This window comes from Macaca mulatta, chromosome 16 (genome assembly GCF_049350105.2).
Source record: "Macaca mulatta isolate MMU2019108-1 chromosome 16, T2T-MMU8v2.0, whole genome shotgun sequence".
Classification (NCBI taxonomy): Eukaryota; Metazoa; Chordata; class Mammalia; order Primates; family Cercopithecidae; genus Macaca; species Macaca mulatta.
Genome location: NC_133421.1, coordinates 69759958 through 69828811, shown reverse-complemented (window position 1 = coordinate 69828811; position 68854 = coordinate 69759958). Strand labels below are relative to the sequence as shown.

At 54.5% G+C, this 68854-nt stretch overlaps 2 protein-coding genes and 1 long non-coding RNA gene across 53 annotated transcripts in view; all 3 read left to right on the top strand.

Moving 5' to 3' along the window:
- Positions 1–18801, top strand: part of PLEKHM1 (pleckstrin homology and RUN domain containing M1) — a 56978-nt gene extending 38177 nt beyond the window's left edge. For 3 of the 4 annotated variants that reach the window (XM_077972120.1, XM_015119915.3, XM_077972118.1), the window contains 6 exons: positions 1560–2477; positions 5056–5201; positions 9516–9709; positions 14791–14854; positions 15376–15533; positions 16727–18801. In XM_077972120.1, coding sequence (XP_077828246.1) covers positions 1560–2477; positions 5056–5201; positions 9516–9709; positions 14791–14854; positions 15376–15533; positions 16727–16838 — 1592 coding nt within the window. In that variant the 3' untranslated portion in view covers positions 16839–18801. Of the gene's footprint in view, positions 1–1559; positions 2478–5055; positions 5202–9515; positions 9710–11083; positions 11272–14790; positions 14855–15375; positions 15534–16726 lie in introns of all 4 variants that reach the window. The other variant, XR_013406967.1, reaches the window with a different exon arrangement.
- A 2663-nt stretch (positions 18802–21464) lies between these two features.
- Positions 21465–60868, top strand: ARHGAP27 (Rho GTPase activating protein 27). 48 transcript variants are annotated; one of them, XR_013406968.1, is made up of 21 exons: positions 21497–21790; positions 22167–22300; positions 22754–22885; positions 24225–24899; positions 48342–48740; positions 49248–49430; positions 49672–49752; positions 49825–49908; positions 50018–50083; positions 50255–50322; positions 50642–50732; positions 51559–51663; positions 56721–56819; positions 57744–57855; positions 57985–58107; positions 58191–58289; positions 58492–58569; positions 58659–58793; positions 58928–59033; positions 59143–59435; positions 59746–60868. XR_013406968.1 is itself a non-coding variant. In XM_077972121.1 (20 exons), exons 4-20 carry the CDS (start codon positions 24243–24245, stop codon positions 59318–59320), a joined length of 2664 nt encoding a protein of 887 aa, XP_077828247.1. In that variant the 5' UTR covers positions 21497–21773; positions 22167–22300; positions 22754–22885; positions 24225–24242; the 3' UTR covers positions 59321–60868. The 48 variants fall into 48 exon arrangements, 40 of the variants coding, with proteins under 40 accessions (XP_077828251.1, XP_077828258.1, XP_077828247.1 ...); XR_013406971.1 differs by having other exon boundaries at positions 58659–58810; XR_013406969.1 differs by having other exon boundaries at positions 21594–21797.
- LOC144335798 (uncharacterized) lies at positions 37651–41220 on the top strand. The gene is made up of 3 exons (XR_013406978.1): positions 37651–37706; positions 38201–39761; positions 40617–41220. It is a non-coding gene; the product is annotated as an uncharacterized LOC144335798 (long non-coding RNA).
- Positions 60869–68854: the final 7986 nt, after the last annotated feature.

Here is a 68854-nt window from a genome sequence, read left to right as displayed (position 1 = left end):
TGTGTTCCCACAAGTACTATAAAACCTCATTCCAGAATGCCATCATAATCGTGCTCATTCAGGGAAGCATTTCAGGAAAAGTACTATATTGTCTCAAAACTGCCTACAGAGGACAAAAATACTGTTTCACCAGTCAAATAGGAAAATATTTTCCCTGAAAACTATGCAATTTATGATTATAGAAAACTCTTGATTCCACCTATAGCTCAGAGCACATCTGGCTCCATGAAGCCCCAGGTGTTTTAACTGGTCCTTCCAAAGCTGTTTACCCTCAGTAGTTGGTTTATGTAACAGCTCTGGGGGAGCTTAATCAAATCTGCTATTTGTTTTGTTTGTTTATTTGTTTTGAGATGGAGTCTCCCTTTGTCACCCAGGCTGGAGTGCAGTGGCGTGATCTCTGCTCACTGCAACCTCAGCCTCCTGGCTTCAAGCAATTCTCCTGTCTCAGCCTCCCAAGTAGCTGGGATTACAGGCACCTGCCACCATGCCCGGCTAATTTTTGCATTTTTGTTTTTTTTTTTTTTTGAGGCAGAGTTTCGCTCGTTACCCAGGCTGGAGTGCAATGATACGATCTCAGCTCACCACAACCTCCACTTCCCAGGTTCAAGCAATTCTTCTGCCTCAGCCACCCGAGTAGCTGAGATTACAGGCATGAGCCACCACGCCTGGCTCATTTTGTATTTTTAGTAGAGATGGGGTTTCTCCATGTTGGTCCGGCTGGTCTCGAACTCCTGACCTCTGGTGATCTGCCCGCCTCGGCCTCCTAAAATGCTGGGATTACAGGCGTTGAGTCCCTGCGCCCGGCCAATTTTTGCAATTTTAATAGAGATGGTGTTTCACTATGTTGGCCAGGCTGGAGGATCTGCTATTTGTTTCAGGTCCTCCAGTGCTTCCTTTTTTTTTTTTTTTTTCTTTGAGACGGAGTCTCACCCTGTCGACCAGGCTGGAGTGCGGTGGCACGATCTCGGCTCACTGCAACCTCCGCCTCCTGGGTTCAAGCTATTCTCCTGCCTCAGCCTCCCAAGTAGCTGGGACTACAGGCACCCACCACCACACCTGGCTAATTTTTGTGGAGACGAGAGGTTTCTAAAGATGGGAGAAATGACAGCGTGCATGTGTGCCAATGGGAGTCACCCAATAGAGAAGCAAGGAAACAGCAACAGAGGAGAGAGGGACTGCTCCTTGTCCTTGAGTAGGTTGCGGAAGGAGAGACCTCCTGCACAAATGGAGGGTTTGGCCTCACACGGAAAGAAGCACACTTGGTTCATCCCTGGCAACAGAAGGGAGGGCGTGGGTGTAGGGAACAGGGCATGTGGAGGTGATCTTTTGGGTGCTTTTATTTTCTCAGTGAAATACAGGACGCAAGAGCAGCAGTGGAGGTGCAAATGGAGATGTTCCTATCCAGCTTTCAGGGTCCCATGTGATAGGGCCCGTGGCTGGCCTGTGTTCTGGGGACAGTCACTGTCCACACGCACTGCAGGGCATCAGGCAGCAGATGCTGCCTTGGGCAGGACAGAGACAGGCCCGCCAACTAATGTGCTTTTTGCCTCTGCCTCCAGGACTGTCCAACCCGTTCCGGGGTCTCATGAAGCTAGGTACCGTGGAGCGGCGGGGGGCAATGGGCATCTGGAAGGAGCTCTTCTGTGAGCTCTCCCCGCTGGAGTTCCGCCTCTACCTGAGCAACGAGGAGCGCACCTGTGTGGAGAACTGCTCCCTGCTGCGCTGTGAGTCTGTGGGGCCGGCCCACAGTGACGGGCGCTTCGAGCTGGTCTTCTCTGGCAAGAAGCTGGCCCTGCGCGCCTCCTCCCAGGATGAAGCCGAGGACTGGCTGGACCGGGTGCGGGAGGCCCTGCAGAAGGTCCGGCCTCAGCAGGAGGATGAGTGGGTGAACGTGCAGTACCCAGACCAGCCTGAGGACCCCCCCGAGGCGCCCCAGGGCTGCCCCTCTCCCTCAGACCTGCTGTCGGAGCCCACGGCCCTCCAGGGCACGCAGTTTGACTGGTCGTCCGCCCAGGTTCCAGAGCCAGATGCCATCAAGGAGTCCCTGCTGTACTTGTACATGGACAGGACCTGGATGCCCTATATCTTTTCCCTGTCCTTGGAGGCTCTGAAATGTTTCCGCATCAGGAACAATGAGAAGATGCTGAGTGACAGCCATGGCGTGGAGACCATCCGGGACATCCTGCCAGACACGAGCCTTGGGGGCCCGTCCTTCTTCAAAATCATCACGGCCAAGGCCGTCCTGAAGCTGCAGGCCGGGAACGCGGAGGAGGCCGCCCTGTGGAGGGACCTGGTCCGCAAAGTCCTGGCATCCTACTTGGAGACGGCCGAGGAGGCGGTGACCCTGGGCGGGAGCCTGGATGAAAACTGTCAGGAGGTTCTGAAATTTGCCACCCGGGAAAACGGCTTCCTGCTGCAGTACCTGGTGGCCATCCCCATGGAGAAAGGCCTTGACTCCCAAGGCTGCTTCTGCGCAGGTGCCAACTTGCTCTGCTGCCACCCCCAGCCTGCCAGCCTCACTCCGCCTCCTGCGGATTCCTGATTTAGGCTCCCCACCCTTCTGCCTCCCTGCAAATGCCCCCATCCTTCCCCTAGGGATGAGGCCACAGATCAGGCTTGCCCTGCAGCTTCTGCTCCTCCCCAGCCCCCGCTGGGGCCAGTGCTCCGCTCATAGGCGGTTGGCCCTGCTCACCCATCCCTCTCCTGCCACCTCCCACTGATGGGCAGCAGGCTGGCTGCTCACGGCGCTGCTCAGGGAGTCCCAGCCCACTTCATTTTCTTCTTGCTCTACTATCCTGTTCTTTCAGAGCAGGGGCATGGTATGCTTCCACATATTTCTGCTGCTTTTATAAGTGTACACCCTTTTTTTTAAATTACAAAAATGGGCTGGTGCTATTCAGTGCTGTCCAATAGAACTCTCTGTGGTGATAAAAATTTCCTAGATCTGTGTGTCCAGTGCCATAGCTGTGAGACACATGGTGCTACCAGGTGCTTAAAGTGTGGCTAGTGTGGTTAAGCAATTGAATTTTCCATTTAAATTCATTTACATTTAAAGGGGGCACACGGGGCTCTTGGCTGCTGTGATGAACGCTGGATATATTGTTCTGCAACTTGGTTTTTTCCTACACTGTGGATGTTATTCCAAGTCAGTACATCTGCTATGTCTTCCTCATCATCCAGTCTAATACTTCTGTGCTGGGTACTGGGCCAGCTGCTTTATTTGGATTATCTCATTTAAGTCTCATAACAACCCTGTAGAGATAGGTGCTACTATTATCATCTCTTTTGATAGGGGAGGACACTGAAGCACAGAGCTGGTAAGTACCTGGTTGGTGTCTGCCACTAAGTTCAGACAGCTAGTAAGTGGCAGAGGCAGAATTTTCCTTTTTTATTTGTTTGTTCGTTTTAGTAGAGATGGGGTCTCCCCATGTTGCTCAAGCTGATCTTGAACTCCTAGGCTCAAGTGATCCTCCTGCTTCAGCCTCCCACAGTGCTGGGATTACAGGTGTCAGCAACCATGCCTGGCCAGAGGCAGAATTGGGACCTTGACGGTCAGGCCCCAGAGCCTGTGCTCATAGGCAGGACCCTAGAGGGCATCCCTCTAGGGTATTATTCAGGGGTGCGTGACATCCCCCTGCCCACATTCCATTGTTAGCTCCTCCCACTCCCCCCACCATCCGGGGCAGATGGTGTCCTATCACCATGGGACCCTCAGGTGACCTGTGAGGGGGTTGCCCTGCTGCAGAAGGCCAGAGCAAGAAGCTGAGCCTTGGTTTGGGAGCTGTTCTGTTGGTGCGGACTGGAGGGAAGCCTGCTTCAAGCTTCTGAAAGGAAGTGGTCTGCGGTTGGCCCCGGGAGGATGGGAGAAGCTAGGCAGAACAGAGCTTCCTGCAGAGAACACCTGCAAGCCTCACTTGGCCTCTCCCCCTCCTGCCCCAGCACTCACACTTTGCTCTTCAGCCTGTGGGGCCAGGCTCTGAGGGGGCCGGGACTCCAGGGCTTGCGAGAAAGGCTTTCTCGCCTGTGGGTGTGAATGCTGCGGGGGTAACTCTCACCATGGCTGCCACCCACCAGCAGGTGGGACTGTGCCACCAGGGAGTTTGGGTTTCCTTTCTACCCAGCAGGCATGGTTCAGTGGCAGACACCAACCACTGGCATCTGGGTTGTATTTCATAATTTGCAGGGTACTTGCAGAACCTTGTCTCATTTAAGCTTTGTAATAACCCCACAAAATAGCTGGTAGTAACTGAATTTTACAGTCACTCAAATGGAACTTTGAGAAATTAGATGAAGGTCAGGGTGAGGCAGCTGGTGAGCAGCACAGCCCGCCCTATGGTCTCAAGGCCCTGGGGACCCTTCTGCCTGCCCCTGGAGGAGTCGACACATGTTCAGAATTTGAGTCAGGGCCTCTGCTTTTTGCCCAGGGCACACCCCACTCCCATTCCCACTGGCCCCAGCTGTGGAGACGCCTCCAACAAGGGGGCCGAAGCCAGTCCTGCCCCACAGTCCCGAGGCATCCAACACTGTGCGGACTCCCCTGCCCCCTGCTGGCTGCCCATCCACTCCCTGTTGCCATCCCCAACCCCAGTCCCTGCCCCCCAGCTACTTCGCTGCTCGTCACAGCCCTTACTCTGCTGCTTCCATTCTGGGGCCCGAGTGGAGGGGTGGACCTAGAGGAGGCTGGCATTGCCAAGCCAGCAGTGGGGACACTGGACACAGGCAGCAAGGAGTAATGGAGCAGAACGCAGGCTCTGGAACCAGCCAAACCCAGATCTGAATGCCAGCCATGCCACTTCATCACTATGTGACCAGACAGATTTCCTAACCTCTCTGAGCATCCATTTCTTCAGCTGTAAAATAATGATAGTTCTTATAGTGTGTTGTTGTAAAGATTAATTAGTAGGGGAGTTCTGAGTGGTGGAAATACGAGTGGTTATTCTTGTGTTTGTACCTACCTTTAAAAACAAAATTAGCAGATCCTTTCCACCACAGCAGCTCCCAAGTTACTAGGAGCTGACTCTGGCCACACCACTCACTCTCTACCCATCTCCCCAGGCTGCTCCCGGCAGATCGGCTTCTCCTTTGTACGACCCAAGCTCTGTGCCTTCTCTGGCCTCTATTACTGTGACATCTGCCACCAAGACGATGCCTCAGTGATTCCGGCCAGGATCATCCACAACTGGGACCTCACCAAGCGCCCGGTAAGTCTGGAGCCCAGCCTGTCACAGCCACTCAGGGCTGCTGAGCGACAGAGGGGTGTTCACTCCTCTTTGCTGCTGCTGTTCGTCTGTTTAGAGGAGTTTGGCTCCTTTAAACAAGGGAGGCCGGGGTCACTGGTTCAGGCACTGATGTGGGGGAGCTAACCAAGAGAAAAGCTTGGTGCCTGTCCACAGCCCTGGGCAGAGCTCCGTCGGTGGCTGTCTTGGTCCCCAGGAGGGAGTCTGAGGATGGTTTCCTGCAGCTACAAACATAACTGCTTAAGGTACCAGCAGATAAATGTTAGATAAACAGATAGATAGATAGATAGATAGATAGATAGATAGATAGATAGATAGATAGATAGATAGGTAGATAGATAGATAGATAGATAGATAGATAGATAGATAGATAGATAGAAAGAATAGATAGAATAGATTAGATAGGTAGATGGATGCATGGCTAGGTGGGTGGGCAGGTAGGTAGGTGGATGAGCAGGTGGCTACATGGATGGGTAGGTGAATGGTGGATGGGTTGATGGGTAGGTAGTTGGGTAGATTGGTGAATGGGTGGATAGGTAGGTGGATGGGTGCCTCGGTAGGCAGATGGGTAAATGGTTAGGTGGATGAGTGGATGGGTTGGTGGGTAGGTGGATGGGTAGGTAGATGGGTAGATGGGTAGGTGAATGGGTAGATGGGTAGACGGTGGGTATATGGCTGGGTGGATGGGTGAATACATAGGTGGATAGGTAGATGGGCTGGCCAGCGAGCTGGCTATACCTTGGAGCAGTCATCCTTGCCTTTGCCAACCCTATGAGGCCCAGATGACTGCACCCCCCCTGCAGGCCCTGCATGGGCATATTTATTTCATGTTTTGAAAAGCACTTTTTCTGTGGCTCCCCCCATTATTAAGATAATACATGGTTATTGTTTAACATTTTAAAATTACAGAAAAGCCCAAAGACCAATCAAAATTCTGTGCCGTAACCCAGAGGTCACCATTATTAACATTTTGGGGTATACCCTTTTCTGTGCATTTATTGACATACGCATCTATTTTTTATAAAGTTGGGATCAGACAGGACTCATACTGCTTTATAAGAAGCTTGGTTCACTTAATATTATACCTTGGGTATAATACTAATTTTTTATGTTCACCAAATGCTTTTGAATAAGATATACCCTAAAGTCTTTCAGAATTTTCCTTTTCTCCAGCTGAACTTAGCCACTTTCCTAGCTATGTTACCATGAGCAAATTAGCTTCAGTTTCCTCATCTGTAAAAGGAGGATTAACAACAGTGTCTGTGGCGGGGCTGTTGGGAGGGCAGGTGTGGCAGTATGTGCCTGTCAGTTAGAACAGTGTCCTTTCTCTCCCTGGGGCCTATCACACCTCCTGCCTATTCACCCACCCATCTACCTAATTCACTTGGTCAGTGTCTGCCTCAAGGGGTGCAAATTTGGTTTTCTTCCAAAGGCACAGATTTCTACTAAGACAGACACAAACACAAGGAAGAAGCTGTTTGCTTCTCTGGAGAGTCAGGGCCTGCCAGCTATGTAGTCCTGATGTGTGGCTGTGTCTTCATCACAGTGCAGGGAAGGTGACTCTTTCAGTCAGTTCTACCTCAGCCTCCACCTCCCTGGGATGGGGAAACCCCGCAGAATTTGGCTTCATTTTGATTTTTTTGTTGTTTGCCTTGTCCCCACCTCTGCTCTCAGTGTTAAATATCTAACCATATAGAGGAAATTAAACCTCAAAATCACCAAAAAATGCAAAGAGCCCTTTGATCATAAAACACGTTCACTATTTACAGGACCCTGATACTTCCATTGAGCCATCTCCTTATTCACTGCCCTCATCCTTGTGCCACTTCCTTCTCTAACTAGAAAAGTACAGTCCTTCTCTAGGCGTATCTGAGAGCAGGAAATCCTCAGCTTGCTCTCCCTCTCAAAAATTGCTGGCCTAGGAAAGACAGGGAAATTCAAGATAGAAAGTGGCTGTCCCATGGGTTTGGGGCCTTATTGTTCACCGTTGCTGTTCTGGCTGACCCATTTGTGCTGAGGCCTGGCTGGCACTGACAGGATGTCAGCCCAGGGGTGAGGCTTCTCTCTGTCTGTCTCCTCCATTCCCACAGGATAGGAACAGTCGCTGGGGAGCACAAAGCCCCTGCCCATCTGCAGTGCTTGGCAGTGTTCCGCACACATTCCTGTGTGTTATTTCATCAGAGCCTCACCCAAGGCCTGGGGCCAAGTAATGGGAAGAACTGAGTTAGGGTTAGAGAAAAGCAGCTTGACCCAAGTCACCAGGAGTTTGCCATTGGGCTCTCCCTAGGTTGGGGGGCTGGTACCTCAGGGCCCCAGGCTACGGGAAAATAAGAGGTTGTCCATTGCTGGGGGAGGTGAGAGATGCTGGTGGAGCTGGGAGACAAGACGTCAGAGGTCCCCTCAGCCCCCAGATACAGGGGCAGGTCTCCTGAGGGCCAGTTTCGTCCCCCAGCCCTCAAGGGGACAACAGGGCCACACCAGGCACTCACACAGCAACTGATAGCAGCTCACATTTACTGGGGATGTGCCACCTGCCAGGCCCTGTGCCAGGAGCTCTCCTGGAATACCTCTTAATCTGAATTCAAAATAATCCCATGAGAGGCCGGGCGCGGTGGCTCACGCCTGTAATCCCAGCACTTTGGGAGGCCGAGACGGCTGGATCACAAGGTCAGGAGATCGAGACCATCCTGACTAACACGGTGAAACGCTGTCTCTACTAAAAATACAAAAATTAGCCGGGCGTAGTGGCGAGCGCCTGTAGTCCCAGCTACACGGGAGGCTGAGGCAGGAGAATGGCTTGAACCCGGGAGGCGGAGCTTGCAGTGAGTGGAGATCGCGCCACTGCACTCCAGCCTGGGCGACAGAGCAAGACTCCGTCGCAAAAAAAAAAAAAAGAAAAAAAAAAGAATCCCATGAGAAAGAAGCCTCAGTCCTGGGCTGACATCCTGCCGAGTGCCGGGCCTCAGCACTAAAGCAGCGGCAGCGAACGAAAAGGCCCCAAACCAGTGAGCCTTAGTTGCTCTCATTTTCCCCATTTTACAGAAGAGGAAACTGAGTCACAGAGCGGGATAAGTTTCACCAGGTCATATAGGTATAAAGTGGTGGAGGCAGGATTCAATTCTGTTCTGACTCCGAAGCCAGACTTTTTTTTTTGCCTACACAATTTATTAGAATTTGAAAACGTTGCTGGATATGACAAATAAATCAATTTCATTTCTATATATCAGCAAACAAATTACTATTTTAAAAGATAATCATTTATAATAGTATCAAAAACAAAGCCACCAGAAATAAAATATGTAATGAAAGGACTAGTTAAGAGGTTAAAGATCTGAGCCAGGCCAAAGCCAGACTTCTAACCACTATGCACGTGTCGGCTGTGGAGAACAGCTCCTCCGTCCTTACAAGGCAGCGAGGCCACTGCAGGGGAGGGGGCTTCTGGTTAGTGCAGCAGCCTGGTGTTCAGAGATGACACCTCAGCTCAGACCTGACAGGTTCTGCGGGCAGGTTGTATAAGCCACGTTAGCTCCTCTAAGCCTCCGTTTCCTCATCTAGAAAACGGGGACAGGGACACCCTCCCTAACGGGTTGTTCTGAGGATGAAGGGAGAATGTGGTCAAGTTGTTTTGACCACATTTTTGCAGTGTTTTGCAAATAGTAGGCGCTTGATTACTGGCGTTGGTATTAGGATCAGGGCCAAGGGTAGAACCTTCAGCACCCTGTCAGCCGGGAGAGACTGAGACGGATCACTCAGCTGCACACGGAGCCCCGGTGCTGCTGCTGGTGTGAGCCGAGGGAGCTCAGGGAAGCCTGTTGGTGAGCTGTGTCTGATCTGTAGCTTCCTGTGGCTGGAGCCTGACTCAGCCCGTCACCTGGTTCCTGAGTCAGGGCACAGAGGGGAGTGCCTGTTTCCTTTAGTGGGGGGAAATAGGGGCCGGGAGGACAGGAAAGAGTGGGAAGGATCTGTGAGGCCCAGAGGGAGGGGGCGTTACCAGAGCAGTCCCTCCCTCATCTCAGCATGGTTGGGGAGGGGCAGCGACCCTTGCCATTAAAGGGAGAGCGGGTTTGGGAGTCAGATAAACTGGGTTCAGAGCTTGACTGTACCATTTACAAGCTGGGTGACCCTAGCCAAATCTCCTGATCTCCTTGAGCCTCCATTTCCCATCTGTAAAATGAAGATAGCCTCTCAGGTAAGTGAGCAGGTCATGTGGCACCTGGCCGGGCAGTGCTCACTGAACAGCCATTCCTTCCCATCCCCAATGCCTGGTGGCACCCCCAGATCTGCAGGCAGGCCCTGAAGTTTCTGACACAGATCCGGGTCCAGCCCCTCATCAACCTGCAGATGGTGAACGCGTCTCTGTATGAGCATGTGGAGCGGATGCACCTCATTGGGAGGAGCCGGGAGCAGCTAAAGCTCCTGGGGGATTACCTGGGCCTGTGCCGGAGCGGCGCCCTGAAGGAGCTCAGCAAGAGGTGAGCAACCTCTACGTGCATGTGTGTGTGTGCACATAAACACACATACATATATGTACATGTACACACAGATACACGTGCACACACACACATAAATGTACACACAAATGCATAGACATGCACACACATGCACATGTGCACAAATGTACACACATGCAGGCACTCGTGCACACGGACACACACACGGGCACAGCCCAGGGCAAGGCGTCCACCTGGAGGAAACCTGGGCAGAGATCTTCCCACTGGGCCTGGGAAATAATCACATCTTTTGGGGGTGACTTTGGGGTTTTGTTCATGTAACCATTTGTTTACTCAAAAACATGGACTGAGAACATGCTAAGCACTGTACACCTGGCAAGGCATGTGGGCTCCAACACTGAGCAGGGCAGAGCCAGGGCCGACCCACAGGAAGCCTCCGGCTTGACAGGGAAGACTGGTGGGAAAGTCAGCAACTCCATCCGGGGGTGAGGGTGAGAGGCAGGATGTCCTGGAACCACAGAGGCTTGACATCCAGCCCAGATGAGAGGAGGACGAAGCAGAAAAGACTTCCTGGAGGAAGTGACTTCTAAGGTGAGACCTGAAAAATTAGGAAGAATTAGAAAGGAGAAGCAAAGGGGGAAAGAGCGTTCCAGACAGAAGGAATAGCACGCACAGGCCATGAACAAAGGCACCGTTGGTGGAAAGCCCAGGGAGAACTTTGGCTATGGTGAGGAGGGAAGTGGGGAGTGTGGCGAGAGGCAGGCGAGGGCCAGATGTTCCCACCTCTTCCCCATCCCAGCCAGTCATCTGGCCCATGCCAGCTTCCCTCCTGAAATTCTCCAAAGAAGACGTGATCGGGCAGGGCCCTCAGGATGCCCTTCAGGAAGCTTCTCTCACCAAGGGCCTGGGGCCTTTGGTGCTCAGGAATGGGATGTGATGCTGGGCTTCAACAGGGACTCAGGTCTCTCCATTCCTGTCATAAATGCTTCCTAGTCCTCAGGTCACAGCCCAGGCCACAGTCTTCCCAGGGCTGTGCTCTCCCGGCACCCTCAGGAAGGCAGACCTCATGTGGAGCAGGCTGCCGGTGCCTACTGCCCAGCATGGGCTTCGAGTCCACCTCTTCTGGGTTTCTGGGGGCAGGGACCAGCTCACAAGCCCCTCCAGGTTCCTCCGTCTGGCCTTCCCTCGCCACAGGGCCGGCCTAGAGAGCGCCTGTCTGAAGACTGCCTCTTCCATCCTGGCTGCAGTGCTCCCAGCGCCGGGCCTCCTCAGGACCAGGGTGTGCCCCAAGCAGGTCCCCAGGGGCTCTCAAGGGGTGCTGCAGGGGGCTCTCCCCTAGGCAAAAAGGAGAATCTGGCCCCACAGCTGCCAGCTGAGCCTTGGTCTCCTCTGCAGGGCCTGAAAGAACAGAAAGCCCTCCGCGGACCACCATGTGGGACCCTAGACCCTAGAAGGCTTCATCCCTGGAGGCTCTGCCCATCCCAAGCATCCGCGGGTGACTGGGTCTCCACCTCTTGGCAAGCGCTGACTCATTCCCCACCTCTGAGAGTCCAGAGAGACTGTCCTCCTGCCCACCTAACCAGGTGGTGAAATCTCTGGGGTCGGGTGGGGCCTCATCACCCTCCTTGGTCAAGGAGCCAGGTACCTGCACAGGCCTGCAGACCTGTGTAGACCAGGTGCCTGTGGGGTGGGTTGTGGGCCCCAGCCCCATTCACCCGTCCCCACCCTGCTGAGACAGTTTTTTCATTGGCTTTACTGACCTGTCTCTGCGAGCACCAGGGGCAGCCCTGTCTCTCTCCCTAGCCCTCCTGCTCCGTCCCTGGGCAGCAGCGCTGTACTCCTGCTATGTGTCCAGCCTGCTTCCCGTGCCTGTGAAGTCCCATGGAAACAGCGTGGGGCAGGGGAAACAGTATAGGAGCCCCTCAGCCACTGTGCATCAGGAAAGTTGCTTCACTTCTCTGGGTCCAGCTTTCCCATTTATAAAATGGGCCAGTGATTCCTCCATTCCTGTGGCCTCCTGAACAGTGGTGAGGGCTTCGTGAAGGACCTAGAGTCTGGGCCACAGATGGCCCTGGGTTAGCATCATGTGTGCCCTGAGGGCACCTGATCCAGCCTTGGCAGGGGCCAAAGGAGCTTCCAGAGGAGATGGCATCTGAGCTGAGGGCACGCAGAGTTCTTTTCCTTTTTTCTTCTAAAATGTTTTTCTTCTTTACAAAGGTCAGTGTTGCAAGCGAGGGGCATTTATGAAAGGGAATAAAGCAGACCGTTCAGTCAGCCCTTCTCAGAGCCCACCACCACCTGCTTCTGCACCTCACTCCATCCACACACACGTGTTGCCACAACACCAGTGGCATTGTGTGTCTGTTAAACTGGGGTTTAGAAAAATGAGGAAAGAGTAAAAAGGGCAGTGGAGAACCTGGCTTTCCTGGCTAAGGGACCGGTAGCAAGAGGCTGGCCGGAGCACAGCTCACTGACGCCCTTGAGGGGCTCTGGGCAGCTGGGCTTCGGGTACAGGGGCCAGAACTCAAAGGGCCCTCGAGGCCTTCGGATTTGATCTGCTACTTGTGGGGAACCACTGAAGGGTTTTGAGCACGGGGCTGTCACTTCTGATCAACGGCTTAGAAAAGACCACTCTGAAAAGACCAGGTGTGGTGGCTCACGCCTGTAATCCCAGCACTTTGGGAGGCCAAGGCGGGTGGATCACCTGAGGTCAGGAGTTTGAGACCAGCCTGGCCAACATAGCGAAACCTCGTCTCTACTAAAAATACAAAATTAGCCGGGCGTGGTGGCAGGTGCCTGTAATCCCAGCTACTAGGGAGGGTGAGGCAGGAGAATCACTTGAACCCAGGAGGCAGAGGTTGCAGTGAGCCAAGATCATGCCACTGCACTCCAGGCTGGGAGACAGAGTGAGACTCCGTCTCAAAAACAAACACACAAAAAGACCATTCTGGCCCCAGCAGAGTGCAGTTGGTGAAGGGGACAGCCCTGGGTGGCAGCTGGTGTTAGTAATTAACTCCAGGGAGCTGGGCCTGGACCAAGTCAGCCAGAGGGAAGGTTGAGAGGAGGAGAGGGCTGAGGCATGGGCAGGTCTTGGATGTCAGGGAGTCAGGGAGGAGCTGTCCTGCACTAATGGCAGCTGCCTGGCTGGATTCTCTCCAGCAGACCTAGGACCTGACTCCAAGAGCCAGAGAAGCCCCTGAGAGTGTCCTCTCCAGCCTTGGGAGGAAGCCATCTCAGAAATGCCCCACACCCTGTCCACCCACCAGACCTCGGTGTCCTTCCCAACGGCCAGGGAGCGGTGGGCCGAGGAGGAGTCGGGGCTCAGGAGACAGGTGGCACCCAGGCCCCCATCCATGTCCCCCCAATCTTCCAGCCCTTGCCTGGCCTTCTCCTTCCCCATCACTTCATCGGTTCCAGGAGCTAAGATTTGACCTCTCCCCTCATTTTCCTGTCTCCTAGAGAGCCCTCCAGATTCCTGTGGTCTGTTTCCCAGCCTCACACCAGAGGACAAAGAGGGTTCTCCTCATTGTGTGGGTGAAGAAACTGAGGCCCCAAGTAGGCCTGGCTGTGCCCCAGTGCACGAGAATTTCTTTCCTGGAGGCCAGGAGGGGAAGTGGCCTCTCACCCCTGGGCCAGCACCCTCTCCCCTCTGGCCTTGACTGAGCACTGCGGAGAAGCCAGTTGCAAGTCCTTGCTGAGAGGGTGACGGGCCCAGGGCACAGGGGCTCCTAGAGCTTCCACGACTGTGGTCAGAGGACGGATGGCAAAGCTAATTCTCCATCCAGATCAGCCCACACTCCTGCTAGCTCAGGGCCAACCTGTGTCCCCCCAGCCTGCTGTGTCCCATGTTTTCTTGGTGACAAATGGCAGCTTCCCTTCCTAGAGTGCAGGAAGTTTACTGGGGATACCAGCTTGGTAAACTGAGGGGCCAGTTGGCATCTTGGCCTATATGGCTGCTTGGTGGGACTTACTGTCTCCACCCCGGTTTGGGCTCCCCTGGACCACAGCTGAGGCCACCAGCTGGGACAAGGCCAAGCCCCCATTCCAGATGCTCCACAGCTTGCACCCGGGAGGCCCAGACCCAGGGCTGGCACCACCCTGTCCCCAGATGTCTGGGGCATCCTGGGGCAGGTTCCCAAGCATCCTCTGACTTGGAGTAACCTCCCACCGCCAGTACCCACCCAAACACACACAGCCAGGCCAGGCAGGTTTTGTACCAGGGAACTTTCTGCAGGTGTTTCCTCTCCATCTCTCAGGATGGGGCCCCCTGGATCCCTCCCGTTGGTGTAGTGGAAACTAGAGCTGCATTGGCGGCTGAGCCTTTGTTCTCTGCTGCCCCGGCCACCTCTGAAATGGGATCTGCTGTACTTAGGACACGTCTCAGTTGCTCTCGTGTAGCACGGAAACCAGACACTTTAATGTCTGTCCCTCAGCCAAACCAGGGGCCAAACAGGAGGGCAGAGGCCATATCCTGTGCATTACTGTCCCCAGCACTGTCCCTGGTATGTAATGGTGGCAATAAGGACAACAACCTTCATCTCTAGGCATTTGCCAGGTAGACAGGGGTGCAGGCTCTGGAGCCAGGCCCCTATGTTCAAACTCCAGCTCTCCCGCCTACTAGCTGTGTGACCTCAGGCAAGTGATTTAACCTATTTCCTCTTCTCAGTTGGGATTGTGATAGTACCAGCCTCACAGGATTATTGTGAGAATCAAATGAATGAATGCGTATGAAGCTCTTAGCCCAGTTCCGGGTCCCAGGTGTCAGCACCCATCCTCCTCCTTATGATTAATTACGTGTTTACTGTGAGCTCGGCACCAAGTCAAATGCTTTAAATAAGTTACTTAATCCAGACAACTCCATTTCCCAGAGAGGGAAACCCAAGGTTCAGAGAGGTTGAGTAACTTGCCCAAGGTCCCACCAGCTAGTTACCTTGAAGACCAGGCCCCAAGCCCAGGCAGGCCGAATTACGCTCCTAGCCCCTGCCCCGCCCAGGCGGCAGGTGTCTGCCTGGTGAGCAGTGCCAGGGGAATGAAAACAAACAACACAGGTTGGCCCGGGTCTTGGAAACCTCTCTAAAGAATCGCTTGTGTTTTGTTTGAAGGCTCAACCACAGGGATTATCTCCTGGAGTCTCCGCATAGGTTCAGTGTTGCTGACCTCCAGCAGGTGAGTGTCATGCTTCCCCCGCCCAGACCTCCAGAGAGGCCTCTTTCCCGGAGAAGTCAGCAGGGAAGATGGGAGGGGGGGTGTCTGTAGTTTACTGAAGACAGCAGTCTGCAGCTTTTCTGCAGCTCAGGGTGGGTTGCCCTGCTGCCCTGGCTTCCTGGGCGGGGACGGATACCCACAGCACCCTGGAATAAGCAAGCACTCCAGCAACCCCAGGATCACAGGAAGAGAGTTTGGAATACTCCTTTCTCCAGGGGGCGGGTACAGTGGAGTCGGGTCTCATTTGTGAGTCCCATTAGCCCTGAGTGACCTCAGTGCCCACGGGCTGGACGCTGGCACTGCTCAGCCTGACTCAGCGAGGTTTTCTTTTCTTGCCCACGTGGAAACTGGGGGTAGAAGTTCTCCAGGCAGGGTGCCATGGCGCCTCAGTGCAGGTGCTTGAAAAGCCTGGGGCCTCAGTTTACCAGCCCCCCACAGATCGCAGACAGGGTGTATGAAGGATTCCTACTTGCCCTCCGCAGATTGCAGACGGGGTGTATGAAGGATTCCTCAAGGCCCTGATCGAATTCGCCTCCCAGCACGTCTACCACTGCGACCTGTGCACCCAGCGCGGCTTCATCTGCCAGATCTGCCGGCACCACGACATCATCTTCCCCTTTGAGTTTGACACCACAGTCAGGTATGTGGGACACCCAGCCAGCTGTCTCCCAGCCCCACCCTTCCCCACACCCACAGCCTGGCCCAAGCACTCAGGGCAGCAGGCCTCGTTCTATGGGCAGGAGCGTATTGAACATCGGCTTTGTGCCGTGCCAAGGGATGGTGCAGTTGTTTGGGACGGCCCATGCTCTGGGCAGTCATGGCCAGCTCCGGTCCAGCTCAGGAGACAAGACAAGCTTTCCCAGGACTCCTCTGCCTCTACAGAACCATCTGTCTTCCTAGAGGTGGCTGCCGGCTCTCTGAGTGGAGCCTGCTGGAGCCACAGTGTATGCATGGGTTGAGGAGGATTGTATGAGTTACTGCCCTGTACTGTTGGCATGAGACCAGGCACAAAGTGGGCACCTGGTGGGTGGTACCTGCCACTGCCACTGCCTCTGTTGCTGAAATGATCACTCTTGTTCCAGTTATTGCTCATTATCAGCAACCTCTCAATGGAAAAATTTGTCCAGACTTCCTGCAACCCATGTGGGAGTGGAAAACTGAACTGGGAACATTAGTTCTTTTTCTGTCGGTGTCCACTGGCCGGGATTCAGCCCTGAATGGGCCTGGGGCTGAGTTTTTTAAATTATACCATCTTGGCCGGGCGTGGTGGCTCACGCCTGTAATCCGAGCACTTTGGGAGGCTGAGGCAGGTGAATCCCTTGAGGTCAGGAGTTCGAGACCAGCCTGGCCAACATGATGAAACCTCGTCTCCACTAAAAACACAAAAATAAGCCAGGTGTGGTGGTGGGCACCTGTAATCCCAGCTACTTGGGAGGCTGAGGCAGGGGAATCACTTGAATCTGGGGGGCAGAGGTTGCAGTGAGCCAATTTCATGCCACTACACTCCAGCCTGGGCAACAGAGCAAGACTCTGAAAAATAAATAAAATAAGTAAATGTTTTTTAAATACAGGCAAGAAATCTTTAATGACTCTCAAGCAGCATTTATAAAAAAATGTAGTAGGACAGACAATATCAGTGTGCATTGTGTGACATATGGGTAAGCACTGTTTTGAGAATCTCCTGTTCCAGAATGGAGAGGTACAGTGTGCGTGCATGGGTTACACAGTACGTCACAGCCGTATCATGGGTTCTGGTCAAAAGCGCTGGCCAGCGTGGCCACAGGGCAACCTCCAGCCCAGCCAGCACCAGCAGGTGTGCTGCTCTCTCCCCAGGTGTGCCGAGTGCAAGACCGTCTTCCACCAGAGCTGCCAGGCTGTGGTGAAGAAGGGCTGCCCCCGCTGTGCCCGCCGGCGCAAATACCAGGAACAGAATGTTTTCGCCTGATGCCCATCTGCTGACCCCGCTCTGAAGGCCGGGGGTGAGTGTGGCTCAGCCATCCCAGCTGGGTTTGCCATCAGCCCAGGATACTCACCGTGTCACAGCTGTGTCCCCTTGTCAGGAAGACCCTCAGATGTGACCAGAGCACCGGCCTTCCAGAGAAAGCCCAGGAAGCCCCTGTGATGTCCCCTGGCCCCCTCACCACCCCTCTGCTGCAGGAGGCGTGGCCACCACCAGATGCTCCCTGTCTCCGGGCAGACAGGGCCTTTCACTCACCAGGCCCTGGCTCACCAGCGTCCCGGCACCCCTCTTAGGGCTGCCCAAACACTGTGGAAAGGAGGCTTGGGGAGCATTTTCAATTCCACATTCCTGATTAAAAGGTCTAGTTTTTTAAGGTGGGTTTTTCCCATTCATATTTCAACAGAAAGTATTTTTTTATTCTTGATCCTACGCGAGTCACCCAAGAAATCAAGACATTCTCACCCCCAGTGGGTGCACAGGAGCCACTCAGGCCTGGCCTAGAGGCAGCGGGTGGCTGGCGGGCAGGCCACTGCTGGGACAGGGCCTGTGGGCCCACCCAGTGCCTTTCCTTGGCCCTCACTGCCAGTGCCAAACCGCCCCTCAGCAGGGCAGGGCCAGTCCTGGTGACCCCGCTTCCTCTCCGTCTCTTTACTCCTCACCCCAGTGCGTCTCGCCTGCTGAGCACACCGCTTGTGCGTCAGAGCCCCTAGCTCTTCTCTAGCCGGGGGCCTTGGCCCCATTAGGAGAAGGAGAAATGACTGGAAACCAGCACTGTCAGCACTTTGAGCCCTCCTCGGTTTAGGGAGGGTCACCGTCTTGCCCACCCCCTATCCCCGTGCCCTCCTCACCCCTCTACAGATAGGGGCGCTGCTGCAGATGCTCCAGGCCCACCTTGGTGGGTGCCTGGGGTCACACTCTGCCTGACTAACCCCTGCCAGGGCACAGATAGGCAGGACCCCAGAGAGGGCAGGCAGCCATGCCCTGCACTGTGGAGAAGTGACCTGGTCCTTTGCCCTAAGCTGTGCGGGGCGTGCCGGGGAGCTGCCCTGTGGATGCAGCTGCCGCCTCACAAAGCCATGAATTCCCACAGCATCGCTGAACTTGCCCAGCCAGGACACTGGAGACTGAAGAACTTCCCTGGAGCAGGACTGCCTTTGAAGGGGCCTTGAGGCTGGGGTGGGAGCCTGGAATTGTTTTCAAAGCGATGTTCAGACCCTCCAGGCTTTGGGGAAATGTGGGTTTGCTGGTCTCTCTGTCGCCATCCTCCACCTCTCCTGGACCCAGCAGGCCCTCAGTCCTAGCTGTCTTACCTGCGCTCAGCTTGGAGTCTGAGGCCTCAGGTGGAGATCCGCATGTCACTGTCAGAGATGAGCCCACCTCCACCCTTCCCTGGGGGCGATCAGCTGCTGAGTCACCCACCCAGCCTTGGAGCTGGATCCCTGTGCATCAGAACAGAGGCGGTGGTGGCAGGCAGGTGGAGGCTGCGCACAGCTTCTCCCGGTCATGGCGCACACCTGTGCCCGGACGCCAACGCCTCCTAAGCCAGGAGCTGGGTTTACGCACCGCCATGGCCCACATTAACGCTCCACCACAAGCCCGGCCTAGTCAGAACCCTCATTGCCCCATCCCTGAGTGGGCAGGAGCCTGGCCTGAGGAGGGCTTGGGCCTGTGAGGATTCTCTCTGAAGGTGCCCTTGGAGGCAGCAGGGTTGAGGCCCTGAGGGGCCCATTCCCCAGAAGCTGCCAGTGCTTTCTGATGCGTTGACTCTTCCTGCCTCCCCTCCCGCAGAAAGGTAGTGCCCACACTATTTTTTAAATGTTATTTTATGCAATACACTGTTCCTAGTGAGCAGGGCTCTGGCCCTGAGGAGTCTTTGCAATGTATTGAAGGAATTGCTGCCGTGTGAGTTTTGAATGATTTTGCAGTAAAGACCTGATCTTTCTCATCACTGGTCTGGCTTCTGAATTCTAACACTGCCACTGCCGGGGAGGAGACCACCAGCCATCGTTACCATCTGTCAGGGCCCCCACCCTCCTGTTAGTCCCTGGCACAGGGGAAGGCTTGGGAGGTCCGTGACAAACACTTGTAGGCAGAGGGCTTGCATGCCAGGAGTGGGCAGGGAGAAGAGAGGAAGAAAGCCCCCTTGCCAAGCCCAGGGTCTCTGGGGAGGGGTACTCACACTTGTATAACAACTCCAGCTGATCCCATGCCGGTGGCTTCTTTTCCTGTGACTTAAATGTCAAAGCACAGACCCTTGACACTGGGTCATGTGAAACCTCAGGATACAGGGGACATTTCTCAGAGGAGAAATAAAGGAGAGCTGGGGCTCAGGAAAGATGGGTTATTTAAGCAGAGTCCCCGATTCAGGGCTCATGGTTTTAGGGCTCAAAATGACTTTTACTTGGCTGCTGACCTTCCTCAGAAGTTCCAGGAGAAGCCCAGGGGATCCCTCCAAGGGGAGACCCACACTGCTGTCCATTTTAAGAACAGGAGCAGGAAACAGACTAATTCTCAGGGAAATCAGGTTGCAGTAAAATGGGATGGAAACAGACAACATTCAGGTCTGTGATTTCCTGTCCTTGAAGGTCCTTTTCAGATTACAAGGTGGCACCCTCTGCCCATCTAGGTGCCCTACCTTCCCCCAAGGGCCTCACCTCCCTCCAGGACAGTAGATGGTAGGCCCAGAGAAGAGAAACTGGGGGAGGGAGGCCCAGTGGAGGGCCATGGCATGTGACCTGGTGCTGCCCTGCCAGTGGGCTCAGGCCCTCTCCAGCCTCAGCAAAGCGCCTCTGAGGGTACCTGTATCCCTTTCTCCCCTTTTTTTTTTTTTTTTTTTTTTTTGATACAGAGTCTCACTCTGATGCCCAGGCTGGAGTGCAGTGGCGTGATCTTGGCTCACTGCAACCTCCACTTCCCGGGTTCAAGCGATGCTCCTGCCTCAGCCTCCCGAGTAGCTGGGACTTCCCCTTCTCCTCTTCTGCCTGAAGGAGGATGGGCGGTTTGGAGATTCCAATCCAACCCCCAAGAGTTTATCACATAATATAAGTAGTCATAATAGCTGATATAGCCAGGCATGGTGGCTCACACCTGTAATCCCAGCATTTTGGGAGGCTGAGGAGGTTGGATCATCCAAGGTCAGGAGTTCAAGACCAGCCTGGCCAACATGGTGAAACCCCGTCTCTACAAAAATACAAAAATTAGCTGGGCATGATGGTGCATGCCTGTAATCTCAGCTACTGAGGAAGCTGAGGCAGGAGAACCACTTGAACCCGGAGGCGGAGGTTGCAGTGAGCGGAGATCGCGCTGCTGCACTCCAGCCTGGACGACAGTGAGACTCCGTCTTAAAAAAAAAAATAGCTGGCCGGGCGCGGTGGCTCACGCCTGTAATCCCAGCACTTTGAGAGGCCGAGGCGGGCGGATCACAAGGTCAGGAGATCGAGACCACGGTGAAACCCTGTCTCTACTAAAAATACAAAAAATTAGCCGGGCGCGGTGGCGGGCGCCTGTAGTCCCAGCTACTCGGGAGGCTGAGGCAGGAGAATGGCGGGAACCCAGGAGGCGGAGCTTGCAGTGAGCTGAGATCGCGCCACTGCACTCCAGCCTGGGCGACAGAGCGAGACTCCGTCTCAAAAAACAAAAACAAAAACAAACAAACAAAAATAGCTGATATATTGTGTGCGCTGGGCATGTGGTAAGCACTGCTTAGTGGACCTCATTTAATCCTCGCAATAATCCAGCGAAGTGGGTGTTACTATCCCGTTGATAGGAAAGAAAACTGAGCTACCGAGATAAGGCAGAGCTCCCAAGGCCTACCAGCCGCCAAGCAGCAGAGTGGGGCATCATACCAGCCTGACCCCACCAAAGACCATCGCCAGTGCCAGCGCTGCCTGGCTGTGCTGCAGGTGGGGAGGCACCTAAAAGGTAGGGAGGGAGAGAAGATATTTTCTAAGCATGTCAGGCACCAAAGACCAATGCCAAGTTCTGCTGTGTGCCTACCCTGGAGGGTCCCAAGGTGCCACCAAGCCTCAGACACACTGAGATTCTCAGAGGAAGTGGGGACTCACGGGTGGACAATGCCTAGCAGGGGCAAAGATACAGAGGTAAGGGAGTTCCAGAATGAGCCTGGCCAGATTCAGCTTCCCACCCAACCCTGGACCCCCAGGAGGTGGTGTCAAGAGGGGCCATGGCCTGGGGTGCGGGCCCCTCTTCCTCCCAGAACACTGGCCTGAATCAGCCAGCTCCTGGCACACACAGCCAGGTCCACAGGCACAACTGTTCCTTGGGGCCCCTGAGGGTGGGGGATCTGCTGGGGCTGTGGCTTGTAACGTCTGGAGTAAGTGCAGGCTCAGATCAGGGCGAGGCTGCTTGTCCAGAGAGGCAGAAAATTCCCAAACAGAAAACCCCCAAGGCGAGGACCCTGGGGCTGGACTCCTGGAGGTGGTTCTGAGCTTACCCTGTGGACGGATTGGAGGGTGGCCCCCCTAACCCACAAGGATCAAGAGGGGGTGGGGGATGGTGGGAGGGCAATCTGGCCAGGAGAAGCTACGGGGGAGGCTCCCGCCCTCCCCAGTCCCACCGTCTCAGCCCCGCGGCCTCTTCCTCCCTGGAGACAGCCAGGTGTGGCCCAGGATCCCGGGAAGTGCAGGGGAGGGGATGGCGTCTTTGCTCGTCAGGCGCTGGCCCGGCCCAGAGGGGACAGGAAGCCAGGACACCGGGGATTGTCTCTCGCAACCACAGCCCAGCCCCAGTCCGGGAGGAAGTTCTGCCGGGCGCTCTCCGCCGGTGCCTCCCTGGTTATATTGTTGAACAGGAAACCCGGCAGCGCGGGAGTCGCACGGTCGAGGAGGGAGCGCGGGACGCCGAGCCCACGCGCGCCTGCCGGGGCAAGTGGAGGCGAGGCCGGCGAGCGGACGCCCCGAGGTGCCCGGGCAAGCAGGGTCAGGAGTGGGGCGCCGAGCGGGATTTGGGGTGGGAGGTGGGGTGGGGGTAGGGAAAGGGGCAGGGTGGGGGAGGGAAGGGTGCGGCAGGTGGCGGGTCCGCACCCGGTAGCTCCGCGCGCCTGCTCCCCTTGTCTCCGTGCTGGGGCGGGAGCTGCGCGGGCCGCATCCCACGGGGAGGAGAAGGTAGGCGAAGGGCTGCCCTCCATCTGGGGGCGGGAGGAGAGCAGGCCCAGGCTCCCAGCGCCGACCCAGGCGTTGACGCCGCTGTAGCTTGGGCAGTGGATGCAGGGGACCTCCTGGCTCCTGGTGCGCTCTCGCGCTCCAGGGATCCTCCCTGCTCCCCCAATCCCTCCCCTTCTCTGTGTTTCCCCAGGGTCGGGGAAGGAACCGAGGCCGGGTCCCCTTCTTATCCAGCCCGAGACACGGAGCTCCAGTGGGCGTCCCTGTGCTGGGAATCCCGCTCGGAGTTTTTCCAGGCCTGGCCGGGATGCCTCGGGAAAGGCCCTGGTGAGGGAGGAGGTGGGCCCGGAGCGGGCGGGTCTGCAATCCTGTTGGAAGGGCTCGCAGTGGGTGATTCAGGGTGCAAATGACCTCCCCGGGAACGGGAACGCCCGCACGAGACAACCAGCCCCAGCCCGGCATTCCCAGAGCCGCGCACGGGAGGGACGCAGGGACTCCGAGACAGCAATCGGGGGGGGGGGGGTGGAGGGGGGCAGGGGGAGGGCGGAGCAGGGGCGGTCCCACTCTCCTTGGGCTCCACTCACGACCCGCCAGTGCCCCTTCAGACGCAGCCGTCGCGGCTCCGGGTCCCGGCCTTCTGCTCTGGGCCTCGTCCCAATGCCCCCCGAGGTCCCCAGCAGAGGCATTCAGGCTCCTCCTCGCCCCGCCCAGACACGGCTGCTTTGGGTATCGGTGACAGCACTCCTTAGCGTCCCTGTCCCTCTTTGCTCCATTTGCCAGCTCCGGTTCCGCGCAGCCTCTCCGGCCTCGCCCCTGGAAACCCCGCCCAGGGCGATGGTAGGGGCCTAACCTGCTGCCACCGCCGGCTCCGCCCACCCAGCCCATGGGCTCCCTGAGGCCCGCCCAGCCGACGTGAGTGCGCTGCGGGGTCCAGGGGGAAGGGGCGCTGGGGGAGTGTCCTCCTTGGGGTTTGTTGGCTCAGCTCTGGGCAGCTCGATGACCCCGCCTCCAGGGCCCAATTAGCTTAGTGACTCAGTTTACTCCCTTTCCTCGTCGAGGAACGCTTGACAAAGTGTCGAAGGAGCCCTGCAGAGGCCCCGGTTGGACCCTGCTCCTTCGGCCCCTCTGCCTCGGCAAGCGGCGGTCTCCTGGCCCCGGGTCCTGGCCAGCTTAGGGGGCAGGAGGAAGTGTGGTCAGTGTGGGAGTTTGGAGGGGCCATGCACTTCCGGAGAAGACCACCGACTCATGGCTTTGCTGGAGGGGCGCAGGCAGATTTAGTTAGGCTCTCCCCCATCCCTGACACCCGGGAGCCGGGGCGGGAGCGGGGCATGTGCCCACCACTCCAGAGAGCTTTGGGGGGCCCCGCTCTGGGACTCCGCACTGATAGTCACTGTCGCAGAGTGCATTCTCCAGGAGCCACTCTCGTGGGGACACTGTAGAGGTCACAGGGCAGGTGGGCAGGCCGCAGGGGCAGGGCCTTTCTCAGGAGGCGGCGTGAGAGCCAGAGAGCAGGGGGCGGCGCGGGCCGGGCTGGGCGGGCCGGGCTCGGGCTCACGTCTGCGGTGATGCAGCTGGGGAAGGAAAGAGAAACCGAGAGAACCGGTTCCCCCGCATTGGCAGCAGAGGCCTCTACATCAAGGCCCTTGGACTAAGCGGGGCAGGGACAGCCCCCAGGTAGAGCTGTTCGCTGGGCCCCCTGCAGAGCCCGCATCCCAACTCTGACCAGGGGGTCGGGGCGCAAGCTCCTGGAGGGAGGCAGTGCTACCAGACCCTCTGTGGATTCTCTGAGGGCGAGAGGCGTCCAGGTGGGACAGGGCCGGGTAGCGGCAGGAAATGGGGTGTTCTTCCTACTTAACTGACGGGAAAAATAAGGCTCAGTCAACTATTAAGCAAGCGTGGTGTCAACCTTAGAGCAGGCAATCACCCCTTGTTTTAAAGCCAAGGCTTCCCTCGTAGTCGATTTGGACCAAGACTACTCACAATCTCCCCACCGCAGGACTGAAGCAAGGGCCAAATCTTATAATCAACCCCACGGAACGAAGGGGTTGTCCTAATTCCAGCACTGAGTGTAAGAATGGAAGCCTTAGATGTGATTTTATGCAAGTTGCCATTTTAGAGATGGGAAAACTGAGGCCCGAAGGCGAACGGCGAGTGCAGGATCGGGACTCGAACCTAAGTCTGTCCCCGAGTGCGGGGCTATCCCGGGCTAGGTGGTCTTGACCTCCGCGGCCCTCCTTCTTGTTGCCTGCAGGAAAACGCCGCGGCCGCGATGGCGGCGGACGTGGAGGGGGACGTGTACGTGCTGGTGGAGCACCCCTTCGAGTACACCGGCAAGGACGGGCGCCGCGTGGCCATCCGGCCCAATGAGCGCTACCGGCTGCTGCGGCGCAGCACCGAGCACTGGTGGCACGTGCGGCGTGAGCCTGGTGGCCGCCCCTTCTACCTGCCCGCGCAGTACGTGCGCGAGCTGCCCGCGCTGGGCAACCCTGCCGCCGCCCCGCCGCCAGGTCCCCACCCAGGCCCCGCGGCCCCGGAGCCGCTGGCCTATGACTACCGGTTTGTGAGCGCAGCAGCGGCCGCGGGCCCCGACGGCGCCCCCGCGGAGCCCCGAGGCGGAGCCAGCTCCTTGTGCGGCCCTGCGCAACGCGGCGCCGCGACCCAGCGCAGCAGCCTGGCGCCCGGCCTGCCCGCCTGCCTGTACCTGCGGCCCGCGGCGCCTGTGCGGCCAGCGCAGTCCCTGGACGACCTGGCGCGCGCCGCCGTCTCGCCTCCCTGCGGCCTCCTAGGAAGCAGCGGCAGCTTCAAGGCCTGCAGCGTGGCGGGCTCCTGGGTATGCCCGCGGCCCCTGGCGCGCAGCGACTCAGAGAACGTCTACGAGGTCATCCAGGACGTGCACGGCCCGCCGCGGGAGGAGAGCGCGGAGCAGGTACCACCCCGGGAGCGGGGACGGGGGGACTCGGAGGCAGGGAGGCGCGCTGGCGACCGCGTCCGCACGGAGCCGGGGCGCGAGGAGACCCGCTCCGCTCAGCGTCGGGCACGACGCCCACCTCTGTCTGAAGACTGCGGATGAGCGCCCTCTCCCCAACCGCGAAACGAGCGGTGCAGGCCCCCAGTCCCTCATCAGCAATTCCCAAAGTTCCCTGAAAGTCCAGAGGTTTTTCGTAATCCGATTGGTGGCAAAATTGCGCTTGAACTGATGTGAGGCTGCTGATGGTCTTTATTTATCGCACTTGTGTAAATATTCATGTTTCGCTGCAGAAAAGGAAATGAGCTCGATGGTCTGCTGCTGCCCCAAGCCCTGCTGGGAGGTTATATAACCTATAGCAGGTGTGTGCCCCATATTATCTTTCCAAGTCCCAGCTGTTGCGTATTCCGAAGCGCATCTGGGCACAGAACGGGGGGTTGCTGGCCTGCCCCTGCTCAACCGCCTTGCCAGTCTCCCAGGATCCTGGGGTCAGATGAGAGGGTGGATGTGAAAGTCAGGCGTCTGCTTCCCTTTCAGGGTGCTTCCAGCATTTCAGTTCCTTTTTTAAAAGAACTCTTGATGCGTTTGTTTCAGAAAGACGTCCGGTTAAGTGAGGTTGTTTTTCCCCCCTCTTCAGAGTCCAGTTGTGTTAATCCGGGAAATCGAAAATAGAGCACTTCTTACATCCTCAGAACACTCTGGGCGACCCTGACATTTTGAACTTTAGGAACTTTTCAGGGAGGGGCAGCTCGAGGGGAAAAAAGGATGCTCAGAACCGTTCTGCCATCTGCCATCGGCCGTGTGATGATCTAGAGGCAGTTCCCTTCCTCTCTCAGGGTCTCGGTTTGTTCTTCAGCCCAAAGGGAGGGGGTGGACAGATGACCTCTGAACCTTGGGAGCCCCTGATTTCTTTCACTGTACCTGATGTCATTACCATGAACATTGATGCCCACCGTGTGCCAGGACTGAGTCTGGGATGCCCAGACGAAGGAGACACCCCTCCGTAGGCCCGCTGCTGGGTCTTCCCTCTGCCCCTCTGGTTACAATGCAGAGCTCAGGTTTTGAGACTAGGGAAAGGGGAACTGGACTCTGCTGGGTCACCTGCCAGCTGCTGACAGCCACTTACACGCGAGGACGCTCCCCCAGGCTCAGCGTCCTCTGGTGTAAGCACAATACTTAAGGATTAGGGTTGTGAGCCTTAAACGAGGTAAGGCTTCGAAGCGCTTGGCAGCAGCAGGCAGTCCACCCAGACTGGGTCGTCCTCGTTTGGCTTCCCTGGGTCTCCGCCGCCTTCCCTCGGGCTTCTGCAGCGGCAGCCCGCCGCCTTGTGGCCAGAGTGGAGAACGGCATCCGGCGGGCGGGGCTGGGCACCGCGGCGGGTTCCTGTCTCGCGCCCCTGCCAGCCGGCCAGGCAGCTTCTCTGGGATGGGTGGTTGGATCCCAGCGCTCTTCCCTCGCAGCACCCCTCCGTTTCCTGCGCAGGCTCCCGGTGGCGCACTTCCGGGCCTCTCCACATTCTCTGTCCTGGTGACGGTGGGAGGGTGCCTGCCCATCTGAACGGAGTCCCTGGAGGTGGGGGAATGGCCTTGCTCTTTGAACCTCGCATCTGGCCCAGGGTCTGGCTCAGACAGAGTGCACAGAGAGTGTGTGTTGAGGAGGTCAGAGGTGTGGCAGCCCTTTACCTATGAGCCAGGGCTCTATAGGTCCGCCCAAGGGCCAACACCCAAGGCCCCAGGACAAAAGAGGAAGGAGACTGCCCAGGTCCTGACATCTCCTGAGAAGACGGATCACCCCGGCTGCCAGAGCGCCTGCCTGGTGGCCCCTCTGCCCATCCTTCCTCCAGCTCCCAGCAGGTTCCCAGTTGCAGTGGCATCTGGGGGGAGGGGCACCGGTGATGGGGGTAGGGGACTTACCCAGGGGGGAGCTAGGACATTGGCCAGAGACAGGCAGCTCCCTGGCCCCGCTTGTGGCCCTAATTCACTGTGTGACCTCCACAAGTCACCTTGCATCTCTGGTCCTGTTTCCTTCCCTGTGCGATGGGTGCAATAAAACCACATTCCCTGCACGGAGCTTTATTCAAGAGGCAGCTGTGGGTCTCCCTGGTGCTCCACCCCCATCAAAGTCCAGGGTAGGGAGTTGCTCCTGCCCTGCAAGGGAACCCCACCCCTGCTCTTAGTTGTCCCAGGTGGCATTTACTCACCATGACCCTCCAGGCCCATTCACTTGTTCATTAGGCATGAACTAGCTAAATACCTGCCAAGCCCTGGTAAGCCTTTGGATCTAGAGAGGACTGAGGCACAGCCACGGTCCTAGGGGACTCACCCACTTGGATAGGAGGCCAGCAAGAGAAGACATGGGGCCGGGGCTCAGAGTGGAGCATGGGGTTGGGAGTGGGTACCCACCCCGGCAGGGCCTCATGGGCGCTTGCCAAGAATGTGCACATTATCCTGCAGCCGCTGTGAGGCTTTTAGCAGAGACAGGAGTGGGACTGAGAAAAAAATCCCTGTGGCCAGGGCTTCAAGCACGGCCGACGCTCTTGGTGGTCTCGTGGGCATGTGGTGGTAACAGAGGTTTGGGAGGTGGATGGGCAGGGCCTGGGGGCCGAGGGAGGTGGGAGGGAAATCGGGTTGAGTTTTAGATTCCCGGCTGGCACTCGTGGGCAGACAGTGGTGCTGCTTACTGAGGGGGGGATGACTTGGGGAGGAGCAGGGTGGAGAAAAGATGGGGCCGCCTGGATTTAGGTGCCAGACAAAGGGAAGAGAAGCGTGAGAGTGCTGGCTCAGAGGCCAAGAAGTGTCCAGAAGAAGGACGCACAGGAAGGTCACGTGAGAGAAAGGCCATATGACACTTATCCGAAGTGGCCACTAGAAGCTCAGCTGGTCGGGGGGTGCTGAAGGCAGAGAGCAGTGGTCAAGAGAGAAGTGAGTGTGCAATTTGAGCGTGTGGACAACGGGCAGGAGGAGAGACACAGTGTGGCCAGAGGGGGTGTAGGTCATGGATGGAAACGTGGTCCCCACGTTCAGGTGGGTGGGCAGGAGATGGGGAGCCTGAAGATGGGGAGGAGGTCGTTGCTGAGAAGGGATCTCAGAAGAAAGTGGGTGCAGAACAGAGGGGGCAGGATGTGGGGATGGCATGCCATGGGGGCACTGGGGAGTGTATGGGGACACCCGTCTGTCAGGCAGCAGCTCAGGGCTTAGGGCAGGCTACCGGGCAGGGCCAGAGACCCCCAGAACAGAGGAGTTCCTGCCGTGGATGGTGTTTTACAGCCTTGCCACTCCCCATGCACTCTAGTCGCACATATTGAGCACTTGGGGTGGGCTGGTCACTATTCTGGACACTGGGGACAAAGTGTGGCAAGACGCAGTCCCAAAGGGGCTAAGAATCCTGTGGGCTCTTGCTCAAAGGCTTATACCCAGTGTTAAGCTCCCAGCAGCTTGGAAGGCAGGCACGGACACCTCCATTTGCCCTGAGTACAGAGGTTCAGGGAGGTTTAGTGACAGGATGAAGCTCACACAGCCAGGAAGTGGCTGTGTCCACAGGACAGTTCCAGGCCCCCTGACCCAAAGCCCCACCCTGGCCACCAGGTTCAGTTTCAGCCTGGTGGCCTTTAGGATTGGCCACCATGTTCCCCTCGGCAAGAACAGTACAAGCCGAAGGCAGGCATGTGCTCCTTCTTCTGAGCATCCTGTGTGCCCAGCCCTGCTGTGGAAGAGTTGATGTCCCAGGAGAGGGGCATCTCCTGTTCTCTTGCTGCCCAGGAGAGGGCAGAAGCAAACCCTTCTGAGAGGGGAGAGAGAGAGACAGGGGAGGTAAGCAGGGATGACTCCTCCCCTCCCCCAAAGAGGCCACTCAGGGAGCCCTGGGAAGCCAGGCCAAAGCCAGTGCAATAAAGGGGACTCTGAAACTCTTCCCATGGCTGTGATCCTGACTCTGGGACTCTTCCCGTGGTTGTGGTCCTGACTCTGGGATTTCAGGGTGTGGTCACCATCCCCGCCCAGGGTGGGAAGGCCCAGGCAGGTGGAGCTGGCCTGGAGCCCGCCCCTGTTGCTGGAGCATTGGCCGCTGGGAGGGAAGTTCCAGCCAGGCCGCTGCACCTTCTTATACAAGCAGCCCTGGAGGCGCCGCACCTGAGCTGGCAGCCGGGACTGGAAGGAGCCTGGGGCCTTCATTCCTCCTCCTCTGCTGGGAACTGTGAGTGAGCCCTCGCCCCTGGGGGACTAGAGGGTGGCCACAGCAGTTTCCCCACTCTCCCCTCCCTTTCCCGAATCCTAAAACCCACCTGCGGGCCCCTCCTGTCTGGATCCAGGCCCTGCACCCACTTCCTAGGACAAACTCCGAGGGCAGCCAGAGCCACTGTGATTGAGAGAAAGGAACTGGCCTTGGGACAGACCCACCTGTCCCCCTTCAGGGCCAGCTAGGTGGCCTTTGGCAAGGGGGGTGGGTAACAGCAGGAGGCTGAGGCCAAGTTGAGGGGACTCCAGCTAGCCCCTTGATCGCACTCCCTCCTCCAGCAACCCCCACCCCCACCCCCCAGCTGGGGCAGCCGCCCTGGGGTGGCTCTGCCGGTTTCCTTACACCTGACCCAGTTCCCTCCCAGCGGCTCACCTGCAGCCCTGGGCTGTCCCAGGGGCCCTCTGCCTAGGACCTGACGTAGGAGACAGCAGCTTCTTGGGTTCCCCTCCCACCCTCACCCCACATTGCTGTCCCCCCAGAGATCTCCCTGCCCACCACCCTCACCCCCCGGCTCCCCTGCAGGCCCCCTAATTTCTTGGGGTCTCACTGGAGCCTGTGCCTGGTTCTTGCCTCTTAGTCCCTGGCTCTCTTCAGCCCCCAGGGGCCTGAGATGGGCCCCAGGACAAGCCCACCTGCCCCTCACTTCCTTCCCAAGACTCAGCAGTTGGCCTCACTCTAGACCTATCTTTTGTAATGTTTATTTCAATGGTTTTGGGGAGCAGGTGGTGTTTGGTTACATGGATAAGTTCTTTAGTGGCGATTTCTGAGATTTTGGTGCACCCATCACCCGAGTGATGTGCACTGTACCCAATGTGTAGTCTTTTATCCCTCACACCCCTCCCACCCTTTCCCTCACTCCCAAGTCCCCAAAGTCCATTATATCGTTCTTAGGCCTTTGCGTCCTCACAGCTTAGCTCCATAGACCTATTTTCTCTGCCCCTCTTAGAGCTGACTGTGTCCAGTACAGGGAGGGGTGGGCATCGTACTGAATGCCAGCCTGGATGGGTGGTCAGTGCCAGGCCCTGGGGAATGGGAAGGTCCATGATCATGACCAGGGGGCAGCTGCTAACCAGGAATGTGGCCAGGGCTCCATGCCTGAATGATGGGGAGATTCGGAGCTGGATCTTTGCCGGGGAGTGAGAGGTCAGTGGCTGTTGGCTCATATTGAAGGGGAAACAGGGCTGCCAGGACTAGGGCTCTGGGGCACAGGGGCACAGGTGCTCTTGCTAAAATTTGGGAAGCTGTGTTTCCAGATTGCAGAAGGATTCTGGTGTTGAGGGAACTTCCAGAGCTGTTGCCTGGGCCTGCAGGATCTTTCTGTCTAGCCCAGGCTCCTGCGGGTGCCCACCCTGCCTCCTCGCCTTCTCCTGGCTGGGGGTCCCCTGTGAGGCATGAAGGGAGGGGGGCAGGGGCCCCTGTCCAGGCCTCCATGTCTGTCCAGGGACTGAGCCAGAGAGAGGAAGCAGAGGTAGCAGAAGAGCCTGCCTGCAGAATCCTCCCAGCCTCCCGCTTCCTTTCTCCTCTTTGGCCCAGTTAAATGTGTAAATTACTATTCCCTCCCTATAAAAATCGCTTAACTCCATTACAAATATTTGAATAATAGGAGGAAATCTCAATCGAATGACTGTTAGCATGTTGGTTTCTTCCCATTTATTCTGCCTTCTTATGAGTATGTCAGGCAGCTCCTGTAGAGACATCAGAGTAATGACGATTGTGCCTTCTGCTTTTTCATTTACCGTATTCACCTAGTCAGTGAATGTCAGCTGCTATACTGGTGACTAGGGAGCAATGAAAAATAAAGGATGGTTCCTGCCCTCAGGTAGCTTACTGTCCAGGAGAAATTGAATAGCAGATCCAGTTATGATATGGTATGGCATGGCAGTTATGGTATGGCAGATATGATATGATATGACTTGTCTGCAAAGAGTTGTTAGGGGCATGTTGGAGGAGCCGCCTTCCCAGAATCTTGTTGGCAAGAGAGAAATCCAGGAGTGCTTCCTGGAGGAGGAAGGTGTTGGCAGAGATGAATTCAAAAGGTTTCTACAGTTCCCTCTCATGAAACCCTCTGGACCTGGTGCCTTTTTCAGTGGCAGATTTTTTTTCTCATCAGTGGTAATTAGTTTATTTAAGTTTCTACTCACCTTCTGGTTAATTTTGGCCATTTTATATTTTACTAGGAAAGCATTCATTTTCTCCAGATGTGTAAACTCTCCACTTTTAAACTTTATTATGAATTTCTTTGTGACCAAGTAAATGATTTTTCTAAGTTTTTCATAGACATGTAAGAAAAATGCATATTTTCTTTTTTGATTTTAATTTTAATTTATTTTTTTGAGATGTAGTCTTACTCTGCCGCCCAGGCTGGAGTGCAGTGGCGTGGTCTCAGCTCACCGTAACCTCCACCTCCTGGGTTCAAACGATTCTCTTGCCTCAGCCTATGAGTGGCTGGGATTATCGGTATGTGCCACCATGCCTGGCTAATTTTTGTATTTTTAGTAGAGAGGGGATTTTGCCATGTTGGCCAGGTTGGTCTGGAACTCCTGACCTCAAGTGATCCACCCGCCTCAGCCTCCCAAAGTGCTGGGATTACAGGTGTGCACCACCACACCTGGCCGGAAGAATGCATATTTTCTATTTAAGGGATATAAGGTACTATCTGCATTAAATCAAGTTTATTGATTATATTATTCAAACTTTCATTTCCTTCGTATCCTTTGCTTGGGGGCAGGGGTCTTTTACTCTAATTCTGATAGATATGTGTTTTGTTAAACCTTCCTCTCAAATTTTCTCTATAAAGCTCTTCTGGTGCTTTTCCTAGTTTTTGCTTTTTATATTTAACTACAGTGCTGTCGGGAGCATGCAGATTTAAAGTGTTCTGTCGGTACAAATTGTGCTTTTCTATCATTACGCAGTGTCCCTCTTTATCCTATTATAGTGCTTAGCCTTAAATTTCGCCCTTCTATTGTTAATATGACCACTTCTTATTTTACTTTATCCTTTTTTTGCACTTGCTTAGCATTATTTTATTTTCTACCATTATCATTTTTTGAAACTACTAATTCCTTGCATATGTCACATCACTGTTTTGTTTTGTTTGAGACAGGGTCTGCCTCTGTTGCCCAGGCTGGAGTGCAGTGGTGTGATCATGGCTCCCTGCAGCGTCAACCTCCCTAGCTGAAGCAATTCTCCCGCCTCAGCACCCTGAGAACCTGGGACCACAGGCCGGCATGCCACCATGCCCAGCTAATTTTTTTTGTTTGTTTGGTATTTTTTGTAGAGATGGAGTTTCTTCATATTGCCCATCACCACTGTATTTTTGTTATTTTCATGGTTTTTTTGTTTGTATGTTTTTTGAGATGGAGTCTTCCTCTGTCACTCAGCCTGGCGTGCAGTGGTACGATCTCAGCTCACTGCAGCCTCCACCTCCTAGGTTCAAGTGATTCTCCTGCCTCCACCTCCTGATTAACTGGGATTACAGGCACACGCCACCACATCCAACTAATTTTTGTATTTTTAGTAGAGACAGGGTTTCACCACATTGGTCAGGCTGGTCTCAAACTCCTGACGTCAGGTGATCCACCTGCCTCACCCTCCCAAAGTACTGGGATTACAGGTGTGAGCCACTGCGCCCAGCCTATCGCTGCATTTTTAAACCCAAGCTGACTCTTTGTCTTTTAGTGGGAGAATTCAATCTGTTCACATTTCGTTTAACAATTGATCTACTGTACTTGATTTGATTACCTTTGGCTTGTTTTACATTTATTGGTTTACCTTGCCGTTTTTTCCCTCTGATCTGGTTATCCATTTCCTTTTTCTTCCTGTTACACTTTGCATTTCATTACTGGCAGCTGTCTCTTCTCTGGGGTTCCTAATCAAACACATATTCTTTAGCACATGCCTCAATAGGGATTCTTTTCTCAGCACCCTCATCTGGAAGTTACAGAACCTGTCACTCTGTAGACTCCGGTCTTTTTTCAGCTTAGGAACATCTATTTGTTGCTTGATTTGATTCTTGTTTCTTTATTTTTTATTTTTTTGAGACAGGGTCTTACTCTGCCGCTCAGGCTGGAGTGCTGTGGCACCATCACGGCTCACTGCAGCCTCGACCTCCTGGGTTCAAGTGATCCTTCCACCTCAGCCTTCTGAGAAGCTGGGAATACAGGCGCCCGCCACCACGCCCAGCTAATTTTGTTTGTAGTTTTTGGAGAGACAAGGTTTCGCCACGTTGCCCGGGCTGGTCTTAAATTTCTGGACTCAAGCAGTCTGCCTGCCTCCGCCTCCCAAAGTTCTGGGATTACAGGCGTGAGCCACCGTGCCCATCCTGTTGCTTGATTATTGTTTCTTTCACCACCTTTTCTTTCCTTTGCATATGAGCACTCCTGACTGGGTTCCCCCGTTTATCTTTGGCCTCTTTATTTCATTCTTGGTGTACTTTTTGCTTTGAGGTTTGATATTTCTTCTTGACCTTCCAGGCTGCAAATTTGAATCTCAAGAGTGAATTTCTTCTCCTTCAACTAGTACAATGACATATTTTAAATTCTAAAAATCAGTCTTTTTTTTTTTTTTTTTTAGACGGAGTCTTGCTTTGTGGCCCAAGCTGAGCTGCAGTGGTGTGATCTCTGCTCACTGCAAGCTCTGCCTCCGGGGTTCATGCCATTCTCCTGCCTCAGCCTCCGGAGTAGCTGGGACTACAGGCGCCTGCCACCTCACCCGGCTAGTTTTTTGTATTTTTAGTAGAGATGGGGTTTCACCGTGTTAGCCAGGGTGGTCTCGATCTCCTGACCTCGTGATCCGCCCGCCTCAGCTTCCCAAAGTGCTGGGATTACAGGTGTGAGCCACCGCGCCCAGCCAAAATCAGTCCTTTTTTTTTTTTTTTTTTTTTGAGACTGAGTCTGGCTCTGTCGCCCAGGCTGGAGTGCAGTGGCCGGATCTCAGCTCACTGCAAGCTCCGCCTCCCGGGTTTACGCCATTCTCCTGCCTCAGCCTCCCGAGTAGCTGGGACTACAGGCGCCCGCCACCTCGCCCGGCTAGTTTTTTGTATTTTTTAGTAGAGACGGGGTTTCACCGTGTTAGCCAGGATGGTCTCGATCTCCTGACCTTGTGATCCGCCCGTCTCGGCCTCCCAAAGTGCTGGGATTACAGGCTTGAGCCACCGCGCCCGGCCAAAATCAGTCCTTTTTAAAAACTCTGCTTGATTCGAGTCTCCTTAAGAGTTTGCATTCAAGTTGTAATTGCGTTCTCCAGCCCCTCTATTTTGCCGATAGCCTTGAATTTGTTTTACTAGGTAGTATATTTACAGGTATTTTTTAAGTCAAAACAATATTTTAAAGTCTATAGTAAAAATCTCACGTGTACCCTGTTTCCCTGCTCTGTTCTCCCTCAACTCAAAAGTCACCCCTTTCATTCATTGTTTCTTAATTCTTCCAAACTTTCTGAGTACAAACGAGTATAACTGTGACTCTGATTACTTAATTTTCTCTCTCTTAAGCAACACTGTCCTGTGTGTAAAACAAGGTAAAACACACACACACACACACACACAACAAAACAAAACAAAAAAACAACCTTGTTTACTTTTTGTTTTATTTATTTCTTTGACAATGTATCTTGGAGATTGTACCTAGAGAGGTTGTGTCTCCTTCCCTACAACTACAAATAATCCATTTTACCAGTCTCCTGTTTACAGGCACGTGGAATGTTTCCTATATTTTGCTGTTACAGCAATGCCATAATGAATACCCTTTTACATATGTACAGGTAGAAGTAGGGAAAAGTTCCAGAAGTGGGATTTTGGGGTCAAAAGGTAAATAATAGATATTTGATGGGTATGTCCCATGAGGCGTATACCAATTTGCCCTCACCAACACAAATTAGAGTGTCTAGTCCCCAAAGCCTTGCCAACTGACTGTTGTCAAACTTTTATTTTCTGCCAACCTGACCATAAAATGTATTATCTTAAGGTACTTTAAATTTGCATTTCTCTTTCCAGTAAGATTATCTTTTCATATATTTAAGGGCTCTTTGTTCCCCGCCCCCCCCCCTTTTTTTTTTCTGTGAATGGTCTATTTATATCCTTTGCCTGTTTCTGTATTGGGTTGCTGGTTTTTTTCTTATTGAGTTATGGTACCTTTTTCTATACTAGGGAAAATAGCCCTTTGTCTGTTATTACCAGTCATAATTCCCTCCCCCACCCTGATTGTCTTTTGACTCTGTTAATAGCATTATTTTGCCATGCAAGTTTTCTTAAAGTATACTTACATAGTCTGATGTATCACTCGTTTATTTTATGGCTTTTATATTTTGAGTCTTTGTTACAAAGTCTTTTTCATATATATACATACAGCATATTTAAGTCTTTTATATATATACACACAGAGCATAGTTTATATTATATATATTTATATATACATACAGCATATTGAAGTCTTTTATATATAGACATAAAATATATAGGCTTATATATATGTATATACATACAGCATATTAGATTTTGTTTTCTTCTTTGATTATATTTATGGCTTCATTTTTAAAAATTTAAATCTTTAATCCTTTGAGGGTTATTGTGGATGGACAGAGTGAGATGTGGACCCTCCCTTATTTATATACGTGTTTATTTATTTGTTTATCTCTGGATGGGCAGTCAGTTGTCCTGTGGCCTTTCACTGACAAGTTTGTCAGTGAAACTTGACTGTGATCCCCATGACCTGTGATGGCATCTTTAGTGCGTCCTGGGTCCCGGTTGTGCTGGGGTCTGGTGGCAGCGGCCGGTTTAGTGCGCCCTGGGTCCCGCTTGTGCTGGGGTCTGGTGGCGGCAGCTGGTTTAGTGGTTCTGTCTGTTCCCCCTGCTGAGCTGTCACAGAGTGAGTTTATATGTCTTTGCTCCCCAGAGCTGGGGTCGAGCTGCAGGAGTACCCCACTTGGTTGGGGGGGGCCCTAGAGTGGAGAAGGGATGGTGGTCTCTGCCAGTGGGCCTTGGGCATGGGACATCTGTGATGTCAAAACACCAGCAGGAATTCTCCCTATCTCCTTGGTGCCCTGGCCTTACGGGTAGAGACTACCTGACCCACCTGTTTGGACCCCTGAGCTCCTGGGCACAAGGATACAAGAACCACCCTGCCTTCTGCCCGCGGTCCCATGAGGGGCCAGCCTGCCCCAGCGTTCCCCTGGGAGCCTCCACCTCAGACACAGCCTTTCACCTGTGCCAGCCAGGTCCCACCCACCCACTGCCCCAGCCTCTGCTTGACTTAGACAGTAGCAGGTCGCAGTTGGGAGCAGAGGGGAACAGGGCATGTTGAAGTGGTGTTATTCCCAGAATGCCTGCTCCAGAGCTGTGTCTAAAAGTGAGAGGAACTACTTTGTAACACATCGGGAGCAGGGGAAGCTGAAGGGCCAGTCTGTTTCCAGGTGAGAAATAATGAACCATTTTTTTTCTTTTCTTTTTTGAGACAGGGTCTCGCTCTGTCACCCAGGCTGGAGTGCAGTGGTGCGATCACGGCTCCCTGCAGCCTCAACCTCCTGGGCTCAAGCGGTCCTCCCACTTCGTCCTCCCAAATAGCCGAGACCACACGCTTATATGGTAGCGACAGTAAGGATGGAGAATAGTAAAAAAGTTTGAGGGAATTTTTTTTTTTTACTTTTTATTATGAAAATGTCCAAATAGGCTGGGCCTGGTGGCTCATGCCTATAATCCTAGCACTTTGGGAGGCTGAAGCAGGAGGATTGCTTGAACTCAGCAGTTCAAGACCAGCCTGAAAAACACAGTGAGACCTTGCCTCGATATTAAAAATAAGTAAATACATTTTAAATTTAAAACTAAATAAAAGAAAATGTCCAACATGAAGAAAAGTAAAAATAATTTTTTTTTTTTTTTTGAGACAGAATCTTGCTCTGTCACTCAGGCTAGAGGACTGTGGCACAATCTCAGCTCACTGCAATCTCTACCTTCCAGGTTCAAGCGATTCTCATGTCTCAGCCTCCCGAGTAGCTGGAATTACAGGCACGTGCCACCACGCCTGGCTAATTTTTGTATTTTTAGTAGAGACGGGGTTTCAGCATGTTGGCCAGGCTGGTCTCGAACTCCTGATCTCAAGTAATCCACCTACCTCTGCCTCCCAAGGTGCTGGGATTACAGGTGTGAGCCACCATGCCTGGACAAAAAGAATTTTTGTTGTTGTTTTTGTTTGTTTGTTTTTTGAGACCAAGTCTTGCTCTGTTGCCCAGCCTGGAGTGCAATGGCACAATCTCGTCTTATTGCAACCTCTGCCTCCCAGGTTCAAGTGATACTTCTGCCTCAGCCTCCCAAGTAGCTGGGATTACATGCATATGCCACCATGCCCCACTAATTTTTCTATTTTTAGTAGAGGAGGGGTTTTGCCATGTTGGCCAGGCTGGTCTCGAATGTCTGATATCAGGTGATCCGTCTGCCTCAGCCTCCCAAAGTGCTGGGATTATAGGCAGAAGACACCACGCCCAGCCAAAAATATTTTTTTTTTTTTTTTTTTGAGACAGAGTTTTACTTTTGTTGCCCAGGCTACAGTGCAATGGCTTGATCTCGGCTCACTGCAACCTCTACCTCCTGGGTTCAAGCGATTCCCCAGTCTCCTGAGTAGCTGGGATTACAAGTGTGGGCCACCATGCCCGGCTAATTTTTTTGTATTTTTAGTAGAGACGAGGTTTATCTGTGTTGGTCAGGCTAGTCTCAAACTCCCGACCTCAGGTGATCCACCCACCTCGGCCTCCCAGAGTGCTGGGATTACAGGCGTGAGCCACCTCACCCGGCCAATAATATTTTTAAAAAATGAATACGGGCTGGGCTCAGTGGCTCACGCCTGTAATCCCAGCACTTTGGGAGGCCAAGGCAGGCGGATCACAAGGTCGGGAGTTTGAGACCAGCCTGGCCAAGATTGTGAAACCCTGTCTCTACTAAAAATACAAAAAATTAGCTGGGCATGGTGGTGGGTGCCTGTAGTCCCGGCTACTCAGGAGGCAGAGGCAGAGAATTGCTTGAACCTGGGAGGCAGAGGTTGCAGTGAGCCGAGATTGCGCCACTGCACTCTAGCCTGGGCGACAAAGCTAGACTCTGTCTCAAAAAATAAAAAATAAAAAAAAGAACACAGTTACCTATTGCCTAGATTTAACAATAGCAAGGAGCCAGCATCTTGCTGGCTGCTGTACTAGAAGAAAAAAAAAAGAGAGAAAAGAGAAAAAACAATATTTGCCATGTTTATTTTTATTTATTTATTGCTGATGAATTATAAATTCTAGATATATTTCACCCTTGAAAACTTCAGCATGCATCTCTGAAAAGTGATGTCTTTCTCCATAAACACCCTATCATTAATATATCTGACAAAATTAACAATAATTCCTTAGTGCCATCTATGACCTAAGCCATCATCAGATTTCTGCCTTATCCTAAAACATTTCTCTCACAGCTGGTTGGTTTGGTTCAGGATCCTGTCCAAGGCCATGCCTTGCATCTGGCTGTCTCTTCAATCTCCCTTGAAGAGCCCCGCCCTTTCCTTCTGCCTGGACACTGACTCATTGCCCTGCCTGCAAGGTGTCTGCTTCCTTGCAGCAGTGTTTCCATCTTCCTCTAACCCTGGTGTTACCTGAGAACTGGTAGGCAGGTCTGCAAGGCTTAGGCTGGTCGGATCAATGGGGCTCAGCGTCAGATGAGGCAAAGCCAGCAGGAGGCAAGGATGATTCTACCTTGAGTGACAGAGGTAGATGTCACTCAGATGCTGAGATGGGGGAAGGAGGAGGGAGAGGACAAATTTGATTTGGGGCACACAGCTTTTGACATGTACAAAGGACATCCAGATGGCAGTGGGATATGTGAGCCTGGAGACTTTGCTGCAAGTTGTTCCTCTACAGCCGGTGGGGCTGGGCTCTCCCAAGGCAGTGGAGTGAGAAGCCAGGTGAGACACCAAGCATGAGGCCATGGCAGAGGAGGTGGAGCTTGGGGCCCAATTGCTGAGCAGTAGCAGAGAAAAAGAAGGAAAACCAGGAGGCCTGGCCTGAGGAAGCCCAAGAAGGAGAGGATTTTAAAGAGCAAACACTGGAGAGAAGTCAGGCCAGAGAAGGACCAGGTCTGTCATCAAGGAAGTGGTGGAAGGCCAGCAGTGGGCTGGCTGGCTTAGTGAGGGGACAGAGAAGTTGGCTCAAAAAGGAGGAAGGAAAAAGGAATTAGTTGTTAAAAGGGGATGCAGAGCTGGGTCCAGGGAACAAACTTTTTTTTTTTTTTTTTTGAGATGAACTCTCTCTCTGTCACCCAGGCTGGAGAGCAATGGTGTGATCTCTACTCACTGCAACCTCTGGGGTTCAAGTGGTTTTCCTGCTTCAGCCTCCGAAGCAGCTGGGACTACAGGCGCCCGCCACCACACCTGGCTATTTTGTGTGTGTGAGTGTGTGTGTATTTTTAGTAGAGATGGGGTTTCACCACGTTGGCCAGGCTGGTCTTGAACTCCTGACCTCAAGCGATCCACCTGCCTCAGCCTCCCAAAGTGCTGGGATTACAGGAGTGAGCCGCTGTGCCCAGCCAACATTTTCTTTTTAAGATGGAGAGACCAACTGGATGCAGTGGCTCATGCCTGTAATCCCAGTACTTTGGGAGGCTGAGGTGGGAGGATTTCTTGAGCCCAAGGATCTCAAGGATTTCTTGAGATCAAGACCAGCCTAGGCAACATAGTGAGACCGTCTCTAAAAAAAAAAGCTGGGCATGGTGGTGTGGGCCGGTACTGCCAGCTACTTGGGAGGCTGAAGCAGAAGGATTGCTTGAGTCCAAGAAGTCAAAGCTGCAGTGAACCGTGATCGTACCACTGCCCTCCAGCCTGGGCGACAGAGGAAGACGCTGTCTTAAAAAAAAAAAAAAAAAGAGTGAGGCCTTGAGTTTGTTGAAATGAGAAAGAGACAAAGGTAGTCAGAAGGGAAGGGTTGGAGATTTGAGGTGAGGCCACTTCCGAGCAAGTGGGAGGCTATGGAGTCCTTCAGGCCTGGGCTGGGGAGGTTGGCTTGGATGGCAGGGCCCTGTGCCTTCCACTGGGGGAGGGGGAAGGAATGGGGGGTACAAACACAGATACGTTTGAGGGGGTGGGCAGAAGGTGACCACTCTTTGGTCTCATTTTCCCACCTCCCTAGCCTGGCTCATCCCTACAGGCTTCGCTGGCTGGGAGGTTCCCTCATGGACCATTTATTTATTTTCTTTTTTTGAGATGGAGTCTCGCTCTGTCACCCAGGCTGGAGTGCAGTGGTGTGATCTTGGTTCACTGCAACCTCTGCCTCCCAGGTTCAAGCAATTCTCCTGCCTCAGCCTCTGAGTAGCTGGAATTACAGGCGCATGCCACCACGCCCAGCTAATTTTTGTATTTTTAGTAGAGACGGGGTTTCACTATGTTGGCCAGGCTGGTCTGAAACTTCTCACCTCAAGTGATCCTCCTGCCTCAGCCTTCCAAAGTGCTGGGATTACAGGCCTGAGCCACCACGCCCAGCCCCTCATGGACCATTTCTGATCCCTCCTGGCCCCAGCAGCCCTGCTGGGTCTCTGCCAGCCTTACTTAGAGCACAGGCAGTGTGAGCCCTGAGGAGGCCCCACCCCAGCTCCCACCCTGCCTTGGAGGAGCAGGCCAGGCAGGCAGCCCCATGAGGTCACCCAGAGACTGGGGACAGAGTCCACAGCTGAGGGCACCCAACTGAAACCCGAAGCCAGAAAAGCGGAAGTGCAGGCCTGCTTTCCCCCAATCCCCATGGGTGTGGAAACCCAAGGCCCGCGTGGCTCTTTCACAGAAGCAGCCCTGTGACGGGGTAGGGTTGACAGCTCTGTTCTACACATGAAGAAACTGAGGCCCAGAAATTCAAGCGGCTGCTCGGCGGGCAGCTGAAGTAGAGTTCTAGACAAGAGCCCAAGTCTCTGGACTCCAGCTCCACTCTTTTTCCGTTTGAATCAATGGAAGCTTCTGCCCCAAGCCCAAGAAAAGGGTCTCACCTGAAACTGTTAGGTTTGGAATCTCCCCCTACATCCATGCAATAAGATTACATTAAGCCAGCTGGGCTGCTCATGTCTGTAATCCCAGCACTTTGGGAGACCAAGGCGGCGGATCACTTGAGGTCAGGAGTTTGAGACCAGCCTGGCCAACATGATGAAACCCCGTCTCTACTAAAAGTACAAAAAGTAGTTGGGCATGGTGACAGGCACCTGTAATTCCAGCTACTCAGGAAGCTGAGGCAGGAGAATCACTTGAGCCTGGGAGGCAGAGATTGCAGTGAGCTGAGATCGAGCCACTGCACTCCAGCCGTGGTAACAGAGTAAGACTCCATATTGGAAAAAAAGGAAAAAAAAAAAAAAAGATTATACTGAGCCGTGGTGCCTCACCTGGGAGGCACAGTCAAATCACCCAAGGAGGCTTCAAATTAAACACTTTCCCCAGGTCCCAGTCCAAACCACTTCCATCAGAATCTCAGAGGGCTGGGCTAGGCACGGCTCCCCAAAGCCTACTGAGGCCTGAGGCCCAGGACTCTGTGGGGTCACCCCCAGCTCCCCCGATCCTGCCCCTGGACATGTAGCTCTGGGTCAGGACGGGATGGTTAAGGGGAGACCCAGTTTCTGTCCTGGAGAACATGTGTCCGGGGGAGGGACCTGTCATGTGGACATAGCTGAGCTCCTTGAGGCAAAGATCACCATTCTTTCCGGCCCCCCCTCCACCTGGCCTGGGTGGCACAGAGCACATTCACTGAGTCAACAAAGGACACCGTGTCCCCTCACCAGCCCCTGAGTCAGTTCCTGGACCAAGTCCTGGTTTGGAGGCGTTCATTTTGCCTCTAGCCCCAGAGGACTGGGTCTTCCTAGTGCACCTGCTCCTGCCCCAGCACTTCCTATGAGGGTTTGGGAGGGAAGAGTGAGGTCAGAGCAGGGAGAGGAGGGGTGTTGTGCACCTGGTTTGTTCTAGAACCTCCCCTGATCCTCCCCCTTGTGCCTCTCAGAGGCATGAGGGTGTGGTGGAGGGAGGCAGACCCCACTGGGGAGCCACTGTGGTCATCACCTCCTCTCGCTGGGGGAAGGGAAGCCCAGACAGGGCCTGAGAGCCAACTTCTGTGGCTAAGAGCAGGCAGGAACTGTGTGAGTTTGTTCAGTCCCTATAGTTTGGGGCTGGAGCTCCCTGGGAGACCCCCATCATGGGGGCCCAGCTTCCTACTGGGGAAGAGAAGCAGGTGAGATGCCAGGTGAGTTGCTGGCTGCCCGTTCTGTAGTCCCAGCCCTGACACTGACACTCCTGGCCCCGGGCACAGGGAGTCCCTGCCCCCCATTCTACCTGCAGGGCAGTGCTGAGGGCCTGAGTTCCACACCTGTCCTCCTCTCTCCCCTCCCCACCCAGCTCCTCCCTGGTGGCTCAGAGTTTCTGGCCTCTCTGGAATTTACAGAGGCTCTTCCTGTCTCTGGGACCTGGTTGCATATCCCTTGGTGACCTGTCATATGCACGCACACGTGTGTGTGGTGTGTGTGTGTATGTGTGTGTGAGTCCGCATCCCTGGCCTCAGGGTGGGGACAGAGAGGTGGGTCAGGTGTGTGATAAGCATGAGGCCTCCAACCTTCTGTGATTCCTGCTGTCCTCCGCCCTGCTAGGGAGGAGGGGATTAGTCTACCCCTGGGGTCTGGGCTTCTGAGTCAGGCACAGGGAATGGGACACTGGTACGAGAGCTTTTGCGGGCAGAGCAGGGCATGGGGCCCAGTCTTGCTCCTAGTGTGATCTCTCCAAGTGTCTCATGCCCCACATTCGCACTGTGCCTGGCTCTGCTTGGGGTCCTTGTCCCCAGCCCACAATGGGTACAGGAGAGGAGGGGCTGAGGGACACGGCAGGAGAGAAAAACAGAGCCAGGGTGGGGGCCGGAGGAGGAAGAATGGGCCTGGAGTGGGAGGGCGGGGGTCAGAGTCTGACCTGGAAGGGAGGTGGCCTTCAGCAGGGGTGGGCTGGTGGGCTTAGTGCTGTCTGACCCTTAAGCCTGGAGAGGAAGCACTTCTGAGGGAGGAGGGAAGACAAGATGGGCCTATGGGCTCAGAGGAGGGGCTGCGACTTCTCACTCAGGCCATGCGGCTGGGGTCTAACACCCCCCACGAGGGGGGTGAAGGGAAGAGAGGCCAGGGAGAAGATCTAGCCTTCCTCCTGGGAGAAGCTGGTGCCTGGCCCTCTTCTCTGGGTCCTTAGAGAAGAGGGGACAGGCACGGGCATACTTGCACATGTGTGTGGACACGCAAGTGGGAGTGGGCCCATGTGGGCATGCAGGCAGGGGAGGGCACATGCATCTTGGTGATCGAGTCTGGAGGAGACAGACCCAGGTGGTCAGGCGGGCAGATAGTGGTGTGGTCAGAATCCTTCCTGTCCTCCTCGGGGCTGGCACAGTCCAGACGCCAGCTCCCTGTGATATCACATCTGCCCAGACCCCTTCCTCTTTGGGAACCCTTCCCCTCCCCCCACAAGCTTCCTCTTTCCCATCACACCCTCCCTGGGCCTAGAGGGAGTGGACAACCACTCATTGTCCTGTTTCCGCTCCAGGAGCCACTCCAGGCCAGCCCAGGCCCCCAGCACTCAGCACCCGCTCTGCCCGCCCTGTCTGTGCAGTGCGCCCCTCCCCCACAGGCTCAGCCGTGATTCTCTCTGTGCAGTTTGTGCTGTGCCTGGGTCTGGCCGTGATCTTCCCCTGTGCAGCCCACACCATGGCTATGTCTGGGCCTGGGATGCGGCTCACTGGTCATTAGAGCACTGAGTGGGGCAGCCAGCGGTGTTTCTAGAAGCATAAAAATACCCCCAACCTGAGGCCCCTCCACCCCACCCGCCCCAACACAGGCAGCACTTCCGCAGACCTGACAGGAAATGGGCTGGAGTCTCAGCCTCCCGCCATCTCGAGGCAACTTCTTGTTTCCCTGTTGCCCTGTGCCAGCACTGGGGTAGTGCCCCCTGGACTCCACCCCCAAAACCTTCCCAGGGCTCTGTCCCTGCAGCTCGGAGGGGCCAGGATGGTGGACATGATCGCCAAAGTGACTAGGAGGCAGAGTCAAGCCTTGCGGGCACAGGTAGGGGACGCTGGGGTCAAGGGGTGCCCCATTGACCTCTACCCCAAGCCCTGTTAGGAGCTGGGCGAGCTGGGGCTCGGAGCAGGGAGCCTCTTGGAAGTTGGGGCCCATACTTCCTTTTCTCTTTCCTTCTTAGAGGCCCTGCCCATCCAAGAGGTGGTCAGCTTGGGGCAAGAGTGGCAGAGCTGCCACCTGCTTGTGGACAGGGCAGGGAACTGGAGACAAGGGGTGAACCACTGTAAGGAAGTGCCAGGGGGCTGGGCAGCCTGGAGCTTGACAGCCAGGTCCCTCTTGGCTCCTCCTCTGGCCTGGGGTGGGAAGGCCACTTCTTGTCTCTAGGATGCGGCCCAAGAGCCTTTGGCTCTGTGGTCAGGCCCCTGCTTATGAGCTGCATCTGGGTCTTGCTGGGCCTCCACGCACAGGAGCAAGGAGGAGGGTAGGGGCGGCAGGCGCTGCTGTAACTCCTTGAAGCCCAGAGGATGTGGAGGGCGTGACTGCACCTGGCCCCAGGAGCTGGTCAGAACCCAGCTGAGGCTCTGCCAGGAGGGGAGGCATCTCTAGCTCAGCACTGCGCGGGGTCTGCAGAGAGTTCTAGAGTTCGAAGGGGCCTGAAGGACGCTGCAGTTCAACGCCCACCACAGGGCTGTGGCTTCCCTAACGGGGAGTAGACTCTGTTCAGTGACCTCCAGCGAGAGTCCCCCACTACCTCCAGAAGCAGCCCGTGTCCCTGGCAGCCCCAGTCCTCAGAATACTTCCTTTAGAGGAATGCTGCTCTGCCCCTGCAGCGTGATACCACGTCTTCTCTTCCTTGTGACAGCCCTGTCATGCTGGGGACCTAAACTTCTACCTCAAATCTCTTCTGTACCTGCTGGGGATGTTCCTTTGTGTGAAGACCCCATCAGCCTCACTGGCCTGGGACTCCTTGGGAACTCAGAGCCACGGCCCACAGCCTGCCAAGTAGAAACTCCTGCTCCAAAGAGCCTGCTCCTTATCAGCTCATCCACCCCTGGTGGGGCCTTTCAACCCCTGCCCCAGTGGGTTCAGCTGGGAGGATGGCAGGTGTGTCTGGTTCCTCTGCCTTCCTCTCCCGGCTGCTTCCATCCTGCCCTCCCCAGGAATCTCCTGGTTTCTGTGGCTCCAACCTTCCTCCTCAGAAAACTCAGCTCATTCCAGGCTCTCCTGCCATGTCAGGCGTGTTTGCTGCTGAAACTTGGCATGGGTTAGACTTGCGTACTCAAGCAGTAAGTGTTTGTGGCAGACCTGCTGGGTGCGTCAGGGCATTGGCCCAGCTGCTGGGCGGCAAATGAAATCAGCTACATTATCCTTAGTCTTGCTCTCAAGAAAATCCTGCCTTTTGGGGCAGAGGAGGTGGGCAGATGGCTGGACAACTGGCTGCCCACCAAGGCAGAACGCCATTGGGCCCCACCAGAGCAGTGAGCAGAGTGCCAGCAGGTTTGGCCTCTCCCTGGAGAGGCTTATCAGCTAAGCACCATGAGAGAGCAGGATTTGGGTAGGCAGAGAACCAGAGAAGGGAATTCCAGGCTGAGGGAATGGCTGGAGCAAAGGCGTGGAGGTGGGAGAATGCCTTTTCTGTTGGGGGCCAGTGAGAGTCCTGTTGTGGTTGGACTACAGGATGCCACATCAGGACTGTGGTGGGGGCAGAGAAAGGAGAAGTGGGCTGGCGGGTCCCCTCTCAGCCACACAGGAGCCTAGAGGAAGGGGAGAGGAGCGAAGAACTGATGGGCTGGGATCCCCAGCTCTCCCTGACCCCTGGGCACCTGGGGACCAGCACCCTGTCTAAAACTGTAACATCCTCTTCTTTGACAGTGTTTTCCTTTCTTGCTTAGCAGTGATCAGCACTGACATGCTGTCCATTTACTCATCACCCCGCCATTTACACACAGGTGCACTTGAGTGCCAGCTCTGCCGGGGAGGGATTTGTGTCCCTTTTTCACTGCTGCATTCCCCGTGCCTCGAACAGTGCCTGGCGCAGAGCAGGCAAATCTTTGTTGGGTGAACGAATGTTCTTCTTTTCCTTATTCTTTTTGTTGTTTTGGCTTGCTTTGCTTTTTTAGCATCAGTTTGGTGAAAAATGAATTTTTTTTTTTGGCATCTGCCTAAGGCTCAGGGAGAGGCCACCTTGAACAAGTGCTTCCTCTTTCGAGGAGTTTACAGCTTAGTGACGGTGTCACAGTCAGCAGAGGAACTTCTGTGATTTTTTTGAAAGTTTTGTAGTACAAAATTTTGAGGCTGCAGGAAAGTTCAAAGAAAACAAAACAAAAATAAACCCCTATAATCACAGTGCTCAGAGGGGACCTCTGTTAGCATTTTGGAAAGTTTCTGAAAACAAAAATTGAAATGTAGAAATACGCTTTCCCCTGAAGTTTTGCGTATGCTTAGAAAATAGTAATCGGCCGGGTGCGGTGGCTCATGCCTGTAATCCCAGCACTTTGGGAGGCCGAGGTGGGCGGATCACCTGAGGTCAGGAGTTCAAGACCAGCCTGGCCAACAGGGCAAAACCCCATCTCTACTAAAAATACAAAAATTAGCCAGGTGTGGCGGCGCACGCCTGTAATCCCAGCTACTCGGGAGGCTGAGGCATGAGAATCACTTGAACCTGGGAAGCGGAGGTTGTAGTGAGCCGAGATCACACCACTCTACTCCAGTCTGGATGACAGAGAGAGACTTTGTCTCAAAAAAAAAAAAAAAAGAAAATAGTAGTAATGCCATGCTGCTGCCTGGGGTTCGAGAATGTAGTCGTCTGTCCCTCTGTGGGACTGAGGGTGCTGGGCTGAATGTAGGGGCACGGGGATGGGGGGAATCTCGGGAAAAGGCTGGAACCTGGCACCTGAGCTGAGTCCTGACGAAGGAATTGGAGTCAGCCAGGCATAAAAAGGGGTGGAGATGGGCCTGGACAGGCTGCAAATGAGCCTAGGCCTGGAGGAAACACAGCAGGGAAGGTGGGAACCTCTAGCAACTGGTGCTACTGGAGCATAAAGTTCAAGGCAAGGGGCAAGGAGTGGCAGGAAATAATAGTGGAAGCACAGGCCGGTGAGGGGACTGTCTCTTGTGCCTGGTTAAGGGCTTAGACTTTGCCCTGCAGCCAGCAGGGAGCTCTGAGGTGTGAATCAAGAGAGCCTCTGTTCTGGGAGGCTTAAGCATGGCTAGGTTTATCTTCTATGTGATTGAACCCCCAGCTGCCCTCACTCTCCTTTGGGGTGTGGGAAAATGATTCACCTCTCTTTGCCCCTCCATTCTCCAGCCCATCTGGCTGTCCTCTCTCCCTCTCTTGTCTGGAATTGGTTCTGACACCTGCAAACTTCACCTTGAAAAGTTCAGTTCCCAAATCCAGACACGGTACTGAGTCCAGTCCCAGAGCTTTCTGGGCTGGGAGGGAGGTGGGGTGGGAACTCTTAATGGGGCTTTAAGAATACAGCTTGAACCCGGGAGGCGGCTGTTATAGTGAGCCGAGATTGCACCACCACACTCCAGCCTGGGCGACCGAGCAAGACCCCATCTCCAAAAAACAAAAAAAGAATGCAGCAGGGCCTTGAATGGGCACCACAAACAGGGGCATGCCCCAGGCCACTTCTCAGTTCCTGCCCAACCTCTGACTTGCCTCTGTGAGTTCACAGTTGTGAGAACTGGGTTATCAATGTTTTTTTATTATTGATAAATATAGTTAATGTAATTGACCCACCCATCTGGGGCACTGAATACTTTACAAAGCACTTCCAAGAGCATTTCCTCATTCACTCTTCACTGCAATTTCCGGAATGGGCAGAGCAGACATGTTACACCCAGGAAACTGAGGCAGAGAGGTAGTGTGACTTTTCAAAGGTCACCCACGGGGCTAAAGCTCAGGGAGAGGCCACTTCAAACAGGCACTTCCCCTTTCAGGGAGTTTACATATTAGTGATGTTGTCACAGTCAACAGAAGAACCTCTGTGATTTTTAAAAAGCTTCGTTGTACAAAATTTTGAGGCTGCAGAAAAGTTTAAAGAAAATAAAAACAAACCCCTATAATCGCACTGCCCAGAGGGGACCTCTGTTAGCATTTTGGAAGGTTTCTGAAAACACAAAATTCCTCCTTTTTCCTCCCACAGGTGGACGACCCCCCGGAGCCCGTGTACGCGAACATAGAGAGGCAGCCCCGGGCCACTTCGCCGAGCGCTGCTGCGGTCCCCCTCCCCAGCCCAGTGTGGGAGACGCACACGGACGCGGGCACCGGGCGCCCCTACTACTACAATCCAGACACGGGAGTTACCACCTGGGAGTCGCCCTTTGAGGCTGCCGCCAGCCCAGCCACCTCCCCTGCCTCGGTGGACAGCCACGTGAGCCTCGAGACCGAGTGGGGCCAGTACTGGGATGAGGAGAGCCGCAGAGTGTTCTTCTACAACCCGCTGACGGGCGAGACGGCCTGGGAGGACGAGGCCGAGAACGAGCCCGAGGAGGAGTTCGAGATGCAGCCGGGCCTGAGCCCTGGCAGCCCCGGGGACCCGCGGGTGAGGGGCAGGGCCAGAGTGGGCGGGTCTACCTCTGAGCTCCTCTGATCCTGCCTCCTGCTCCCAGAGGCCCAGGGACACACGGGTGAGGGGTGGTGATGGGTGGGCAGGGCTACCTCTGAGAGCCTTTGACTCCTCCTTCTGCTCCCACAGACCCAGGGACCCCAGGGTGAAGGGCGTGGCTGGAGTGGGCGGGGCTACCTCTAAGCACTTCTGATCCCGCCTCCTGTTTTATGGACCCAGGGAGCACAGGGTTGGGGCAGGGCTGGAGTGGGCGGGGCTACCTCTGAGTGCCTCTGACGACTTCTGCTCCCACAGCCCCAGGGACCAGAGGGTGAGGGGCGGGGCTGGAGTGGGCGGAGCTACCTCTGAGTATCTCTGACTCTACCTCCTGCTCCCACAGCCCCAGGGACCAGACGGCCAGAGGGTGGGCCTGGTCCAAAACGGCAGGGCTAGCGGGCAGTGCTGGCAATCAGAGCCTCTGACTCTACCTTCTGTTCCCCACAGCCCCCCACCCCGGAGACGGACTACCCCGAGTCACTGACCAGTTACCCCGAGGAGGACTATTCTCCCGTGGGCTCCTTTGGTGAGCCCGGCCCCACCTCTCCCTTGACCACACCCCCCGGCTGGTCTTGTCATATCAGCCAGGACAAGCAGACGCTCTACACCAACCACTTCACCCAGGAGCAGGTAGGCGAAGCGGGCAGATGGACCCGGCCAGCCTCGGAGTCCTCCCCACAACCTTCCTCACTAATAGGTCGCCTGAGTGCTCTAAACTGTAGCTCCCACACAGAGCCTAAACCCGTCAAACGCATCACCTGCACCTGCCCCTCCAGACTCCCTGGTGCTGTCTTGGAACCTGGTTGGAGGGGACCTTTTCCTCCCTTCTCATGAGCGGGGCGGGAGGCCCTGACCGTTCCTCTCCCCACAGTGGGTGAGGCTGGAGGACCCCTACGGGAAGCCATACTTCTACAATCCAGAGGACTCCTCCGTTCGATGGGAGCTGCCCCAGGTAACAACCTGGGGAAAGGGGGGTGCTGGGGAGAGAGGAAGAGATCACATACGACTGTGTCTTTCTCCCCAGGTCCCTGTCCCTGCCCCTCGAAGCATCCATAAATCCAGCCAGGATGATGACACCCCAGCCCAGGCCAGCCCTCCAGAGGAGAAGGTAGGGGAGGAGCCATTGAGGTCCTGGCAGGACCACCACAGTAGCACTAGGGGGCTTCTGGAGGTCCTGGGAGAAGGGACTGGGCAGGACATATCTGTCTTCCCCACAGGTCCCTGCAGAGCTGGATGAGGTTGGGAGCTGGGAGGAAGTCTCTCCAGCCACAGCTGCTGTGAGGGTAGGCATCACCCCTACCCCCAGCCAGGTGGTGGGGCTGGCGAGGAGGGTTCAGTGGGGCCATGGGCCCAGACCATAGAGAGTGGCAGCTCAGCAGGTGACCAGCCTCTACTCCCCATAGCTCACCCCTTAACTACCCACTCTTGTACCTTCTCTCTCTTTTCTCTCTTAGACCAAGACGTTGGACAAGGCAGGGGTGCTCCATCGCACCAAGACGGCGGAAAAGGGAAAGCGGCTCCGGTGAGAGCCCATCTACACCCAGGCCGGGGCAGGGTGGGCCTTGGTGATGATGTTCACTGAGCACTTCCTATACGCCAGGCTCTTATTAATGCTCACAACAACTTCGTGAGTGGTCCTCTGTGGACACTGAGACACTGCGAGATAAAGTGACTTGCTCAAGGTCCCTTGGCTGCTAGGTGTTAGAGTCAGGATTTCAGCCCTCATAGTGGGGTGCCCTAGCCTGTGTTCCTAAGCTCTGACTTGTTCCTGAGGTAGGAGGGGCCCTCAACCCAGGACCAAATCTAAGTCCTGCCACCCCAACTTCCCCACCCCCACCTAGAAAGAAGCATTGGAGTGCCTCCTGGACTGTGCTGGAGGGTGGCGTCCTGACATTCTTCAAGGACTCAAAGACCTCAGCTGCAGGCGGCCTGGTAAGGCCAGGCCCTCAGGGCAGGGACCACCCCATCTGCTTTTATTTATTTATTTACTTTTATTTATTTATTTATATATTTATTTATTTATTTATTTTTGAGACAGAGTCTCGCTATGTCGCCCAGGCTGGAGTGCAGTGGTGTAATCTCGACTCACTGCAACTTCTTCCTCCTGAGTTCTCCTGCCTTAGCCTCTTGAGTAGCTAGGACTACAGGCATGTGCCACCAGGCCCGGCTAATTTTTGTGTTTTTAGTAGAGATGGGGTTTCACTATGTTGGCCAATCTGGTCTTGGACTCGACTTCAGGTGATCCGCCCACCTCGGCATCCCAAAGTGCTGGGATTACAGACGGACGTGAGCCACTGTGCCCAGCCCCCATCTGCTCTATCTAATCTGGCTTGGAGATGACGAGGTCTGAGAGAGTGGTCCATGAGTGTCAGAGGAGCTGGGCCTTGGCAGGAAGGGGGTGATGCTGGCAGCTTCACTCCAAGACAAGTAGTTTTAGGCCACTGGAGATGGGGAACAGTCTTGAGGGTGGCCAGCTCCAGTCTGGAGGGCAGGGAGGCTGGGGGCGGGCATACCTGCTTGCAGGGATGCAGACTGCACTCCTTTCCTGTCCTCCACTGGACGGGTGGACAGCAGTGGACAGGCCAGCCAGCAGGCTCTGTGGTTAAGAAGCATCAGGGTCTGGGTTCAGGAACCCTTGGGGCTCTTTTCCCCAGAGTCGTTTCTTGGCCATGCCGTAGACCCCATCCTATTCCTAGGGTCAGAGTGCCACAGCAGACACATCTGAGGGCTCCCTGTGACCTTCCTCCCCCTCCCACAGAGGCAGCCTTCCAAGTTTTCCACCCCCGAGTACACAGTGGAGCTGAGGGGGGCCACTCTCTCCTGGGCCCCCAAAGACAAATCCAGTAGGAAGAATGTGCTGGAGGTAAGTAGCCAGGGTGGGGAGAAGGAGGGAAGGGGCTTAGTGATGCCTGTCAGCCCTCTGACAACTGTTGACCTGGAAATGACCTGGGGGTTTTTGATCCTTAGTTCCCTATGAGCCAACGCTGTGTGCAGCTTTTGGCTGTATTAATAGAGGTGGGAATCCAGAGCCAGAGAGGAGATATTGGTGCAGTTGTTGGCAGTGCTCTGGGACCCTTACTGTAGGCAAGCTCCAAGAAGGAGGACCTAGGAGGAATTGGGGCTACCATTCTCGGGGCTCAAGGCCAATGCTGCCCTCCAACCCCAGGGGACCTGTCCTGTGTTTCTAACATCACAGATTCTGCAGTTCCCTCTCCAGGAGTTGAGTTAATAATAATCCTTGCCCTGGAGGGTGGTGAGGAGTAGGGCCTCTGAGAGAAGAAATTCTCATGCCTAGAATGGCAGCCCTCATCCCAGCCTGAGAGAGACAGGAGGCTCCGTGTCCTTGGCTGCTTACTGTGACAGGCCTGGTTGGGAAACCTCTTTCTCCCCAGGTCCCCTTCCCTGCCCCTGAGCCAGAGCCCCATTTCTGACTGGACTGCATCCCCAGTGAGTAAACCAGGGCAGTGGAGAAGACTACCATGCTACCCCCTGAGGAAGGGAGAGAAGACGAAGGAAGGGTACTCCCAATGCCACACCCTTCACTGTCCACATGTTGTCTTGTTTTTAAACTACTCTTACCCTGACCTCAGTCCCTAGAAGGTTTGAGGCAGTTCACAACAGAAACGTGTGGTGAACTGGCAAATTCACTGAAAAGCCAGGACCGCAAAAAACAAGTAAGAGATGGGACTCAAGATGGAGAGGAATTAGGGGGAGATGAGGTACTAAGGTGGTGGTTACTGAAGAAAATTTAGCTCTGACTTTGCTGCTAGGGGAGGTGAAAAGAGAAGGGCTGTCAGGTGCATGTCTCTTTGTTGTTGAAAAAATAATAAAACCCACCCAGATGTTGAGGGAATCAAAGCTTTTTCCTAAGCCTTCACTCTTAAATTTCTTGTGTGTAGCTCCATGAACATGGGATCTAGAAGCACGCGGCAGGTACCCCGCAAAACAGCTCCAAGGAGGTTTAATTCAGGATCTGGGGCTGCTTCAGGTAGCATCATTATGATAAGGCCAAGAGCGTGACCTCATGTCTGAGCTCAGAAAAAGCAATTCTGCAAGGAACCTGAGTGCATCGTTTCCTGATTATTCACCAAGCTCCATTCAGTTCTAGAGCCAGGATATCTACAAAGTAAAGTTGGAAAACTGGTTTCATCTCATGAGCCACTCTGATGAGTAGGTCTGGAGTCTTGTGAGGTTTTGTTTTTGTTTTTATTTTTTGTTTTTGTTTTTAGAGACAAGGTCTTGCTCTGTTGCCCAGCCTGAAGTGCAGTGGCATAGTCATAGCTCACTAAAGCCACAAGCCCATGGGCTCAAGTGATCCTCCCACCTAAGGCTTCCAAGTAACTAGGACTACAGGCGCATTCCGTCACATCTGGCTAATTTTAGTCTTTATAGAGATGGGGTCTCACTATGTTGCCCAGGCAGGTCTCAAACTTATGGCCTCAAGTGATCCTCCAGCCTCAGCCTCCCAAAGCGTTGGGATTACAGGTGTGAGCCACGGTGCTCAGCCTGGAGCCCTCCTTTTTTTTTTTTTTTTTGAGACGGGGTCTTGCTCTGTCACCCAGGCTGGAGTGCAATGGCACCATCTCGGCTCACTGCAAGCTCCGCCTCTCGAGCTCATGCCGTTCTCCTGCCTCAGCCTCCCAAGTAGCTGGGACTACAGGCGCTGGCCACCATGCCCAGCTAATTTTTTGTATTTTTAGTAGAGTTGGGGTTTCACCGTGTTAGCCAGGATGGTCTCGATCTCCTGACCTCGTGATCCACCCGTCTCAGCTTCCCAAAGTGCTGGGATTACAGGCATGAGCCACCGCACCCAGCCGCCTGGAACCTTCTTGAGAAGAATTCTGAAGCCTTCTCTGGGCTTGGCAGGGTAGAGTTCTGTGATCAACTAACAATATCTGCCATGGTGTTAAATTGAGGAGTGACATCACCATTATTATTGTTGTTGTTGTTGTTGTTGTTGTTGGAGTGACATCACCATTATTATTGTTGTTGTTGTTGTTGTTGTTGTTGTTAAGTTCTGTGATCAACTAACAATATCTGCCATGGTGTTAAATTGAGGAGTGACATCGCCATTATTATTGTTGTTGTTGTTGTTATTATTATTATTATTATTTGAGACAGAGTGTCACTCTGTTGCCCAGGCTGGAGTGCAGTGGCGCAGTCTTGGCTCACTGCAACCTCTGCCTCTTGGGTTCAGGTGATTCTCCTGCCTCAGCCTCCCGAGTAGCTGGGACTACAGGCACCTGCCACCACACCCAACTAATTGTTTTGTATTTAGTAAAGACGGGGTTTCACCATGTTGGCCAGGATGGTCTCAAACTACTGGCCTCAGGTGATCTACCCACCTCGGCTTCCCAAAGTGTTGGGATTACAGGCATGAGCCACCATGCCCGGTCTGAGACATCACCTTTGCTAGGCATGTTTCTCCCCTTACTTGAGGGATAGGGATATCCTTCAAACAGTTCTCGATGAAGGTCATCACTGATGGGCTTTTGATGAAAGTTTCAGAATAGGGCTTTCTGAGTTGTCTTTGCTGGCAAGGACTGGAAGGCAGGTGCTGCTCAGGCCAGTGGGAAGGTGGGCAGGCCTGAGTGGAAATCACGAGCCTCTGCCTCCTGGTTGACTGCTGGCCATCCTCCCTCCATGCAGGGTGGCCTGTAGGCAGCTCCAGGGTTTTCCTCAAGAGATAGCCCCAAATTTTATATCATTCAGGATGGATGGCTTTGTTGGACCCAGGAAATTTTCACAGCAGGTCTTCCTAGTCACCCCAAAGTCAGAGAAAACTTCAGCAACAGTCCGCCGAAAGCTGCTAGCATTTGCTTGTGCAGTCAGCAGGATAAATATTTTGTTAATTTGTTTGTTCTTAGAGATAGGGTCTTACTGTGTTGCCCAGGCTGGAGTGCAGTGGCCTGATCATAGCTCACTGCAGCTTCTAACTCCTGGGCTCAAGTGATGCTGCCGCTTCAGCCTCTTGAGCAGCTGGAAGTACAGGTGCACACCAGCATGCCTGGCTAATTTTTAAATTTTTTTCTAGGCATAGGGTCTCACTATATCGCCCAGGCTTGAACTCCTGGTCTCAGGGACTCCTCCCACCTTGCCCTTCCAAAGCACTAGGATTATGGGCATGGCTGGGGGCGAATATTTTGTGAAATACATTGCTATGTAATGATACAGCTTTGCCTTCTATGTGAAACTTGCAAATGTGAACTGATTATGTTTTGAGAGAGCTGCCAAAAATCATGGCTGTTGTTTTAGAAGTGTTGTCAAGCCATTCTCTGGGATAATCTTGAGCAGGGCTCTTTTGTCTGCTTTGATTAGAGTGAGGCTGTGTTATCTGCCTCTTGAAGGTTCTCTATCCTTTGCAGGGGAGGGCTAGGGGATGCAATATGCCATTTTCTTTTCTTTTCTTTCTTTCTTTCTTTTTTTTTTTTTTGAGACAGAGTCTTGCTCTGTCGCCCTAGCTGGAGTGCAGTGGCACAATCTCGGCTCACTGCAACCTCTGCCTCCCGGGTTCAAGCGATTCTCCTGCCTCAGCCTCCTGAGTAGCTGGGACTACAAGTGCATGCCACCAGGCCCAGCTAATTTTTTGTATTTTTGGTAGAGGCAGGGTTTCACCGTGTTAGCCAGGATGGTCTCAATCTCCTGACCTCATGATCTGCCCGCCTCAGCCTCCCAAAGTACTGGGATTACAGGCATGAGCCACCGTGCCCAGCCTCTTTTCATTTTAAAAAGCAGTTTAAATAGTCTTCAAGTATAAGTTTTAAAGGACAGCCAAAGACAGTCCACTCTGATTCTAGAAGTAGTGTCCTGAGGTCTGAGACAGTTTCTGTTGTCTCTGACTCTCACTGAACCGAAAGGGCAGGGTTGGTATGAGCTGTTGCAGCTAAACATTCACATTAACCTGGAACACTGGGTCCTCAGAGCCAGAGGCTGATGAGGGATCCATCTAAGCTGCCATCCAACTCAGAGAGGGCTTTGAGCATCAGTCCTGCGGTGGCAAGTTTCCATCTGGTGTTTTGTTTAATTTATTCTTCATGGTGAAGTGGGCTAACAGAAGATGTGCTGCCCAGGCTGGAGTGTGGGAGGTGGTGGGAACTCCTGGCTGCAGAAGGTGGGACAACGTTTCTGAGTCCTCAGTGTGTGTATGGGGAGGGGCAAGGAGAGACCTTGCTTTCTCTGGGATCAGCCATGATCTGCCTTCAAATCCTCGCTCCCTATTTTCACTGCTGCTTCTAGTAGACAGGGGTCTCAACATAGGAAGTTTCTGGGTTTTTTTTTTTTTTGCGATGGAGTCTTGCTCTGTCGCCCGGGCTGAAGTGCAGTGGCGTGATCTCAGCTCACTGCAACCTCCACCTCCCGGGTTCAAGCAATTCTTCTGCCTCAGCCTCCCAAGTAGCTGGAATTACAGGAGCCCACCACCATACCCGGCTAATTTTTGTATTTTTAGTAAAGACGGGGTTTCACCATGTTGGCCAGGCTGGTTTTGAACTCCGGACCTCAGGTGATCAGCCTGCCTCGGCCTCCCAAAGTGCTGGGATTACAGGTGTGAGCCACCGTGCCTGGCCTCACATAGGAATTTTCTTTCACCTAGTTTGCAGGCCAGTGCTCTGCATGAGGCCTGCCATGTTCTGTGGTTTGCGGGGAGGCAAGATGGGGGAGGGAAAGTGTACCAGACAATTGAGCCATGCAGCTCTGTGCTCATCACTCACTAGCTGTGTGCCCATGAGGAAGCAGCTAAAACTTGCTGAGCCTCAGTTTGCTCATCTGTAACACAGAGACGCTGTCACCCACTGCTTTAAGCGAGGCAGAAGATCCAACACTTGGCCTGGGGTGAGGCCCTTGCTCCATTAAGCTCTGAGTGCCTACCCCCAGGGCAGACCCAGGGTACCAGAGATGACCCAGTGACTTGTGTCCCTCCAGCTGCGGAGCCGAGATGGCTCGGAGTACCTGATTCAGCATGACTCGGAGGCTATCATCAGCACCTGGCATAAGGCCATTGCTCAGGGCATCCAGGAGCTGGTAAGCAGAGCCCAGAGCCTCTAGGGGTGGTGGGGAGGTGGTGGCCATTCAGAGTGGGGCCTTCTGCTCAGGCTCAGGGAGCTCTAAGGTATCAGTGGGAAATGTAAATGCAGTCCCCCACTAATGGCTGGGATGGCAGGGTAGGCTGCTGAAGAAACTGCCTTCTGTAAGTCTGTGAATCCAGCCCTGGGGTTGGCGCTGCAGGAAGACTCTCCAGGTGACGGTAGGGGCGCATTCTAAAGGAATTTCCCACTTCACAGGAAGCAGAAGGCCAAGTAAATACTCTGCAAGCCAACCAACGGCAGGCTGAAACTAGCAGATAAAATTTTAAAGGATTGATTTGAATAGTCGACCATTTTTTTTAGGGTTCAAAATGCCAATTGCATAAGTAGAGCTAGGACAGGGGCTCTCTGACAACTACTGACCTGGAAATGACCTGGGGCTTTTTGACCCTTAATTCCCTATGAGCCAACATTGAGTGCAGCTTTTGGCTGTATTAATGGAGGTAGGAATCCAGAGCCAGAGAGGTGATATTGGTACAGTTGTTGGCAGTGCTCCGGCCACAGCTGGAGGTGCAGGCTCAGAACTGGGAGCCACGTATTGAGGAATGCTGACCTAGTTAGAGAAACTGAGGAAAACAGAGGAAGAAGGCTCCAGGTGGGTAGGGGTTGCCAGGATAGGAAGGGGTGTGGGAGAACAGGATGACTGTCTGCACCTTAAGGGCTCCATGCAGCTAAGGGAGGTGAATGTTCTCAGGCTCACTGGTGGAGGTAAGGAGAGTTAACCTGGTTAGGGAAGAGAGGACTCTTCGCTGAGGGTCTCCAGGCCATGCCTGTTGGGAGTGCATTTCGGGTCCCTTGCCCCATCCTGGAAGGACCCGAAGCTGGCTCAAGGCCCCACCTTTCTGAGGCTATGGGAATCCAGTCCGCAGAGCTGCCCCCAGAGGAGGAGAGCGAGAGCAGCAGAGTGGACTTCGGGGCGAGTGAGCGCCTGGGAAGCTGGCAGGAGAAAGAGGAGGACGCGCGGCCGAATGCAGGTGTGCGCAAGGCAGGATGGGCTGGGGGCTCCCAGGAGACCTCTCCTGGGGAATGGTGATTGCTGGGGCCTGCCTGGCCTGCTCCGGCGCTGCTGCTTCCTGACTCAGTCCTGCCTTCCCCCGCGGCAGCCGCGCCCGCCCTGGGCCCCGGGGTCCTGGAGAGCGACTTGAGCAAGGTCCGGTACAAGCTCCGCAAGTTCCTCCAGAGGCGGCCCACACTGCAGTCGCTGCGGGAGAAGGGCTACATCAAAGGTACCCGAGGCCTGCGGGGGGCAGGGACCCGGGGACCAGGACGGGGCGCAGGCTGGACGGGAACTGACGAGCCTCTCCCCTAGACCAGGTGTTCGGCTGCGCGCTGGCCGCGCTGTGTGAGCGCGAGAGGAGCCGGGTGCCACGCTTTGTGCAGCAGTGCATCCGTGCCGTCGAGGCCCGCGGTACGTGTGCTGTGGGGGTGAGGGAGGCAGGCATTGGGGTGCCCGCAGGTCTCCTGCCAGGACCGCAGGCTGAAGACCCCTGGATGGAAGCAGGGTCCAGGGGGAAAGTACGGGAGGCCTCGACTGGGAATCATAGCAGGGACCCGTAGCCCCACCCTACCCCCACCCCGAAACCCGGGATCAGCGCCTCCCTCTGCCCCAGGGCTGGACATCGACGGGCTGTACCGCATCAGTGGAAACCTGGCCACCATCCAGAAGCTGCGCTATAAGGTGGACCATGGTGAGGCCCGTCCCCACCCCCTGCCCCAGAGCCTGAAGGCGCGAGGGGTACTGACCTCCCTTCCATCCTCCTCCCTTCCTCTGGCACAGATGAGCGCCTTGACCTGGACGACGGGCGCTGGGAGGACGTCCACGTTATCACCGGCGCCCTGAAGCTCTTCTTTCGGGAGCTGCCCGAGCCCCTCTTCCCCTTCTCGCACTTCCGCCAGTTCATTGCGGCCATCAGTGAGCACCTGGGGCAGGTGGGGCGGATGGGGTAAGGGGCGTGGCGGGCCACCCCTTTAGCAGGCTCCCCTCGCCCAGCCGACACCCCCTACCTCCAGTTCCGACTCCCTCCCTCTAAACCTTCCTTCACCCAGAGTTGCAGGACCAGGCCCAGCGCAGCCGCTGTGTGCGCGACCTGGTGCGCTCGCTGCCGGCCCCCAACCATGACACTCTGCGGATGCTCTTCCAGCACCTCTGCCGGTGAGCCGGGAGTGCCGCGCGGGAAGGGGGAGGCAGGTCCAGGTCCCGGCTGGAGCCCCCCGCGCCTCCCTGCAGTTCGGAGCCCTGATCCCACCCACCCCTGCCGCAGGGTGATCGAGCACGGCGAGCAGAACCGCATGTCGGTGCAGAGCGTGGCAATTGTGTTCGGACCCACGCTGCTGCGGCCAGAGGTGGAAGAGACCAGCATGCCCATGACCATGGTGTTCCAGAACCAGGTGGTGGAGCTCATCCTGCAGCAGTGCGCGGACATCTTCCCGCCGCACTGACTGCGGGCCTGCGACTGGGGCGGCGGCCGAGGGCCTGCCACACAAGCTGGGCGGCGGAGGCCACGCAGCCCGGCCTTCTCTCTGGGACCTTCCGCCAGGGCACAGCCGCAGGCAGGTGTGACTTCTGCACCCTCGGTTCTGAGGGTACGGTGACCCCTAGTGGGCAGTTTGCAAAATGTGATTCCTTCCCCCAACTCCCCATCACCCCCGCCACCCCTCTCCCCTCCCCCCTCCCCCCCCACCCATCACGTCCTATTTGGGGGTTAATTAGGTTTTTTCTCTATTCCATCGCTCCTACTGTGCGTGCGCGATAGTGTGTGTTGGGGTGACAGTTGGAATTTCTGGAATGGTGGATGCTGGGGGGAGGAGTTTGATGGGGGGCTTCCTGGCTGCTTCTGGCCCTCACCTCGTGGAGGCCTTCACAGAGACCCTGTGGACCCTGTGCCGGCACTGTCCAGTCATGAAGCAGCTGTAACCACTTCCGTACTGTGGAAACAGGACTGAGCCAGTGTGGGCGGCTGAAGCTGTCCTCCTCAGGCCTCAGGATGACCTCCTGCCTGAGCCTCTCGCAGGCTGGCTGTGCGCCAGTTTCATCTGCTTTCCTGTTGGGGGTCCCGGGCCTCTGCTGTCCCCGACCCACTGATATTCTGTGCCAGGCTTCTTCCTATTCACCAAGTGCGCACCTCACATCTGCCACTGGGCATGCACCAGTTCCACACACAATCCCATTTTACAGACGAGGATGCTGAGGCCTGCAGCGGCAATGTGACTTGCTCAAGGTCCAGTGAGTGACCTCACTCCCCAGAAAAGGCTCCTCCCACACCAGAGCACAGCCTGGGTAGGGGGGAAATCAGTCCTTTCAGCTACCACCCTCCAACCTTTGGGCCTATGCGAAAGGAAAGGAACTAAACTGGGTGTGTTCTGTCTGGACCTGGGGAGGCCCCTGAAGGCAAAGAGGGAACCTGCCCCAGCTGTTCTGTCCTAGAGGAGGGGGACATAGCCCTAGCAGGAGCTTGCAGCCCCTTTTGGCACTCTGACACACAAGTATGCCCATCTGGGGCCCGCTTTGCCATGAAGAGCTGGGCAGGCCTGCAGGGTGTGGGGAAGGAGGACACAACCTCAAGAAAGGAAACATGAATCCCAGGGAACAGCGGGTCCCTTCCCTCCTCAGACACAAGCCACCTCAGCTTGTGGCTCTTGGCCCCCAGCCCCTCCCACCCACCTGTTCATTTATTCAACAGACAATGACAGCTCATATTTATTGGACATTAGCACCATGCCAAGCATTTGGCTTGGATTATCCCATTTGTTTCTCACAGCTGGTATTTATTGTCCGCTCTTCTGTGCCAGGTGCTGTGCTCTGGGCACGGGCACTGCACGGGCCCTGGTGGAGCTTGTGGTCTGACAGGTGAGGCTGACCCAAGCCCACCTCACTGCCAGCAGGGCCAGGGCGAGGGTACACACGGGGGCGTCACACCATATGTCTAAATATTTAAAAGTTATCAATCAAGCCAACAACTGTTAAATAAAATATGTTCTATTCTCCTACTTTGACAAATGTGTCTTGATAATGACCTGGAAGGCCAGGTTCTAATTTAAACGTCTTTGACTTTTCCAAGTTCCATGCCCAAATGTGGTGGTGGGAGAAGGCCAGGCCCTGGGCTCAGCCTTCCCTCTCATCTTCCCACCCACAGAGCCCTCCTCCCCCAAGCAGAGGCTCACGGGCACATACGTGGACATTGTAGTCTGTGTGTGCAAACTGTCCATAACCCCTGCAGCCAGCTGCCACTTGGCTACCCCACTGGTGACTTAGTACACCCTTGAGGGGATGGGCTTGGAGCTATTTGGGGAGGGCATGCTGGGGCCCCATGTATCAGAAGCATGTTCTAAAGGGAGGGTCCAGGAATCAAGAGGGCCCCCCAGATTCCTCATCCTGTGGGGAGGGCCACAGGCACAGGAGCCTTCTGCAGAGGACCCATGGCAGGGACCCCTCTCATTTGAGTCCCAGGGTGAAACTAGACAGACAGTAAGTAGCTAATCACTTGGTTACCACATTTGTACAAGAGCTAGCAGAAGTGTAGGGTGCTCGGAAGGAGTGTCATGGGGTGTGAATGTTGCCCAGGGACCCAGGCGGTCTGGGGTCAGGCAGAGGGAGGTCCCTGTGGGCCTGGGGTTCCCCATCAGAGGGCAGATCTGGGCTCAGGCCACTTTTTGGCTAATATGAATAATGCTGCCATGAACACTCACGTACAAGTTTTTCTGTGGACATATCATTTCAGTCAGCCAGGGCTACCATAACAAAATACCATAGACTGGGTGGCTAAAACAACAGAGATTTATTTCTCACAATTTTGGAGGCTGGAAGTTCGAGTAAGGTGCCAGTACAGTCAGGTTCTGATGAGGGCTCTCTTCCTGGCTTGCAGACAGCCGCCTTCTCACTGTGTCCTCATATTGGCACAAAGAGAGTAAGCTCCAGTCACTTCCATTTATTACAAGGACACTAATCTCAACTTTATGGTCTTACATGAACCTAATCACCTCCCAAAGGCCCTGTCGATACCATCACATTGAGGGTTAGGGTTTCAACACATTAATGGGGTGGGAGGCACAAACACTCAGTCTATAACTCATGTTTTAATTCTCCTGTGGAATTTCCAGGAGTTTGCTGGATTAAATTGCTGGATTAAAAGGTAACTCTACCTTTAACCTTTTGAGGAACCATCAAATTGTTTTCTATAGCTGCACAATCTCCCACCAGTTGTGTTTGAGGGTTTCTGCTCCCTCTCGCCTTCTGCAACAATTGCTTCGGATCTTCATTCCCTCCAACTCCTGGCCCTCTTAGCCTTCGCTCTCTTATCAGGTGACCTACCTCCACCTCACGGAATAGTGGACACACTTAACATCCCACCACAAAGCTCAGCCCTCCCTCACCACGGCCTCCCTGGCCTCCTTTCCTTGGTACCTTAGAGCAGACATTTCTCCAGGGTACAGCTCACCTGTTTTTTCAGAAAATATCCACAATCGCTGGCCCCTCTTCTTGCTATTTAGCTGCTGTCTCAGGTTGAATGTCCCAGGAAACAGAGACATTGGCAGGGGGCTTGCTGGGTCTGATCTCGTGACCAATGCCTGAGGGGCGGAGCCAGCAGGAGCCGCTGAGGGAGAAGCTGGGCTAGGGCACAGGCCCATTTAAGGCCTCAGCCACCCTATGGGAAGCTGTGGAGCTGGGACAGCCTCAGCCTTGTGCCCCATTGTGGCCAGGGGGCTGGGCCACTGGATGTGGGCTGCCTTGTAAGGTGGGAGAAGGGAGGGCATGGATTTGGGCAGAGCAGTTGTCTTCAGCCCAGGACACATCCTGGAGAGAGGCTCAGATGAGCACTATTGGCCACTGACCCTCCCTGTCCTTTGGGAAATCCTTGCTCAGTCCTGGAGGAGGGCATCTGAGAGGCACCCATGGTATCCACTACGTCGACTGGCCGCTTCCCCTCGCCACGGGAACGTGCTAAAGTGCCTCTCTCTGAAACGCCCCCCAACCCCACATCTCTCTGCAGCTGTCACCATCCTCCTCCTCCTCCCCTTTGCAGCCAAACTTCTCAGAAGTCGTCTACACTCACGGTATCAATCCGCTTCTCTTGTTCGCTCCTCAGCCCCACTCCCCACACATCAGAGCACTTTTTTTCCCCTAAACTCACTGATTTCCCATTGATAGCTGCTGGATATTTGGGGGTCTGTGTATTAATTGCCTTTTTGGGGGCACCCTATCCCTGATGACCACCCCATCCCTGGAAATGTTCCCTTTCTCTTGGCTTGCACATTCCCCCTCGTTTTCCTCCCACCTCTGGCCATGCATCTCATTCTCTGCTGCACAGCCAGCACAGGCAGAGTCCTTGGGGCCCACCCCTCCCTGGATGAAACCGTCTACACCCATGGCATCAGCGACTCACTGATCCATAGTATCAGGCCTGACTGCTCTCTAAGCTCCCAATCCTGGTGTCCTCTGACAACCTGACATATGCTCTGGGACGATCCCCAGCCCAAGACTGGATTTGTGATTTTCCCCAAACCTTGTACTCCTCATTTTACCTGTCCCAGGCAAAGGCTCCATCATGCCCTGAGTCAGGTGAGCCAGAAACCTGGGAATGTGGCCTACTCCCTCCATCTCATCTCTCTCTCCCACCTCCATACCCGATCTGTGTCTTGTCAGTCCTTCCTCTCTTATCCACCACTTTCCATCACTAGGGCCCCTTCCTGGTCTAAGGGGCTAATATCTCCTGCCTGGACCCGGCAGCTCCCAGCCCCCTTCCCCATCCCATGTCCTCATTGCCCCCACCGCATCCAGTCTTATTTCAAAACACATGCCTGATTATATTATCACCCTGCATGAAAACCTTTCCACTCACCTAAGGAAAAGACGAAGCTTCAGCATGGCCTGCCTGGGGCTTGAACCTGCCCACCCCTCAGCCTTCTCTCGTGAACCAGTGTGAGACAGTGGCTCAGCGCATGGGCTCTCGAGTCAGGCTGCCTGGATTCAAATGTGAGCTCCACATTGCCCCTGCCAGATGGTTTTGGATTATTGACTCATTCCTTTGTGCCCGTTTTTTCATCTGGAGAATGGGGATGCAATAGCAGCACCAACCTCACAGGTGGTTGTGAAGATGCCACGAGATGATACAAGGCTCTGAGAACACAGTCTGGCTGCAGTAAACACTTGCTGGGTCCTGTGCCTTACATGCTGTTCGGTTTACAGACTGCAGCTACACTAGCTTCCCATCGATTTCACAAATGTTTCACACTCCCCTCTGCCCCAGGACCTTTGCATGTGCTGTGCTCTCTTTGTAGTTCTCTTCTCCCTTTGCTTAGTCATCTTTTAGCACTGTGCTCAGGTAACTTCCTCAGGCAGCTCTTTCCAATGCCCGGCTAGGTCAGCGTTCTTTGTTACACACCATCAAAGACCCATATGTGCCGGGCGTGGTGGCTCACACCTGTAAGCACTTTGGGAGGCCGAGGCAGGTGGATCACAAGGTCAGGAGATCAAGACCACGGTGAAACCCCATCTCTACTAAAAATACAAAAAATTAGCCGGGCACAGTGGTGGGTACCTGTAGTCCCAGCTACTCAGGAGGCTGAGGCAGGAGAATGGTGTGAACCCAGGAGGCAGAGCTTGCAGTGAGCCAAGATTGTGCCACTGCACTGCAGCCTGGGTGACAGAGCGAGACTCCGTCTCAAAAAAAAAAAAAAAAAGAAAAAAAAAGACCCATATGCTTCTCTTCTCTAAATTTGTCATTTTGCACTCATATATCATGATTATTTATTGCTGTCTGAACCTCCTCGCCATGATACTACAAGCCCAGGACGGTGGGGACTCTGTCGTTGCTCACCATCGCATGCACAGTGCCTGGCACTTAAAAGGTGTTTAAGAGGCTGGGCACGGTGGCTCACGCCTGTAATCCCAGCACTTTGGGAGGCAGAGGAAGGCGGATCATGAGGTCAGGAGATCAAGACCATCCTGGCTAACACGGTGAAACCCTGTCTCTAGTAAAAATACAAAAAATTAGCCAGGTGTGGTGGCGGGCGCTTGTAGTCCCAGCTACTCAGGAGGCTGAGGCAGGAGACTGGTGTGAACCCGGGAGGCAGAGCTTGCAGTGAGCCAAGATCACGCCACTGCACTCCAGCCTGGGTGGCAGAGCAAGACTCCATAAAAAAAAAAAAAAGGTGTTTAAGAGACACCCATTAACAAGCTGATACGTGAAAAGGAAGACAGCTAGAGTTCAGTCCCCAGCTCTGCCATTTCCTATCAAGTGATCTTGGGCAAGGGGTCCACTTCAGTGTGCTCATCTATAAAGTCAGGACATTCACGCCTACCTCAGACACTTCTCACCATTATAAAATGACATGTGCAACACGCATGGCCCAGCACCTGGTGGTGGAATATTTGCACCTGGAGCACTTGCAAAGTCTTGGTAGTCTTTGCTTCTCAGGCCCAAGGACAGTCCTGTGTCCTGGGGTGAGACAGCCTCTGCGGTGGGACCAGACGTGGAAGGGCTGTAGAGGACCCCTGGGGTGCTGCCAGACGCCTGGTGGACAGTAGGGCACACTGAGCCAGTGACTCTTTGGTTTCCAGGGCACTGGAGCTGTCCTTTTTCAAGTTTTCAGTCCAGCAGTGTTGTAGGGAAAGGTACTTTTGTCTGGTTTGGGCAAGAGCATCAGGAGCAGGAGACTGTCCCCTCAGGCCAGTACAGGAGGGGACCCACTGGTATCAACAAGAGAGGCCCTGCCAGGTAGAACGGGAGCCATGAGTGAGGTACAGCCCCCTGTGTCCTCCAAGAGTCCTGTGTCGTCCAAGAGTGGATATTCTTGTTTTGTTGCCAGTCTCAGAGCAGGGCTAGGTATATTAAGGGAGATGGCAAATGTCATTCCAGAAGAAAGAGCCAGCCCATGAAGGGCTCCTGTGCCCTGCTGGGAGAATGAACTTCATCCTTTATGGCCCACTGGATGCCACTAGTTGATGACCAGGTGGACAATATAGCCAGGGATGCTTTTCCCTTTTTATAAACTTTTTATTTTGAAAGAGTTATTGACTCACAAGAAGTTACATAAATAGTACAGCGAGGTCTGGTGCAGCCAGTACCTGACTTCCCCTAGTGGTGCCATCTTACATAACCATTGTGCCTTATCAAAACCAGGAAAGTGATGTAACTAACTATAGACCTTGTTTGATTTCACCATTCTTTGCATGCACTCATTTTTGTTTATCTTTGTGTATAATTCCATGACATTTTATCACATGCATAGATTCGTATAGCCAGCACTGCAGCAACCAAGATACAGAATGTTCCATCATCTCAAAAGAAACTCCTTATGCTTCCCCTTTCCACTGACATCCTCCCGCTCCTTCCCTAATCCCTGGCAACCTTGTCTTTATCCATCTCTATAATTTGCTTCTTTTGAGAACGTTAATGGATGGAAATATACAGTAGGCAACCTTGCAAGGCTGGCTTTTTGCACGCAGCATAATGCCCTTAGGATCCATTCAAGTCATTGCTGGGTATCAATAGTTCATTACTTGTTACTCCTGAGTGGTATCCTACAAATATGCTTTTAAACAGATTTTCCCAGTTGTGGCTGAAGGAGGGAGTAAGGGGACCAATTAGGAAGCTGTTGGTGTTCAAGTAAATATCACAAGACTTCCATCCTGGCCCAGCCCCCACACCACCTCTCTGCAGCCTGGAATTGGCCCTAGAGGTGTTCAGGCTGGACCTCGCTTCAGACAGGGTTGAAGCAGAAGAGGGATTGGGAGTCTTGAAGCTGAGCTGCCAGTAGGGAGCGCCAGAGGCCTTTTGCCTAAAGGGCGATTCCGAGGCGGGAACAGCAGGGAGTGTTAGAGGGAGACTTTGGGCTGCTATGCACGGGGCCAAGAGAATCCTGACAGTCTTGGCCCTCTCTTAACCCCAGCCACCATGTTTCCGGCCAATCCTGAGCTTCAAGGCTGGGGGATGAGGCTGATGACATATAGTCGAGGAGGTGAAGGTGAGGTGAGGCTTGGACCAGGAAGAGGCGGTCTGGGGTCAGGCAGAGGGAGGAGGTCCCTGTGGGCCTGGGGTTCCCCATCAGAGGGCAGATCTGGGCTCAGGCCACCTGGCCGGACATTGGCACCTCTGCCTTGCCCACCTTTCCCATCCTCAGCATCCAAAGATTCTCCTAAGAGAATCCTTCTCCCAAGAGAAGTCTCCCCAGACCCTGGAGCATGGGCTAGCCCCTCTTTGCTCCTGGGCTCTATACCCGGCTCTTGCCTCCCTCAAGATGCCTTTCCAGATGCCCCACTGCCCCCCACTCAGTGCCTTACCCGGCATACTCTGGGCCGCGTGGATCCCGCACTTGTGCAGGGCACAGAGTAGGTGCTTACTGAGCTCTGGCACCTGCTAACTGCTGGGGATCCAGGAAGAAATGCCCTGACCCCGGTATTCCAGGGGCCTTGGCATTCAGCCGCCTCTGACTCCTGTCTGCTTGGTGGATCATTCCTGAGCAGGTAGTCTCCTCAAAACCCGCACGGGTCTCCCATGCCTTTCAGAGCTCAGCTCGCTCTCCCTGTGCGATCTTTGCCCCATCCTCGGCCCCTTTTCCTCTGGCTGACTCTGCTCTCACGCCTATGCCCAGCCTTCCAGGATGCCTCCGCTGTCTGTGCAAGCCCTGTGGGTCTTGCCGCCACGCCCTCATCCCCATTCTCTGCCTCCTGCCCCACCACCGCGAAGCCTTCCCCAGGGCCTTGCACATATCAGGCTTAAAAAAATGTGAGCCCCCATCCTCTGTGCCCCCACAATGCGTGGGCATGTGGACTTTGTAATAGAATCTCCCTAATGTGGCCTGGTCTCATCACTGGCACACAACACACCTGTCACCTCCAGAGGCTTCTCATTCATGTCTGATCACCCAGAGCCTGGCACACATCAGGGGTCAAGTGAAGTTAGAGTGAATAAATGAATGAATGTGCCAGTTGGCATATCTTTGAACTCTCCTCCTGTGACCGGCTGCCCCTCTGATTGCTCCTTGGTGGTTTTCCTTGTGGGCACTCCTTCCCCTGCGGCCTGTAAAAGCTGGCAGTCCGCTGTCCCCTCTGCTTAGCTCACTCTGCCCCCTCCCTAGGCAAGCTCACCCACCCAGCCAGCTGTAACTGCTGCCCTTCTGCTGCCAGACCCCAAATCCACTCCACAGCCCGGAGCCCTGAGCCCCAGGCATACCTCCCACCACTTCCTCTTTATTTGCTTGTCTTTATCTGTCCTTCCCCCTGTCTGTCTTTTGCACAAATGTTAAGCTCCATTAGAGCAGGAATTTTGTCTGTCTGGTATACGGCTGCACCCCTGGTGCCAGCATATGCTCGATAAATATGAATGAATAAATGAACGAATGAATGAATCTCCCTCTGGCGTCCTGTAAACACTTCCAATTCAATGTATCCCAGATTGATTTTGTCATCTCCTCTCTCCCCACAATTTCCTTCTCCTGTCTTTCCTACCTCTCTCCTCCCGGTCCCCCCGTTTAGAAATCCCAGTGTTGGCCGGGCATGGTGGCTCATGCCTATAATCCCAGCACTTTGGGAGGCCAACGCGGGCAGATCATGAGGTCAGGAGATCGAGACCATCCTGGCTAACATGATGAAACCCTGTCTCTACTAAAAATACAAAAAATTAGCCAGGACTGGTGGCAAGCGCCTGTAGTCCCAGCTACTTGGGAGGCTGAGGCAGGAGAATGATGTGAACCCTGTAGGTGGAGCTTGCAGTGAGCGGAGATTGCCCCACTGCACTCTAGCCTGGGCGACAGAGTGGGACTCCATCTCAAAAAATAAAAATAAAAGAAATCCCAGTGTCACTTAACACATCAACCCATCAACCAGTCACTGCTTTTCCAGATTCTACCTCCAGTCTTTCCCACCCCACCCCACCCCACCCCAGCCCCTGGCTCACTCCTGACTTAGACCCTCCCCATTTGCCATGTGGGATCTCCTCAACTGCTCCTCCCTTGGGCTCCCCTCCTCCACCTTTC

What these genes read in the sequence shown, in the direction of transcription:
- ARHGAP27 (XM_077972125.1), top strand. Translation starts at nt 24,243, where the DNA reads ATGGCGGCGGACGTGGAGGGGGACGTGTACGTGCTGGTGGAGCACCCC. An exon ending in GGGAGGAGAGCGCGGAGCAG is followed by an intron (nt 24,900 to 48,341) that starts GTACCACCCCGG and finishes TTCCTCCCACAG; the next exon opens with GTGGACGACCCCCCGGAGCC. An exon ending in CCAGTTCATTGCGGCCATCA is followed by an intron (nt 58,794 to 58,927) that starts GTGAGCACCTGG and finishes TCCTTCACCCAG; the next exon opens with AGTTGCAGGACCAGGCCCAG.